The 72,089-nt window shown below is 43.8% G+C and overlaps 1 protein-coding gene and 2 long non-coding RNA genes across 6 annotated transcripts; 1 reads left to right on the top strand and 2 right to left on the bottom strand.

The window, feature by feature from the left end:
• Window positions 1-41,568: 41,568 nt before the first annotated feature.
• LOC136473005 (uncharacterized) lies at window positions 41,569-45,125 on the bottom strand. 3 transcript variants are annotated; one of them, XR_010762463.1, is made up of 3 exons: window positions 44,678-45,125; window positions 44,546-44,583; window positions 41,569-42,798 (listed from the first exon to the last, which is right to left on the bottom strand). It is a non-coding gene; the product is annotated as an uncharacterized lncRNA (long non-coding RNA). The 3 variants fall into 3 exon arrangements; XR_010762462.1 differs by having other exon boundaries at window positions 41,569-44,583; XR_010762464.1 differs by lacking the exon at window positions 44,678-45,125 and having other exon boundaries at window positions 42,872-44,668.
• A 908-nt stretch (window positions 45,126-46,033) lies between these two features.
• Window positions 46,034-52,194, bottom strand: LOC136473004 (uncharacterized). 2 transcript variants are annotated; one of them, XR_010762461.1, is made up of 4 exons: window positions 51,582-52,194; window positions 50,187-50,288; window positions 47,693-47,790; window positions 46,034-46,323 (listed from the first exon to the last, which is right to left on the bottom strand). It is a non-coding gene; the product is annotated as an uncharacterized lncRNA (long non-coding RNA). The 2 variants fall into 2 exon arrangements; XR_010762460.1 differs by having other exon boundaries at window positions 47,693-50,288.
• Window positions 52,195-53,679: 1,485 nt separating this feature from the next.
• Window positions 53,680-54,327, top strand: LOC136469605 (NAC domain-containing protein 83-like). The gene has a single exon (XM_066467732.1). The coding sequence runs from the start codon at window positions 53,680-53,682 to the stop codon at window positions 54,325-54,327; it is 648 nt and encodes a 215-aa protein (XP_066323829.1).
• The last annotated feature ends 17,762 nt before the right edge of the window (window positions 54,328-72,089 follow it).

The raw sequence follows: 72,089 nt of genomic DNA, 5'->3' as shown, positions 1-72,089 counted from the left end.
GCACTTGCTCACACATGTCCGTGAGCTCCTCCTTGGAGTACTCCTCATCATCATCATCACTCCTACAAGCATCACTTTCACATTCATCATCATCACTCACATTATATTTTACCTTGGTAGGTTTTGCCATGAGGCATGTTGATGGAGTGTCAAAGATGGAGGGCTTGTTGTTGATGGCGATGCTTGCTAGTGCTCTCTTGATAGATTTCTTGTCATCATCACTAGAGTTATCACTATTCGAAGAGCCATCACTATCCCATGTGATCACATAACCTCCACCCTTGTTCTTCCTTTGGAAGGTCATTCTCTTCTCCTTCTCCTTCTTTTCTTTCTTATCCTCCTTGTGCTTCTTCTTCTCATCCTCACCATTGTCACTATTATATGGACAATTTGCTACTACATGATCAGGGCTCTTGCAATTATAGCATCTTCTCACATACTCCTTCTTGGTGTGATCTCTTCTCTTCCTTGCACCATAGCCCTTCTTCTTATGAATTTTCCCATCTTGCGCACAAAGAGGGCCATAGCTTCATCATCAATATCACTAAGATCAGCATCATCACTTGATTCTTTCTTGGACTTGCCCTTGTTCTTTGATGATGATGAGCTAGCCTTGAATGCTATGCTTTTCTTCTTCTTGTCTTCTTCTTCCTTCTTGTCATCCTTATCATCCCCCTCCCTTTCCATATGGTATGTCTCTTGTGTCATAACATCACCTAGTACTTGGTTGGGGGTAATATCCTTCAATCCTCCTCTTATGATTAGCAATCTTAACATCTTAAATCTTGGAGGTATGCACATCAAGAATCGATGAGAGATGTCATCATCCTTGATCTTTTCTCCCAAAGCCTTCAAGTCATTGACAATTACTTGCAATCGATGGAACATCTCCGGAATGCTCTCATCTTCCTTTATCTTGAAGCTTGTCAATTTGTCCTTGAGAATGCACAACTTGGCACTCTTCACCGCTGGTGTGCCGTCATATGTTTCCTCCAATCTTGTCCACACCTCATTTGCTCTTTCACAATCCTTGATTTGCTCAAACACCTTGGAATCAATGGCATTGTATATGGTGTTGAGAGCCATTGTGTTGCATTGCTTATTGGTCTTGTCTTGGTTGGTGGGATTGTCGAGATTGATGATAGCATAATCATTCTTGGTCACTTCCCATACTTGATCATTGATTGAACCAAGATACATCCTCATCTTTCTCTTCCAATAATCATAGCATGTGCCATCAAAGAACGATGGTTTGCCCCCCACATGGTTGAACACAACTTGAGCCATAATTTGACACCGAGGTTGTTAAGCCTTTAATCAAACGGTGACCATAGCTCTGATACCACTTGAAAGGTCCTAATATGGCTAGAGGGGGGGTGAATAGCCTATTTAAAATTCTATAAATCAACAAGAGCAATTTGATTAGTAAGACAAATAGCATAATGCAAACTTGCTCTAGCTCTACGAGGGTTGCAAGCCACCTATCCAATAATTCTAGTTGCAATGATAGCTAGACACATAACTTGCTATGATACTACTCACTAAGAGCTCTCAATCTTTCTACTCTAAAGAGCTCCACTAAGCAAACTTAAATAGCAAAGCAAGCTCTCAAATCTAATTACACTATAGAGCTTGCTACAACTAGTTTGCAAGAATATAAACGAATGAGTAGGATGGTTATACCGCCATGTAGAGGAACAAACCAATCACAAGATGAAGATTAAACCAATCACCGGGAGAATGCAAATGACAAGAGACAACTGATTTTTCTCCCAAGGTTCATGTGCTTGCCAACGCGCTAGTCCCCATTGTGTCGACCAACACTTGGTGGTTTGGTGGCTCAGAGGTGTTTCACAAACCTTGTCCACATGATTGGACATCGCAAGAACCTACCCACAAGTGAGGTAACTCAATGACACGAGCAATTTACTAGAGTTACCTTTCAGCACTCCGCCAGGGAAGTACAACTCCCCTTACAATCACCGGAGATGGCCACGAACAATCACCGACTCGTGCCAATTCTCCACCGCAGCTCCAACTGTCTAGGTGGTGGCAACCACCAAGAGAAACAAGCAAAATCCACAGCGCAACACGAATGCCAAGTGCCTCTAGATGCAATCACTCAAGCAATGCACTTGGATTCTCTCCCAATCTCATAATGATGATGAATCAATGATGGATATGAGTGGGAGGTGTTTGGTTAAACTCACAAGGTTGCTATGTCAATGAAAATGTGCAAGAACATGAGCTTGAGCCGGTCATGGGGCTTAAATAGAAGCCCCCCATGAAATAGAGCCATTGTACCCCTTCACTAGGCACTGATCGGGCTGACCGAATGCTCTGGCCGAACTAACTGGACGCTGGTCCTCAGCGTCCGGTCGCCCGATGATGGCCACGTGTCACCTGCGTTCAACTATGAATGTTTGATCTCAATGGTCGAAATGTTGACCGGATGCTCTGACAGAGCTGACTGGACGCTGGACCCTCAGCGTCCGGTCATTTCCAGTAAGGGTCCAAATCCTATTTTTGCCGACCGGGCGCGTCTAGTCATGCTTGATCGGACACAGCCCAGCGTCTGGTGCTTAACCCTAACCACTATGCTGTCTGACAGCTCGATTGGACACATCCTTTCAGTGTCCGGTTGCTGAGTGACCCAGCATCTGGTCAGTAGACCGACGCCAGCATCATTGCGACCAACTCCATTTCACCTCTAACTTCTTCACCCTTGATCAAATGTGCCAACCACCAAGTGTATTACCTTATGCACATGTGTTAGCATATTTTCACAAATATTTTCAAGGGTGTTAGCACTCCACTAGATCCTAAATGCATATGCAGGAATTAGAGCATTTAGTGGCACTTTGATAACCGCATTTCGATACGAGTTTCACTCCTCTTAATAGTATGGCTATCAATCCTAAATGTGATCACAGTCACTAAGTGTCTTGATCACTAAAACAAAATGACTCCTACATTTTATACCTTTGCCTTGAGCCTTTTGTTTTTCTCTTTCTTCTTTTCCAAGTTTAAGCATTTGACCATCATCATGCCATCACCATTGTCATGATCTTCGCCATTGCTTCATCACTTGGAGTAGTGCTACCTATCTCATAATCATCTTGATAAACTAGGTTAGCACTTAGGGTTTCATCAATTAACCAAAACCAAACTAGAGCTTTCAATGAGCTCTCTTAATATTCTTGATTTGCTCAAATGTTCTTTCATCCAAAGCATCATGGATGACACTAAGAGCAATGTCATTATTTTGGAGTAATATTTCTTCGGTGGTGGTGGGAGCCTCTTCATCTTCAATCTCAATCTTTGTCTCTACCACCTTCCAAACCTTCCTATTGATTGACTTGATATAAGTTGCCATCTTAGCCTTTTAATAGGGATAGTTGGAGCCATCAAATTGGGGTGGCTTCTTTGTGTTATTGATTTGAGCCATTTTTACACCGAAGGTTGTTAAGCCTCAAATCACGGTGACCTCAGCTCTGACACCACTTGTAAGGTCCTAAAGGCTAGAGGGGGGGGGGTGAATAGCCTAATAAAAATTTCTACAACAACACTTAACAAACTGGTTTGACAATTATAAGGCAAAGCAAGTGTTGCGCTAGCCTACTAAAAATGCAAGCCACCTACCACAATTTTAGTTTCTATTGTCTCTAACCACACAATAGCTATGGCACCACACTAAGTTAGTGTGCTCTCAAAGACTAACTAAAGAGCCACACTAACCAAACTAACAAGCTCTCACAACTAGGTACACTAAAGAGCTTGATAACTAGTTTGCAGTAATGTAAAGAGAGTGAGCAACTTATTTATACCGCCGTGTCGAGGAGTGAACCAATCAATCACAAGAATGATTACCAATAAAGACCAATCACCTTAGAATCAAATGATCAACACAATGATTTTTTACCAAGGTTCACTTGCTTGACGGCAAGCTACTCCTCAGTGTGGCGATTCACTCACTTGGAGGTTCACGTGCTAATTGGCATCACACACCAAACCCTCAATAGGGTGCCACACAACCAACACAAGATGAGGATCACACAAGCCACGAGCAATCCACTAGAGTACCTTTTGGCTCTCCGCCGGGGAAAGGTCAAGAACCCCTCACAATCACCACGATCGAAGCCAGAGACAATCACCATTCTCTGCTTGATGATCCTCGCTGCTCCAAGCCATCTAGATGGCGGCAACCACCAAGAGTAACAAGCGAAACACGAACACCAAGTGCCTCTAGATGCAATCACTCAAGTAATGCACTTGGATTCTCTCCCAATCTCACAAAGAATCACAAAGAAGATGAATCAATGATGGAGATGAGTGGGAGGACTTTGGCTAAGCTCACAAGGTTGCTATGTCAATGCAAATGGCCAAGAGAGTGAGCTTGAGCCAGCCATGGGGCTTAAATAGAAGCCCCCACAAAATAGAGCCGTTGTACCCCTTCACTAGGCATAACATGGGGTGACTAGATGCTCCGGTCATATTGACTAGATGCTGGACCTCAGCGTCTGGTCACGCGATGCGTGCCACGTGTCCCCTCTCTTCAAATGTTGATCGCCCGATATCAACAGTTAAGTGATGACCGGATGCGCTGCTGTGAAGTGACCGGACACTGGACCTTAGCGTCCGATCGTTTCCAGTAAGCATCTAGAAACAAATTTCACGACTGGACACGTCCGGTCATGCTTGACCGGACTCAACCAGCGTCTGGTCACTCAGTGTCTCCTCTGTGCACTACCACATTAGTGAGACCGGACGCAGCCCTCCAGTGTCTAGTCACTAAGTGACCCAGCGTCCAGTCAGAGACTGACACTAGCGTCTTTGCTGCTTCTACTGACCGGACACGCCGGTCCTTCTGAGACCAGCGTCCGGTCACTTACAGTGACCTTCGTCTTTTTGTATAGGACGCCGGTGAAGTTCCTAACCCTTGCTCAAATGTGCCAACCTCCAAGTGTATCACCTTGTGCACATGTGTTAGCATATTTTTGTAAACATTTTCAAGGGTGTTAGCACATTTTAGCCCCGTGGGCTAGCCCCAGGTTAAAATACACGTTCGCGGTCACAGATCTAAGGGGATGAAGCATATTCCAATTCAAATAGAAAGTAAGTGGAAGAACTGTAGAACGACAAGGGAATACGCCAATCGCACACCATGTGCAAAAAGCCCAGGCACCATCTGTCGTTGAGAGAGGGACTAGTTTCAAGCCTCTCCATGCGTACCCATGGCAGGACAGAATGACAGCCTATTTCCCAGCCTCTCAACCGCAATGAGATGCCTCCTAGACCAAGCTCCCCGGACCAGTTCTAGGGCAAAGTTGGGCACTCACATGGATGGGGAGCGAAAGGAAGCAGAGCGCTGCTCTGCCCGAGCGGGCAGAACGGGGAAAATTGAAGCCTACACCCTCTGCCTATTTTTCCTCTTGCATCAAAATGGATCAGTGACCTAACCCTGATAGGTTCACCATAGCATTGGGCTACATAACATTTAGCTCTGCAGGCTAGCCTCTAGGCTAGAACATGCACCCACGCTTGCAAGGCTAACAGAGAAGAAGCACATTCCAACCTAGACAAGAGGAACGTAGGTGATAACGCAACAAGATAGGCCCACACGCCTACAAAACTGCATGTAGGAGCAGCAAGATCCATGACAACCAAGTGGCCCTTAGCACACATGACGCTCAAGTAAGCCAACCCACGTGAGCCAGAAACAAACAGTCATTTACAGCCGACCCCACACATTCAAAAGAAGAAGATCGAGCGAACGACTTCGGCAAGGACAAATCCTACACAATGAGCTCGATGAGGACCGAGTCAACAAGAGCAATTTGCTTGTGGAACATTTGCGCTCAATCGGTATGGATCAAAATAGGATGGGAAATTCCCATACTGACCGACACCATATACCATATTAACCGATCGCATACCGTTTTTGCTAGAAAAACAGGAAATGGGAAACCAAAACCGTATTTTAGGCAGGAACAGGAACGGAATCAGTTAAGGAATTTTCCCAACTGTATTCATGGTTCCCATATTCAGGCAGGAAAATTCCTAGTAGTATTCCTATATTTTGTACACGTAAACCTCATATTCAGCCCATTGATTGATGTAGCCCACGAAACCTCCTGCTCCCCCATGCCACAGGCCCAGCCCACTCCCGTCTGCTACTCCCTCCCATCTGTCCCAAAAATAGTGACCAAACCCTATCCGCTATCCTCGAGTCCCCGACTCAGTGACTCCCGTCCCATGTAATGTCACCTCCGTTTCTCTACGAGAACAAGACTATCTGGCTGCCCCTAGCGACTGTGAGTGGCCGAGCGCTACGCGCCTACGCTGCTGCCCCCGGCCAGCCCCAGCCACCATCGCCCCTAGCCAGCCGGACTCCTACAGCCTCACCTTTGCCTCGGCCCTACGCGTGCTAGCCAGCCTCCTCCCATCCTCTGGCCCCTATCGGCCTCCTCCCATCCTCTGGCCCCTAGCCGCATCAGCTGTTAGCAGTCTACATCAACGAGTAAAGGATAGGTGTTGTTCTGGCTAGAAAGTGGTTCGCCCATGATGAGACACTGGAGGGGGGCCTTCAATAGTTGGAGTGACCTACTGCCAGTTGCTGATCAGCGTGTGTTGGTGTAGCGCTACCTACCTGTTACCATCTCCTGCGTGTGAGGCTACACTGATTTTTTTGTCATGATGCAAGTCATAGTTGATGATGGATTTAGAACTAAAAACTAATTGGTGGCATCTCCATCCACATAGCTATATTGCTGCATTAGCTACATCTAGACTAGAATAAGGACGTCAGAAATGGTGAGGTGTGAGACTGATCGAGTGTGTGCAACAAACTAGTAGATTCTAAAGAAGTAGATGTCGATGATTTTTGTTTCTAAACATGGAGGGGAAGTCAAGGTTAGTGTGGGTTCACTAGATGAGGCAAGGCGATATTGATATACAGTAGTTGCTAAGTTTCGGTTTCAGTCATATATTCTGTATCCTTCATGGTTCAATAATATAACAACGCTCCATGATGTTATGAACTTGTCCACTTGTTTGCATATGTTTGCTATTGTTGCATCGAGCTCATTGTTTTAAGTGGTTACATATATTGATGTTCCCATTTTGTGTTACCACTTCCCGATCATAATCGACACATTCCCATTCGAAATATTCCATTCCCGATATCCCATAATACTGGTTTCATTTTCTCGTCTGGCCTTCCTGTTCCCTTTCTATTCCTGGCAAAAAATACAGGAGCGAGAATGGTTAAGACATTTTCCTGACCATTCCCAACCGTTTTCATCCCTATCAACTAAACAACCATGGAGAGCGCATCATCCAGTCGAATGAAACCATCGGGAACCCCTTGAGGCCCCAAGAAGCATGACCCTCTCGGGAACGCTAGGCGTCTCGGTGCGCACTCGAACAGCGTATCGGGGCCACTCCACCTGGGTTTGCGGCAACCACTCCCCTGGAGGGAGGCCCAACAGGGAACAACAAGCATGCCACCTCCCTCAATTGTAGCAGAGCACGCCATGGCACACGTGCATGGATTCCCACAGCCCGATAATGGCTCAATGATGAGCCTAGCCGAACAAAGCGATTCGCGAAGATTGACAACATAGAGATTAAATAGCTTGGGCAAAAACCCCTTCATGCCAAGGATCATCGAGACAAGTGATCCAAACAACTGACATTGGCAATGACAAAAGGGAAATCAGAAAGGGCAACGCATACATCATAGCCACGGGGGCTTACGCATTTGCTAATTACAACACTATCCTAAACATTAGGATCATCGGCTTCTAAAGCCGCGAACAACAACATCTAGCCTGATGCGTCACAGGACTAGATGGACCTGAGGTTACAATAATAGTTGGATCCCCTCCCGCTCACAATGGACATCTCATGAAGCGAAGAAACCGGTACAAGGTGTCTCTATCCTTTAGAGCTGCATCGTGAGTAGGAGAGGACTATCAAAATAAGCCTTTGGGACAAACACCTCGTAGAGCTTCCTCTAACATCTAAGGAAGTGGAGCCCCGCCATGAACTGCCCCAATGCCGCTTCCGGTAGAGCAGGGGAGGAACGCCTGGTGAAGAGTCAGCAAACGTGTGACGCCGAGTTGATGCTCGAATGCTCCTAGACCCAGAGCTTAGAGCTGTGTGCTCGCCAACCATGGGGAGCCTAGCGGCCTAAGCCCCCCATGGCCTCATTCCTCCCCATCTTCGTGGAACTTCCTCTAATGCCCATGGAGGATGAACACCGGCTAGGTGCGGCGGAGCCCGATCTCTGAAGATCCTACCCGGTGGTGACGAAGCCACCGAGATAGACCATGAACCATGATGCACAATGGAGACAGCCATTCTCTCACTCAGATAGGATGTCTGGGAAAACCTGAAAGACAGGGAAGAAGTGGGGATGAGGCGCACTACCCTCTTCTCCCTTGACTTAAATAGATGACAAAAAGATGAAGGAGGGGAAGATGGCAGTCGACATTCAAGACAGGCGTAAACCTCAAGACGCACTCGCAACCAAGAGGCAAAAGACATGGTGGTTTGGTCTCCTAGGCAACACAAGACCTAGTGACGATCATAGGAGGTACATCAAATGCATGCGTACACTCTGCCACTTACTAACTGCTTTCTCGTAGCATAGGGGAGGTGGTCGGATGAAAGACTAAGCGGTGGATGCCAACGCGGTAACGTATACCGAGTAAGCCTCGTATCTTTCGCCTTCATTATTACCTTTCGATTCATGCACCCGCATTCTATGACGCACAACTATTCATGAGAGGGCACTACCACAACATAGCTAGGGGAGGTTGACAACCCCCTAGGTTCACACACTGAGCAACCCTCCGCATCCACAACCCCGCCTCATGCTTAGGAAACCTTCTCTTGGGCTGGCCCTTAAAAGGGCTCGAGGCCACAAAAGGGATAGGGGTAGGGAGGAGATGGGCCCCTGTGGTTCTAATCGGTGGTACAGAGCCTCATGACCATCTCTCCCTATGTTCGAGTTGTCCGCTTTGAAGTCTCCCAGGTTGACCCCCTCTGGGGGGAGGCATCTTGCCCTCTGGCCATTACAGAGGTGGTTGGGGACCAACGGGATTGATGGCCAATAATTTATGGGATGTCTCATGTGAGGCACAGCTGAACTCCATGTGGATTGGGGAGGATATTGGGTCCCACTCAAATTACCCATAGACCTTGATGAGGCGCACTGCTCTGATCGCATGGTTACAGTGAACATGCCTCTCCTCGTGTGGGGTGATACCAAATTCGCCTATAATAAGGCAACACGACCTCCCGAGGTCGATAAGAGTGCTAGGGAAAAACGGAGTCAGGTCCCTGTGACCCCAAAAAAGGTCAGGGCCAAGCCCTGACCTACTCCACCCTATGACCTAGGTCTCTGACCTAAGGCCTTCTCTAGAGACTGATAAACCGTTAGGGGTCCATGACCTCTCCGAGAGAGATCAATGAAGCAAGAGGCTAGGGTGATGCATAGTGCGGAACCCAAACCATTATCACAGCTCGGTCATGCAGAAGAGACAGAAGGTCCAAGACCTATGAGCCAACACATGATCACGGAAAACCTCATGACCATAATCGTAGAGGTCGGGGAAACATTTCCTCGCATCATCAATATGAGAAGAACCCACCAACAACCTCAAGCTGAACCCACATGTTCGGCCCTCATGACATGGAGGCCCACCGCCTTCACAGAGAGGAGAGTCAGTGTTGAGAAAGGGGAACTCTCACCATGAGTATCCATGAGTACCAAAGCAATCATGTCATGCAACAACGCAAAAGGTACAAAGGATATGGTGCCACCTCATTGGTGGCACCTCTAAAAGCCAAAGGACGGATGCTACAAAAGTAGGGAAGGTGAGATCAAGTTCGCCACACCATCCCTCTTACAAGCATCAAGCTCCCATGGCCAGAGCATAGAGGGGTGAGGATGTAGGGCCTGACGGCCTTGAGGGGCCCTCCTCTTGCACCAGGAGACTTCTAGGAAGCACTCCTAGGAAGCATGGAGCCCACCAAGCCAATGGGAGCCAACCTCGTCCCCATGATGGTAGGAGGAAGATCGGCTGGTAGCCGAAGAGCACTCAAGCCATGACCACATCCTACCTAGCGAGGGCAGCATGATAAGGCCATGCTAGTTCATCCTCCTCCCATTCTACAAATGGCGTAAAGCGGTAGCCAAGTGACCTCCCTTAGGGGGAATGACGTGCCGCTAGCCAACGCGCAACACTTGGGAGGAAGCCAGAGACGTCCCCAACCATTGGCCACTTTGGGCATCCAAACCAACATGGTCTAGAACAAGAAGCAATGCTAGGATGGAGGCCCGAGGTCGCATATGATCGAACTTGGAGCCCGCAGCACCTCTCACTCCCCTGCTCGCAAGCTCACTTCTGGCACTGACCATTGAAGGAACAACACTAGCTCTGGCCATCACGAGCAACCCTCGGTGGGGCACATAATGAGAACCATGTGGTTCCCCTTGAATGATGATGTTGTTGCCTTCTCACCTCCTAGGTACCTAGCCTTTCTGGAAACTCTAGGAGGAATCAAAGGCACCACCTTGAGTAGCTCAAGTGGTAGAAGAACCTTTACTTATAGGCCCCTACCCCGCACGATGAACCATGGGGGACACAGCTAACGCTAGATGTCCTCACAAGGTCAGAAGGATCAAGACCCTGACAAAAGTGGACTAGTACAACATCGACAAGACTACTCAGTTTCACTTGGGTCGCAAACCCCGACGCGTGGTGCATCGACACGGCAAAGCTCAATGGCCACCTACCGCATTGAACACATTGGTTCACAAGGGGTCGAGCGATGAAGCTTGAATAGGCCACGACTACAAACCCATACATGAGTACATATGCATCTCAGTGCTTTCATGATCACTTTGCAATCATAAAAAAGCTTGGGGGCTACTGTTAGGGTTGTAAGCCTAGGGTGTCTCAAGGCACCATTAGTTAGTAGACCAAGCGGCTTGCAAGACGTTAGCTGGTGAAGGCCCAAACAACTAAGGCCCAGCTAGGCCACATGAACTATGCTAGATGTCAAGGTCAAAGATAGCCATGACCCCTCCCTCTTGCCTTAGTCACACGGCGCTTGAAAGACGCATGACCTCTCCCCATTATGACCCTCAAAAGGGTTGGGGGAGGTTGAGCGTGGCTAGGCACGCCTGCTCTGACAAGAGCAAGCATTCTACTATGACCCCATAAGGGCTGAGGGGATAGCAGTCACCTCGGCCCATCCAGACACCATCCCTATGCCACATTGCACCGATGAGACAACACCGCACGACGGTGGTAATGGGTTTGACACCCACCATCCAAATACGGACTAAGTAGATGCATGTATGATCCCACCCACTACGAGATGGGGATCCACGATAAGGGGCTCGACGAAAAGGCCATCCAGACTGGTAGAGTGCCCTAACCCCGATGACCAGGGTCATGGCCCTCAGCCCCACAAAGTGACCAAGCGATCGATGACCCAGGGCGGCTACCAACTCTCGTACGACGCCATGGGAAACTAGGGGATAGCGACAAAGGCCATGATAGATATTGCATCACACAGGATGGCTGACGAACCACCACCATGTCTATAGTGCTACCACAGCTAGCACAGTAGCACCACATCACGCCCTACCGTGACGTGGCTTCAAGACCATGATGATAGCCATGACCAGATGAGCTCTAGAAGATGGTGTAGCTTGCAAGCTAAGTTAGCTAGAACCTCCCTCAGGCTTGTGACCCTTCGGTCGATTGAACCTCCTCTTTGTATCAGCCCTAGCCCCAAACTCTATATAAGGACCGCCAGGGCAATGCATTCGACATCCTTTACCATTCCATTCATTCACCATAGAAGTAGGGTTTCCCTTTGGGCAGCCCCTTGCCTAGCATAGGTTCCACCACCTCTTTCACTATTCTTGCACCCCCATTGTAAGAACTTCAGAGCATTCAAGCGAGAAACACGCACTCGATGATCTCTAAGACTAGACGTAGGGCTCTGGCTTGAACCAGTATAAATCCTCGTGTCTATTGGATGCTACAATCATCTTCCTAGAGTAGCACGACAATCATATAAGATTACTAGTCTAGTTTACAAAACACCGACATGTCTTGATATCAACTAAGGCTAGAGAAGATGGGGTAGTCGACCCCAAGGTTTAAATATTGGCTAATGAGTACAAGAAAGCTAAGCAGCTACACGATCAACAAAAGAGCCAATATGAACAAGGTGAGACATCCAGAGCTAGTGCTATGTGTCCCCATGTGACTTCTAGAATCTTGTGAATAAATGGCAATGCCATAAGGAGAAGGACTACCAGCACTGGCTTGAAGAAGAAGAATATGAGCGTCGGTGCAAAGAAGAAAGGTATGAAAGAGAACAAGCTGAGTTACATTGGAACTGTCCTTTCTTCAGGCACTGTTGGAATGAAGGTTTAAAATTGCCTACAAGACGTAACTACCTAGAGTGTAGTAGTAAATATTCAGAATTCAGGCAATCTCAAGCCAATTGCTAGTCCATCCATGAATGCTTGAATTATCAATCCAACGACATGGATCGGCGCATAAAAAATGAAGGAGTTCACAATTGGCTAGGTAAGCGTTCATATGATCAACATTGGGCCGGTCGTGATGAAGAGAAAGAGTATGTTTGGCAAGAGGGCCAATGGTGTCCAGGAGGTCAAACAAAGAGGTAGAAAAGAAGAGTCCAATGATTGAGGAATAGAGAATTAGAAGCTAAGAAGAATAGCAAACCTCAGACCTGGTGCGTCAAACAAACAATCGACAAGGGTAAGCCATCAATTGATATTAATGTATATTCGCTCAACCTGTGGAATCAAAGGCCCCTTTAGAGTATGAATAGAGGAAACACAAATGCCTCTATAGCGAAATTGTGAAAGACAGCGTCACCAAAGTCGATGATGGACGTCAACAGCTGATCCAAGCAGTCGGCTCTGAAGACATTTCTTAAATGGATTCCCTGATCGATGATGCAGAAGGGAAGTTAGGGCAGCGATTTATGTCGGCCGATTTACTAGAGGAAGTTGATATCGGGCCTAGTGATAGACCTAAGAAGATGTATGTAAGTGCTAAATTGGATCCTGAGTGCAAGCAAGAATTGGTAAATCTTTTAAAGGAATATCAAGATTGTTTTGCTTGGGAATATTATGAGATGCCCGGCCTTAGCCGATCGATTGTAGAACACCGGCTACCTATCAAAGATGGATATCGACTATTTAAACAAGCCCCAAGAAGATTTAAACCTAAATTACTTAAGGATATTAAGAAGGAAATTACAAGGTTATATGAGGCTAAGTTTATTCAGCAGTGTCAATACGTGGATTGGATTTTGAACATAGTCCCCGTGCTCAAGAAGAACATCAAACTAAGGGTTTGCATCGACTTTAGGGATTTAAACAAAGCCACGCCAATGGACAGTTACCCAATGCTGATAGCTGACCTTTTAGTGGATGTAGCATTGGGGCATAAGGTTATTAGTTTTATGGACGACAATGTAGGCTATAATCCAATTTTCATGGCCGAAGAGGATATTTCTAAGACTGCTTTTAGATGCCAAGGAGCTCTTGGCTTATATGAGTGGGTAGTTATGACTTTCGGCCTAAAAATGTCAGTGCAAATTATCAGCGAGCCATGGATTATATCTTTCATAAGTTGATTGGCAAGATAGTTGAGATTTATATCAATGATGTAGTCGTGAAATCCAAAAGTTATAAAAAACATCTTGCTGACCTATGGGAGACTTTGGAGTGCACAAGGAAACATGGCCTAAAGATGAACCCGAGCAAGTGTGCTTTTGGAGTATCAGCTGGAGAGTTCTTGGGTTTCATGGTCCATGAAAGGGGGATTGAAGTTGGAGAAAAGAGCATCAAGGCCATTATTGAAGCAGCCCCACCAACAAACAAAACCTATTTGCAATCTTTGATCAGCAACATTAATTTTATCAGAAGATTTATATCGAATTTATCAGAAAGGATGTTATCGTTCTCTCCCTTGTTGAAGCTGAAAGCTGATCAAGAATTTAGATGGGGCACTGTACAACAAAAAGCATTTGATGAAATTAAGGAATATATGAAGTCTCTACCAGTGCTAATCCCTCCGTAGCCTGGTAAGCCTTTTAAATTGCACGTGTCGGCTGATGACCATATGATTGGATTGGCCATGATGCAATAATTTGAAGGAAGAGAACGAGTCATTTTCTATCTAAACAGAAGGCTTTTGGATCTAGAAACAAGATTATTTGTTATCGATTGTGTCTGTACTTCTCATGCACCAAATTATGACATTATTTGTTATCGACTGAATGCACTATGGTGTCTAAAGCCGACGTGATCAAACATATGTTGTCAATGTTGATTCTAAATGGGATAGTAGGAAAGTGTATTCTGGCATTATTTGAGTTTGACTTGAGATACGAGAGGGCCAAGGCAGTCAAAGGACAAATAATGGCTGATTTCATGACTCATCATCATGGACCCAGTAATAGATATGTGGAGTCGATGCCTTGGACATTGTTCTTCAATGGTTCATCATGCAGACAGGGTGGCGGTATCGGTATCGTTATCATCTCACCCTAAGGGTCGAGTTTTGAATTTGCTTATTCCATCAAGCCAATGTCCACTAGTAACTAAGCTGAATATGAAGCCATCCTTAAAGGACTTTAACTTCTTCAAGAGGTAAAGGTCGATGCCATTGAAATATTTAGAGATTCTCAATTAATAATTAATCAATTGATCGGCCTATATGAGTGCAAAGATGATGTCCTGAGAAATTACTATGAGAAGTGTCGGGGTTTAATCGATGAGTTCCCTATGGTTACCATCAAGCATATTCCAAGGGCTCAAAATCAATAAGCCAATTGACTAGCTCAAAATGCTTCTGGTTATCAACAAATTCAAGAGGTCTTCAACAGTGAGATCGTCATTGATGACTGGAGGAGTGAGATAATAGATTATCTTAGAAACCCATCGCAGAAAGTCTCTAGAAAGCTCAGGTACAAATCGATCAAATATGTGATGCTTGATGATCAGCTATACTATATGACTGTCGATGGGGTGTTGCTCAAGTGTTTGAATCCAGAAGATGCCAGGGTCCTCATGGATGAAGTCCAAGAAGGAGTTTGTGGAGCTCATCAATCAGCTCATAAAATGAAGTGGATTATTAGAAGATCAGGCTATTTTTTGGCTAATAATGTTGGAAGATTATTTTGAATATTACAGGGGTGCCGAGATTGCCAATGATTTGGTAATGTTCAAAGATCACCTGCATCAGTTATGAATCCTATAATCAAGCCATAGCCATTTAGAGGTTCGGGGATTGATCTATTCGGCCAAATTCACCCGCCATCTAGCAAAGGTCACAAGTTCATAGTGGTGACGACAGACTATTTCACTAAATGGGTTGAAGCAATCCCGCTGAAAATGGTGACGTCCTAGAACATGATTGACTTTATCCAAGAACATATCATTTATCAGTTTAGGGTTCCTCAGACTATCACTACTGATCAAGGGACAATGTTCATATCTGAGGAGGTTGAGAATTTTGCCACTAATATTGGATTTAAGTTATTGAACTCTTCTCCTTACTACGCTCAGGATAATGGACAAGCGGAGGCGTCCAATCAGACACTGATCAAGTTGATCAAGAAGAAGATAATTGATTGGCCAAGGAAATGGCACTTAACATTGAATGAATCACTATGGGCTTATCGGATGGCATGCCATGGGTCAACTAAGTCTCTCCTTATGAGCTAGTTTATGGGCATACAACTATTCTTTCTTGGGAGATTAGGACTGGATCACGACGTATTGAATTTCAATAAAGCCTAATAGCCGATGATTACAAGGTTTTGATGATGGACGATCTGGAAGATTTGAATTGTCATCGGCTTCGTGCTTTGGAAAACATTGAGGCTCACAAGCTAATGATTGCCAAATATTATGACAAGAAAGTTAAATCCAAGCAGATCCACAAGGGCAAATTAGTTTGGAAACTAGTCTTGCCTATTGGGACCAAAGACAGCACATATGGTAAATGGTCACCTAATTGGGAGGGTCTTATCGCATTACTCGATGCGTACCTGGCAATGCTTACTTCTATGAGACACTAGAAGGTGAAGAGTTCAACAGAGCAATCAATGGGAAACCCTTTAAGAAATATTATCCCAGTATTTGGGTTGATGCCTGAATTCGCTGACTAGATTATTCATTAGGCCTTTATAGCCGATATGAGAAGATATCGCCTTCAGAACAAAAATGGAGCAACCATGATTCAACCTAAAGAAAAATAGCCGATGCGGCACGCATCACCTTTAGAGCAAAAAATAAAATAGAATCTACCATGCACGAGGAAACAGAAGGGAAAAATTGTTTCAAACATAGAAAGTTTATTCATTGATTTCCTATTATGACCTAAGGGCCAAGAAACACTTTGTTCATAATGTCTCCGGCAGAAAAAAGAAGGCTATGGTATTTGTAGCATTTGAGAAGTCCTCAACCAAGCTCTCATGATCTTCAGGACGATCAGTCACTAGAAAACCATGGGAAAGAAGTCGAAGCTCGTATCTAGAGTGGACTTCCACCATGGCCAGAGCAACAGTAGCACCATGACGAGCACCATGAAGGGTGATCGCCCTAGCATGATTTTGAACATCGTGTAGGTGAACCACTGGTACGACACCCCTAGCATTGACTAATTGTGTAGCATAGTCTGTGGCCAATTGGAGACTTTCCAACTGTGCTGACAAGGCTGGTAAATTCACGGAAAGAGCAGTCAGAAGTCTGTAAAATTAGGGTTGTAAAGATAAGGGTCATCATAAGAGATCTCACCTATGATTCTAGCCTCAGCCTTGGCCAACCTCATTTGGAAGGTGTTGGCCCTGTTCTCTGAGATGGTGAGGGCATCTTGCATCATATTCAGATGGAAATCCATCCGTCCAAGATTGCGAACCGCATTGGAGTAAAAGGCATGTGCCTCATCTCCCTCCTAAAGAAGACGACGAGCATCGTCCCCATGAGAAGAGTTAGAGGGCTCCAGGGACAAGTTTATTGGAGCCACCATCTGCGCGCTGTTGGGGCCGATGATCGTACAGGGAAGAATGCCACCATTTGAGTTGGCCCTACACGTATGAAAAGTTGAGCCAATCCATTTAGGAACCATGAGATCGCATTCATCCTTACCCTTGGAGGCAAGAACGCTAGTGTGGTGGCATGAACTCGTCGGGGATCTCATTGGTGGGTCTCTTGCCGTTCTCCATCTCTATGAAAAGAGATGGTGATTTTGGATCTAAAAAACAAAAGAAATGGTTCGCACTGGAGGCACAAGAGATTGAGAGAGGGCAGGTTGGTTTCTCGTCCACAACCATGGCTCATATTTATAGCCTAGGAGATGCAACGGTAGACCTCCTTGGGGTTATATGATCAGAATCAATTATGGAAACGGATCGTCATTCCGAAGATCGAGGAGATGGTTCGCGAAGAGTTAGGAAGCACGATGAATAAGATTCAAAATTTATTGCTTTCCATAATCATGGGCACCTTGGATCCTAGAGGTTTGTTACAAAGAGGATTACACCTAAAACCAACTAATCATCCCAAGAAAGCTTCATTGCATTGAAGGGAGTCTAGACCCCACAAAATCGAAGAAACGTGGATAAAGATCACATCGGCTAAAAGATGGAAGTAGCATCAGGGGGGAAGGTAATAGGCCTATTAAGATTGCGCTGGTTTATTTCACAGGCTTCTTGGCATAGGTAGAGCGAACAAGGGGAAGGTGTCCACACATTAGAGCCCTTGCAAACACTAGAACAGCCTCATACCGATGGTGAGAAGACTCAGGTGATATCACAAGAATTCTTCTAGCCACGGCGGCTGATTCCCTTACTTGACAAGGAACTAAAATGGGCGACACAATCGCCCTAAACACAAGAATTCTTCTGGCCATGAAGGATTTTTATGATGAAACAATGGTCCATGGAGGATCCATCAGAACTAGAAGCGTTCGAAAGGATGATGGTAAAGGAATGGCGTGCCCGTGAAGCTTATGAATGATAGAAAGCATGAAGTGATGGAATAGAACCAGCGGGCCTAGAGCAGTTCTCTTAGTCTCCAGTAAAGGCGTACCTAAAATGGTACGAGGGAAACTTTCAGAATAAAACCATTTTTATCCCAAAATTGGGGGGCATATGTTGACACCAGAATTTGGTTCATTGCATGAGACCCCATAATTCAGAATGTACCAAAAAGAGCCGTGATGAGTTCAGAATCGGCTGGTCAAGACACTGTTCAGAGTTAGCTGGATTTCAATAACATTGTCATCTCAAAAGGAGACTCCGGTAGCAAAAATGGCATTGATCAGCAGTAGAAAAACATGACAGACTCCACAGAAGGGGAAGTTTGGAGTCTAAATTATCTTAAATTAGGATGTTTTATTTTGTTTTCCAAGTTTTGTATCTGGTCTTATTGACTAGGACTCGTAGTCAAGCCTCGTGTATAAATATTGAACCCCAGCTATTGCAACAGACATCTCAGCGATCAATCAATAACTAGTACCTTTACTTTTTGGCTTACGCCACCCCTTAGGAGTAGGAGTAGAGTAGATTTTGATGAGTTTTTCCACAAGCAGGGCTGCCATCGGTTAAGTCCGACCTCCGGTTTATCTGTGAGTATCTGTCATGACTTATATTTTGTTTTTAAGGCTGCATCGGTTAGGTCTGACCTCTTGCAAGCTTGGTATAAGTTAGTTATCATCAGTTAATTGTAAGGTTGCATCGATTCAGCCTGTATCTCTTACAATTACTGATACAAGTTACCCTTGATTCTTATCAAAATTTGTACGATTGCATCGGTCCGGCTCGTATCTCATACAAATTTTGATATGGATTAGTTATTGGCTAAATCTATTAAGATTGGTAGGGTTTCCTTGCTATTTTTAATAGTTTTGCTAGTTATCAATCTTGTTATAACTAGTATTCTTACTATTTATAACAAAATCATCCCTTGCCCGATTAAGATTGAAGCGAATCGGCTTTATATCTCTTCAAACCATCGTCTTGTTGCTTTTCCCTATTTACATCTCGCTTTGACGATGGTTTCGGTTAGCTTAGCTATTTGGATCCAATCTTGATCGAAGATAGCATGTGGTCAGGATGTGTTTAGCCCTAAGTAAAGCTTGCTAGTTGATGAAATATGGTCTAGAACTGCTATTATGGCTACCATCAATCCGGTTGACCCCCACTGTTAGCACTATAGATCAAAAATCATCAAATAGTAAGTCTTGCTTACAGTCGAGCATAGCCTCTGGTTGCATGCTATGTCCGCATCGGCTATTTAGCCGATCGCCTATGCTTACACGATCGTAGCATGTTTTCATGATTCTGTTGAGCGTGTATAGATTTGTATCCTTTGAGGGTTTAACCTGTTATATTTATCATGGCTGTATCGGTCTAGCTCGAACCCCACTGTTAGAGGTATTAGATTGAATCTAATAGGTGTATAAATTTATCCACGTTCATTGGTTGAGTGCTTGCATGTTATGAGTTTACTTTCATTGGAATCGGCTGTTTTAGCCAATGGCCTGCACTTTGAGAATATAATGGCTATTTACATGCTTTTACTTGTTTTTGTCTAGGTTAAAAGCTAGTACGTTTCTCATTTAATGCTTCCACGTCTACTTTGTTACACCTTTTGCATGTTTTCATGATCATCGGCTGTTTAGATCTATTGAGTAACTGGTAATTGTCGATATGCTCATTTTTACTTACCATGCATCATGAACATGCTGGATATAGACTCCCTAGTCGATAACCTTATCTCATCGGCTACTTAGCCGCACATTTCAAACAATCTAGACAAACATCAGCATGTTCCACCTTAAATTACTCATCAATCTTGTCTCCTTGTCAATTACAGGGTCAAATTGACTCGCACGCCCTAGGTCACGACCATCCGATCCGGTGTCCTCCTAAGTCTAGGGAGAGCTCGGGATCTGCTCCACGTGGTTTCTCTTGGCTTGCTTCGTGTGCTGGCAGTGGAACATCACTTTTTGTGTCGACCCGATGAAGATAGAGAGATAACTCTAGAAGAAGCTTTCAACCCTCACCAAAATGCATAAGTCATATCCTTGCTTGTTACAAGTTTGGGTCCGGATGAGTTTGCCAAAGTAAATGGAATGGGAAGTGCAAAGAAAGTTTGGTATACCTTGAGAGTATGTTTTGAAGGGGATAAGAGTGTGAGGAAAGGCAACATTGAGCTACTTCATGGTGAATTAGAAAGGTTCATGTTCTTGCAAGGTGAAACAACACAAGCTATGTTTGGTAGGCTCATGACATTGGTCAACCGAATAAGAGCTCTTGTAAGCACCGAATGGGATGAAAACAAGATTGCTAAAAAGATGTTGAGAACCTATACAGCAAAGAATAACATGCCAGCATCCATGATCATGGAAAGGCCTGGTTATGATGAGATGACACCCCAAGAACTCCTCTCAAAGCTCAAACATCATGAGTGTCTAGATGAAGATGCAATCAATGCTCATAATCAAAATTCTAGTGCAATGGGATACAACAAGAGTGCAGCCCTAAAAGCAACTCAACAACATGAAGTTCAAGGTTCAAGTCAAGAGAAGAAGAAGAAAGTGAAGGATGATTCCTCAAGTGAAGAAGAAGATTATTGACAGTCACTAACACCCATTTTGACCATCAACATTTCACCCAAAAGCATGGTAAAGTGAGGTAAATCATCATCACATGTGTAGAATTTTGTTTATAATTCACCTAGTTCCACTTATGCTTGTAGAATTATTTGTATGCAGGAAATATGGCAAATTTTGGCCAAAATGGTGACAAACATGGATATATGGAGCAAGTGGACGTGGCAGGGCCACCTAGGCCCATTGGGCAGCGTTGCCTGGCCCCACCTGGTGCCACCTTAGCACTTTGCCACATCACCGATCCATGGGAGCTCCTCCTCAGCCAATAGGATGCATTGATTCAAGTTGGTTCAATCAACGGTCATGATGAAGAGGCCATGGATCCATGGGCCCATTGTCATAGACATAGAGCTTCACCAACTGACTTTCTATCGAATTTCAACATGTGTTGTCCAAGTAACCGCCATTGGGAGTCAACCATCGCCGTTGGATCATAAGGCGGTGGAATGGAGGGCCGCTCGGTGCCCCCCTAGCACCGCCTAGTGCCCTAGGTCCTCCATCAACCTTGCCACTACCTACAAATACCCCTCCCCTCACTATACACTATAAATAGTGGGTGTGGAGCTCGGTGGAGAAGGGCCCCATTTATTTCCATGATCTCCAAGCTTCTCTTAGCTTTCTAGCTTAGCATTAGCCATAGAGTAGTAGTCTAGTAGTGGAGTAGAGCAAGAGCGGAGCTTCTCAGAGTCTGGAAGAGTCTTCTAGGTCTGGTATAGCTCCTTTGTAATTCTTTCATTTCTACATTACTTTATTCAGTATTTATTTTAGTATTTTATTCTAGTATTGCTTTCTTTACTTTAAGTACTTAGTCATTAGTGTTCATCATTAGTGAGCTTAGGTGCTTGTTGTTTGGCATTAGTAGCATAGGTTATCTTATCATTAGTAGTCTTTCATTAGTACCAGTTCCACCGTTTGGTTAGGGTGCTTTGATCTCATTTCATCGAAGTTTAGATCAAAATAGTAAGCCTATAGATTAAGAGTGGTGCTTAGGCTATAGATTACATGTGGATACGGCTAGGCCTCCGTATAGATGGTGGTAGGTGGCAAGTGGTGATAGCCTTATCTATCCTCTGTATTCCACCATGATAGGTCTAGTTATTAAATTGTAGGGCTTGTGGCAGACCTTATCTATTTAACTCTCCTAGTTGGTAGGTGGGCTACGTCCCAAAGTACTATCACATTTCTCCAAGTTATTTGTTTATCCTTAGTTACTTGAAAGATATATCGCTCACTCTCCCACCTATCTCTGGTTAGCTTGTATTTAGTAGTTAGTTTAGGTAGTTCACACCCATCCTTCACTATCATTCATCTACATAGGATCAACTTAAGACCTACCTTTAACAAATCCTAGTCCAATATAAATTCTAGCCTTCTGCCTTCCTATGGGAAAAAATATAAATTCGACACTTGGTACTCATCGAGCGAAGTGCTATGCGATAGTTCTATGCGCTTGCAGAATCCTCCAATAGTTGTTAAGAAATATCAACAAAGATTCCGATGAAGAGGTTGCATTTGTGATTAGAAATCTTAGAAAAATTATGAAGAAGAAGAGCAACCGCAAGACGTATGGTGATGGAAAGAAGAGGTACAAGAAGAGATTTTGCTATGGATGTGGTCAAACCGGTCACTTCATAGCCAATTGTCCTAATAAGAAGAAGAAGAAGAAGAAGTACAACTAGAATGAAGACAAGAAGAATAAAGGCAAGAAGAGAGGTGAAGCTCATCTTGGTGAAGAGTGGGAGTCAAATGATAGTGACTCAAGTGATGATGAGAAAAAGAAGAAAGGAGACGCAAACATCGCCATCTACCACTCTTCATCACCGACCATGATCTTCCCTGACTCGGCTTCACCACCAAAACCCTTCCCCAACCTATCTTCATCACCAAGGCTCTTCTCCAACCTCATCGACAATGACTACTACACTCCAACTTGCCTCATAGAAAAGGGGGAGAAGGTACATGTCTCACCCACTCACTCTAGTGATGATTATAGTAGTTGTGATGAGGACATAGAAGCAATTGAAGAAAGCATGATAAGAAAGTTTGATAAAAAGGGCTACACTAAAATAAAAATGCTAATGAAGAAATTAGAGAAGAGGGATAGATGCTTGGAGATGCAAGGAATAATCACTCAAGAGAGAGAGACAAAAACCTTGCACTTGAAGCATCTATTACCGAGGAAAAGATGAAGGTTGAGAAGTTAACCATAGAATTGTCTTTAGCCAATGACACAATTGGAAAATTGATTAAGGAACATTCTACAATTAATGACACAATAGCTAGCATCAAGAATGAGAAAAGTATAGCTCAAGAAAGCCTCACAAGCTTGGAAGAAAAATACCAAAATCTTGAGTTAAACTATAGCACTCTTTGGGCTAGCACTTCAACTTCTCCTAAGATAACCGAAGACTCTAATGTCTCCACTAGTAATGGTTGTAAAAGATGCTATAAAATTAATGTAAATGCATGTGCAACTAACCTTGTTGAGCTAGAGAAGAAAGACAAGAAGATACATAGGTTGAAGATGATATTAAAGAATGGGTGCAAGTGTCAAGAGCAATCCAACAAGATGATATACAAGTTATCAAGGCACCCATCAATCAAGGAAGGCATTGGCTACAATAGGTATGATGGGAAGGCCAATGGAAGGAACATGATCAATGGTGTGCCTTGTGTGAAGTTCAACAAGGGTGTTGCTCTTGATGAGCTCATATGCAAGGCAAACAACAAGGTCTACATTCCCAAGGTTACACCTACAAGTGACAAGACAAACAAGATGAAGCAAGTGGAGGCCCCAAGCCATAAGCACCACTCCCACGATGCTATGCTAGTGACTACATGTGTTGTTGGGGCAAGGATGGTAAGATCATTGTGAAGTATGTTGGTGCCCATAAGAGAAAGGAGATTATGAGGAGTGTTTGGGTGCCCAAGTTTTATGTGACTAACCCCCTAGGACCCAAATCTTTTGGGTACCTAAAACAAAAGCTTGATTTGTCTTTATAGGAATATTCCTCCGGTGGAACAAGTTAGGTGTTGGATAGTGGATGCACCAATCAAATGACTGGAGAGAAGGACATGTTCACATAATTCCAACCTAGTCATGATCAAAGTGGAAACATTGTGTTTGGTGACAATGGAAAATGAGAAGTTCTCGGTTTGGATAAAATTGCTATCTCAAATGATAATTCAATTTCCAATGTTTTACTTGTGAATTTGTTGAGATACAATTTGATGTCCGTTTCACAATTTTGTGAGATGGGGTATAATTGTCTCTTTGCGGATCAGGGTGTGGAAGTCTATAGAAGGGAGGATTCCTCTATTCCATTTATAGATCACTTAAAAGGGAATTCTATCTAGTTGATTTCAAATCAAATAGAGTAAATCCTGAGACTTGTTTACTAGCAAAATCTAGCATAGATTGGCTATGCCATTGCCGTCTTGCCCATGTTGGGATGAGGAACTTGGCCAAACTTTAAAAAGGCAAACACATCCTTGGGCTAACAAATGTTTCTTTTGAGAAAGATAGAATTTGTAGTGCATGGCAAGCCAGAAAGCAAGTTAGAGCTAAACATCTCGTCAAGAATATTGTGACAACCAAAAGACCATTGGAATTACTTCACATGGACATATTTGGACCCATCGCTTATATAAGCATTGGTGGTAGCAAATATGGATTCATAATTGTTGATGATTATTCTTGTTTCACTTGGGTATTCTTTTTGCGTGACAAGAGTGAAGTGCAAGGCATGTTCAAGAAGTTTGCAAGAAAAGCCCAAAATGAGTTTGATGTAAGATCAAGAGAGATAGAAGTGACAATGGGACAAAGTTCAAGAACACCTACATTGAAGGGTTCTTTGATGAAGAAGGAATCAAGCATGAGTTTTCGGTTCCATATACTCCACAACAAAATAGTATTGTAGAGAGGAAGAACCAAACTCTTATAGAAGCCACAAGAGCAATGTTGGATGAGTACAAGACTCTAATCAACTATTGGCCGAAAGCGGTCAACACGGCATGTCATGCTATCAACCGCTTATACCTTCATAAGAAAAGAGAAAAGACCACCTATGAACTTCTAACCAGTAAAAAGCCTAAGATGCACTACTTTAGAGTCTTTGGATCTAAGTGTTTCATACTTAACAAGAAATCCAAAAGATCGAAGTTTGCACCAAAGGTTGATGAAGGTTTCATGCTTGGTTATGGTACTAATGAACTGTAACATCTGGTTTTAAAGACAAAACCAGATACACACTATATGTGAGCCTAGGAAGTCAAATCTCACATATAACCACAAATAAGGGTAATATCAAGAGACAACACTTATTACATAATGTATTAGTATAAAGAATATAACCTTAGAGTATAGACAGCAGAAAGTCGACTCTGATCTTCTGACGAAGACTCCAAATCCATAAGGATGACTGACTGGTTGGCCACAAGCCTAACTCCTTCAGACTGGCAATCTAGTATCCATCCGGGATTTTCATTGGATGTAAAGCAAGTGTAAGCTCACCATGCTTAGCAAGTATATCAAAGGGATCTATGAGGCTCAAAAGGCTTGACACTGTTTGACTACGATTCACAATTTTAGTTGATCAAGTTTGAGCATCCTAAATCACTACTTCAATGAACAGTCCCAATTCCTAAGTGATATTAAAGTATAGTCAAGTTTATCTCAATTCCCAGTCATCCACCATCCACAGTAACCACTAATCTTGAAGGATCCAGACCACTCGTATCCGTGAGCACGGCTGTTATAACAGGTTAATTATTTCTGTAGAAATTGTACATCTTTACCCACTGAGCCGTGATTCCCAATGCCAGGGTTTGCAAGGCCCACTACACCTCTTCCCAGGAAGTGTGGCAGGGTATCACTATTAAACCCTTAGCTAGTTGCACTAACAAGTCGTAGCTACAAAGGAGTGGCACACGTGGGCATCGCAGCACGGTACACACCCTAGCAGAAAAAGGAAAGATACCCTCTTACCCTTACTGGAGCTACAAATGAGCTAGTATAATCTAGTTAACAGGTTAAAGTCAGAGTCATATAACACTCGGGGTTGTACGGAACCTCCTAGGTTACCGCTTCAGGATTAAGTCCTTATGGAGAGGCACTAGAGTACTCAACCCCGTACTCTAGCCCCCTATTTGTTGCTAAAAAGCTCCATTTTATCACATTGCATATAGCCTTTAGTCATGTTTAACCATTATTTTATGTTAAGCACTGCAGCATCTATCCAAAATGCCTACCCAAAAACCCTAGGTATCAAGGATATGTGGTACAAATAATCATCTAGGTAAAGTCCTTAAAGGTATTTCAAATTAGACACATGCACGAATATGAATGGTAATAGTTCATAGGTAACAAGGGGCCTTTGGTACACTTGCCTTCACTTGCTTTTCCCCCAAAGCAATACGCTCAAAAGCCTTTAGTATTCAACTTTCAATCTTCTGCTTCTAATTCTCAGCTTCTAGTCTTCAGAGAACAGCTTCTTAATCACCACGTAAACCTCACCGATTGACTGAACCATATATCACCACACAAACATCCATACATGGCATACAAATAAGAATATATGAGAATAGTACACCAACCAATAAAATAAGCAAAACGGCGTATCGCTACGAACACACAAATGCAAAAGACACGCTATATGCGATTCAATGAAAAAGCGACTATCGAAGGATTTTCAGTGCTACAGAAAATAAAACCTATCCATTTAACTTATTTTAACTGTAGAAACACATGTAAATATTTTATTAATCAACTTGATTCATTGCTTAAGAAAGAGCATGGTATAAAACCTATATTGACTTTATATTTCGAAAACGATGCTAAGTGATAGTATTAATACAATTAACTTTTTAACTGCCAAAACACATTTGAGTAACATGAGAACCACTAACGCCACTGCGTAGGACACGCCAAAAACAAAACTATCATTAAGAAGAAACAACTACCGAACTGTTTTATATATATTACAAAAGAAACATTTACGAGCTCGATTCATGTTAACTAAGAAAAACTATGTGAGTAGTACCCACTCAGGTTACTCAGAACGTATTCAATTTGAAAAGTTGAGTTAACAAAAGCCATACGAAAGCATCATGTGTTGAAGTTGAACTAAGCATGCTATAAATTAAAAATGTATTAATGTCGATATTAATCATAATGATAGTGATTTATGAAGGACTGATGTATTCACCTAAGTTGCTTTTAATTATAAACCCAGTTGCATAACCATTGAACAAATTAACATTTAACTTATAAATTTTTGAGATATGAGACATGTTAAACGTCACTGCTAACACGTAGCATTAGTCAAATTATATTTTAATTTAGAAACTGAGTTAGAGTAATCATGTTTTATTTATAAATGTTGCTAGGTAGATTAAGCAAGTTAAACTTAAACTTGCAACAGTAAAATACATGTGAGAGCATCTATACAAGTTTATCATATATACAACGGGTTTAAACTAACCAAACTTATAATTGAAAAGAATATTAATATCAACAATTAATCATATTAATATTATACACGAATTGCCGAGATATGAAACATATATTACTTAATTATAAAACTATTTGCATGCATACTTAATCATTTTAATATTTAATTATAAAAGCATAATAAGGTAACATGGAACACATTGTCATGAACACGTATCACCCATTGCGATGAAACTCGCGCAATCGAATCGAAATTAAAAACCTAAATCGACTTTAATTAATCAACGATTAATTAATTATAGACACAATTAATATTTTAATAAAATAAATTCATAAACATGTGACATATAAACTAATAACTCTACTGCATAGATCTCAATGACACAAATCTAATGCAACTGGAATGAACTGAAATGGAGTTAAAATGAATAAACTACGATTATTTAACGACTGGTGGCGAAATCGTAAATACCTCGTCTTCTACCTCTCTCTCTTCTTCCTGCTGTCTGTCTGTTCCATGCATGCAGATGTACATGGCCATGGTAGCTACTGCGTTGCACCACGCAGGGAAGGGGACGGTGGGACCTAGCAGGCCGGCGGCGGCATGCGGCCGTGCGGCTGGCAGCCCGCCATGCGCGCAAAGGGCAGTAGAGGCGGCTGGCCAGGCCTAGCAGGCGGCGGCCATGCCTGCCGCTCGCGCACGGAGGACAGGGAGCCAGGGTGCAATGTGCATGGGCCACAGGGGCCACACGGGTCGGCGAAGCAGGCCCGTGGAGAGGTGACAGCAGCCGGAGACGAGGGAGCGAAGGACGCCGGCCATCCATGGAGAGCTCATCGGAAAACAGAGGAAAATGAAGGGGATGGCGATCAGAGGTGATGGTTTCACAAAAATAATTGCGTAACGGTATAGAGGAGGACGCGACGAACCTCGTGGTGGTTACGGTTTCCACAGAGGACACCGTAAATGGTCAAAAACGCTCGCCGAAGGTTCGCCGGAAAAGTTCATCGGAAACGAGATGCAGAACTTCGGCTTTAGATATGGGACGATAGGAGTGGTGGCTGGGAAAATGAATCGTACTTCTGGAATCCTCGCGTTGAGGGCTACGCCGGCATATATATACGCAGGGTTTGGAGATTTTGGAAATCTGAGATATTTTAGTAATAATTGGTTTTCGGAATTAAAATAATTATAGAAAATCTAGAATTACTATTTAGGCTCCAAAAAATATCTCTGAGCTCCAAAAAATACCAAAAAAATCCTAGGGATAGACGGAAGAATGAGGAACACAACCAAAGTGATTTTAGCACCCGAAAAAGACTTTTGGATTAATCGAGAAAAAAGACAAAGCTCCAATAAATAGGAATTTAATCCCGGAAAGAGAGGCATCGTTCTAACGCGTCTTAAAACCTTTTCCAAGCCTTTGGATTTTGAAAACAAGGCATCTTATCTAACTTTTGTTTTTGCAAGTTTTCAAATTCTTTTTAAACCACTACTTGAAAGCAATATTTTAAAGATTATGATTTGAATTTATTTTCCAAACCACTCATTACAAAAGTACCAATGCATCGGCATGTATGCGCAAACATGTTGCTTCCCTTATGTTGGATTTTAATTTAAAGAAAATTTTCTTTTACCTATGTTTTTATGAGCATAAAACAATTAACAGAAATTATTTTACTCTTTTTAGAAAGTAGCTAATTTTAGGGTGTTACAATTCTATCCCCTTAAGATGAATCTCATCCCTGAGATTCGGAGAAGAAGAGCAAAGAAGAGAGGGATACTTCAACTTGAGATCTTCTTCACTTCCTTGAGCAATACCATCTTGATACTCACCTTGTGTTGTATGAGAATTCATCACCTGGCTACTCTTGCAGATTCTTATTCCATCTTATTCCAAGTCTGATCTTGTTGCTTCTCTTAATCTGTTCCAATGAATCTTATTATCCATATGTTAAGCTTCCAAAAGATCTTACTTAGCTTGAATCATAACTTTGAATTCTATGGTTCATTTTTTTGCATTTTGAAATGTTTTACTTTTCAAAAGGAAGACTTTAAATCAAAACTGAACAAATTTCCTTTTTCAACTACTTTTTAAATAGCTTTCAAAATATGTTTTATGTTTAGAACTCAAGAAAATATTTCAACCATGTTTTGAAACTCTTTTGAATAAATGTTTTTAAGGTTTTGAAATAAACCCAACCATTTTCAAATCATTGGAAATTTAGGTAAACATACTAAGCTTTGTTTTTTTCAAACTCTTTTGAAAACTCGACTTTATAATCAAATATAAGATAAAGAGTAGACAAATCAACTCGGGCTCTTTTGAAATCTGTTTCAAACAAGGGATTTTCAAGATTTTAGAAAACAAATGAAACATTCGAACTTTATTTTCAAATCATTTTGAATGAACTCTTTTGGGATTTCTGAAATCAAACCAAATCAATTTCAAAACTACTTTAGAAATAAAGAGAGTAAGTTTTCAATTCCCATTTTCTTTTGAAATCAAACAAAAGACTTAATACACATGTTCAAGTTCTTTTTGGAATAAAACTTTTGGGGAATTAAATCAAATCAAATAATTTTCAACCCTTTCAAACCATTTTTGAAGACTTCTTTTAGAAATACACTTTTGAAATCAACTCAAACCTTTTCTTTTCAAATTTTGTTTAGAAATCAAACTTAATTCTAATTCAAAGCCAAAAGTGCTCTGTTTCCAAATGCAAATTGTCACAAACTTTTGAACCAAATTTTTAAACTTTTGTAAAATATCTTGAAAGCATTTTGAACACCTTTCAAATAAAATTTGAAATAAGACAACTCAAATTATTTTTTTAATCGAACTTTTCCAAACAACCCATTTTAAAAACACTTTAGAGTCATTTTCAAAGTGTTTTAGAATAAAATGGTTCAAAAGTGTTTTTAGAATAACCCTTTGAAGAGTAACCGAATACATTTTACTCTTTTTGAAATTTAGTTCAAAGCAAAGTGGGTTTTCAACTTTTTGAAGTTTTAGGAATAAGATACTTTCAAACTTTTTATGAATTTATGTTTTTAAACTAAAACCTTGAGTGAAGCAGTTCAAATCAAATTGTTTTCTTTGAATGGGCAAAAGAGTCTTTCAAAATTCAAATCAAAACTTTTGAAATGTCTCAAATATAGTCTTTAGCAACTCTTTTTGAATCTTTTAAACTTTAATACTCTTTTCAAATCAACTCTTATTCTTTGGTAAAATACTTTTGAAATTAAGTTTTGAATACCAACTCTTGAAAATGAGAAAACAAACTTAAACCCTTTTTGAACTTAGTTCGAATAAACTTTTGAAGAAGTTTTTCAAAGTTCTTGAATCAAAAGGTTGTTAATTCATTTTCCAAAATCTTTTGAAGATTTCATTTCAAGGAAAGAGCTTTAAATAGAAATCAAAACTAATCCAATTGTTTTCAAGAGTTAATCTTAGTCTTGAGCATTCTTACAACTCTTTGTATACGTCTATATCCTTGGTACGTGATGATCGAACTCCCAACCATAGCTAGCTCGAAGATCAATGTCGACGTGGATCCGAACTCCTTGTGGTTCATCAACTCGCAACACTCTTAGCTTGGCTACCCCCCTTAAGAAGAGATGGGATAGGGGCACCAACATCCAGCATGTAACTTTCTTCAAGGTGTATTATCATCCTCTGACATCCTAGAGAGCTTGTGGACATAGATAAGAGTAAGAAAAATCAATCCTTCCCGTAGATAGAAAACAGCAGTGCAGAAAAACATCCATATCTCAAGTTTTATTTCTCCAAAAAAGTTGCATCTTAAACCGTTGGAAACCTTATAATATTCCCCACAACTTTCTGTTAGACCACTTCTTCAGATTCTGTGGTTAACCTTGTCGAAATCTTTGCTCAACAGAAACTATTCCAGATTCCAGACAGCGCAGATGTATCACATTGTGATTTTCATATTTCCCAAACCAGAAATGATATCAAGGTGACTCTTGCGGGAAAAGAAAGATCTTGAAGTCTACTTTCACCCAGAATTTTCTCAAAATTTTTGGTTGCCCAGAGGTTGGAGACATAGGCCATAGAATTCAGACTGCTCCAGAAGACAGAAAGCAGGAAACAAAAGAAAGAGAACCCAGACTATTTATTTCCTTATCCATTATACTTTAAACCTTTAATATAAATGAAATTGTGAGCATAACCCACAAATTCACTGCACTCATTACAAAGATCCAACTCAACCATGATCATTTGGACAAACCACTCAAACACGAAGTACAAGCTCATTGCTAATCTTTCCTTCTAGCTACTTGGTAGGCATTCTTAAGAGAAATCTTTCTTATCAGGGCTTTAGTAGTTTGAATAGAGGTGATACTAGAAACTTTGCAAGAGATCAAGAACAATAACTCAAGGAGATAAGAAAATATAGCTCCAAGGGAGCTATCAAGGAGGGGAGACAATAGGACAAGGATTGGAAATATTCAATTCAATGAGTCAAGGAGGTGGAGAAATAGTTTTATAGTAAAATAGGTTTTTACAAACGACCAGTGCTAACTAGGCTTGTGTCCTACAGTCAGCATTACTTTGATACCACTTTGTAACACCCGATTTTAAAGACAAAACCAGATATACACTATATGTGAGTCCAGGAAGTCAAATCTCACATATAGCCACAAATAAGGGTAATATCAAGAGATAATACTTATTACATAACGTATTAGTATAAAGAATATAACCTTAGAGTATAGACAGTGGAAAGTCAACTCCGATCTTCTGGCGAAGACTCTAAATTCATAGGGACGACTGACTAGTTGACCATAAGCCTAACTCCTTCAGACTGGCAATCTAGTACCCATCCGGGATTTTCATTGGATGTAAAGCAAGTGTAAGCTCACCATGCTTAGCAAGTATATCAAAGGGATCTATGAGGCTCAAAAGGCTTGACACTATTTGACTGTGGTTCGCAATTTTAGTTGATCAAGTTTGAGCATCCTGAATCACTACTTCAATGAACAGTCCCAATTTCCAAGTGATATTAAAGTATAGTCAAGTTTATCTCAATTCCCAGTCATCCACCATCCACAGTAACCACTAATCTTGAAGGATCCAGACCGCTCGTATCCGTGAGCACGGCTGTTATAACAGGTTAATTATTTCTATAGAAATTGTATATCTTTACCCATCGAGCCGTGATTTCCAATGCTGGGGTTTGCAAGGCCCACTACACCTCTGATATCGTGTTTTCAATAAAGCCACTGGTTTAATTGAAATCATGGTAGACGTGACTTTTGATGAAACCGATGGCTCTCAAAAGGAGCAAGTCAGTGTTGAGATTATAGGTAATGAAGAAGCTCCACACAAAGCTATCAAGAAGCTTGCCATTGGTGAAGTAAAGCCCATTGAAGTATAGGATGAAGACAAAGACACCATTGTGCATGTTGATCATGATCCTACCATTCATCATGTTTCATCCAATGAACATGGTGAAGCTTCTACATCTAGAAACAATCATGAAAGAAGATCAAATGATGCACAAGGTCATTCACATGAAGATGGTGCTATCAATGGTGATGAGCAAGCTTGACCTCAACTCAACCATCAATAAAGAAATGAAGACAACCCTCCACAAGACCATGGTTTTGTTCCTCCAATTGGTCAAGACCATGATGATGAAGATGATGGTCCCATCCAAAGATCAACTCAAGTGCCACATCCAAGAGTTCATCATTCCATTCAACGGAATCATCCTGTTGATAACATATTAGGGAGAATTCGACGAGGGGTAACGACACGTTCCCATTTAGCAAGTTTTTGTGAACATTACTTGTTTGTTTCTCCTTTGGAATCTTGTAGGGTGGAGGATGCACTTGATGATCTGGATTGGATGATAGCCATGCAAGAGGAGTTGAACAACTTCACTCAAAATGAAGTATGGTCCATAGTGGAAAGGATCAAGCAAAATGTGATTGGAATTAAGTGGGTCTTCCGCAACAAGCAAGATGAGCATGGTGTGGTGACAAGGAACAAGGCTAGTTTGGTGGCTCAAAGGTTCACTCAAATTGAAGGCTTGGATTTTGGGGAGACCTATGCACCGGTGGCAAGGCTAGAATCAATTCATATTCTACTTGCTTATGCTACACATCATGATTTCAAGCTATATCAAATGGATATAAAAAGTGCATTTCTCAACGGCCCTCTATCTGAGTTGGTATATGTAGAGCAACCACTAGGCTTTGAAGACCCCAAGTATCCCAACCACGTCTACAAGCTCGACAAGGCACTCTAAGGGCTCAAACAAGCCCCTAGAGCTTGGTATGATTGCTTGAAGGATTTCCTACTCAAATAAGGGTTTGAGATAGGAAAGGCCGATGCTACTTTATTTACTCGCAAAGTCAATAATGATATCTTTGTTTACCAAATATATGTCGATGACATAATATTTGGTAGTACTAATGTGACTTTTTGTGAGGAATTTAGTAGGATCATGATGAATAGGTTCGAGATGTTCATGATGGGAGAGTTGAAGTTCTTTCTTGGATTTCAAATCAAGCAACTCAAGGATGGCACGTTCATAAGTCAAACCAAGTACACCAATAACATGTTGAAGAAGTTTGACATGGACAAAGCCAAGCCCATCAAGACACCCATGCCAACCAATGAACATCTTAACCTTGATGGAGGAAACGACATCGATCAAAAGGTATATCACTCCATGATTGGATCCCTCCTTTACCTTTGTGCATCTAGGCCCGATATTATGCTAAGCATGTACATGTGTGCAAGATTTCAAGCTAATCCGAAAGAATATCATTTGATGGTTGTTAAGAGAATTTTTTTTATATCTAGTACACACTCCTAATCTTGGCTTGTGGTATCCTAAGGGATCCACTTTTGAGTTACTTGGCTATTCCAATTCGGACTATGCCAGTTGCAAGGTAAACTGAAAGATCACTACTGGGACTTGCTAATTTATTGGTCAGTCTTTGGTGTCTTAGAGCTCTAAGAAGCAGAACTCTGTTGCTTTGTCCACCACTGAAGCCGAGTATGTGGCGGCTGGTGCATGATGTGCCCAACTATTTTGGATGAAGCAAACTTTCAATGACTTTGGTTGTGAGCTAACCAAGATACCCCTTTGTGTGACAACGAGAGTGCCATTAGGTTGGCAAACAACCCTATAAAACACTCTCGAACAAATCACATAGACAATCGGCATCACTTTTTGAGAGACCACAAAGCCAAAGGAGATATCGCAATTCATCATGTGAGCACCAAAAAGCAACTAGCTGATATCTTCACAAAGCCCCTAGATGAGTCAAGATTTTGTGCTTTGAGGAGTGAGCTAAATATCATTGATCCTCGTAACATGGCTTGATGTCTTGCACATACTTTGTTTGATCTAGCTAGGAGAAAAGATTTGTGAAAATATTGTGTGATGCTTTCAAAATCTATTTTGTTGTTTTCATATGTGACTATTACCTTATAATGCTTGATTGAAATCTAGTCACATGTGAAAATGTTAGTGTCCATCATATTTTTGCCCCACATGGCATGGTGAGTTGGAGCTAGGATTTTTTTAGTCTTCTTGTGTTAGAAGTCCCGACAGCCGGAAGTCCTGGCTCCCGCCAGAACTCCTGACTGCCAGAAGTCCCGGTGCAGCGCTAGAACTCCTGACGTAGATCTAAATCGATGCCCCTTTGACCGCGCATTTTGACCTAGGGTAAAAGCGTTTCACTGTAGCCCGACCCAGTAACTCCACTCTTTCCTCTCCCACTTGCCCATCCCTCGCTCACCCACTGCCCCCACGCCATCTCGTGCCACCCTCGTGCCACTGAGAGCTCTAGCCTCCCCGAGACCTCCGGTTCCCCCGCTATTTCGCCTTCCTAGAAGCCCCGTCGCCCCTCCTCCTTTTCCTCTCTTGGCTCCAGTGACTTTGTCGGCGTTTGGCATCCTTGGTGGTGTTGTGTCCATGGATTTGTATGAGGACGTTGCTCATGTTGTGGATTCCGCCATCTTTCTCCATCTTCTTCCCTTGTTCAAGGTACTACCGTGGTGCCCTAACCCTAACTCCAATGTACCTTGGATTTTGCCTCTATTCTTCGTCCCTCTCTCCTCCTCTACCTTCCTTGTTTGGATGTGTGTCTCAATGTGAAGCCCCATGAATGGATTTGCAATGTTGAGCGTCAGAGGTCCCGGCACCCACCAGAGGTTCTGACTGTCAGAAGTCCTAGCTCCCAGCCGGAACTCCCAACTCTGTGGTTGCTACTCCATTCATGTTTCTTCATTTCAAGATGTTTGTTCATTTTTCTTTGCCTTGATTCTTAGTTCCGCTTTGTGTTTCTCACAGCAATGGTGTCTGGTAGTGAAGATAGTCCTCCCCATCGTCAGGAGAAGCACTCTAAGAGGAATAATGACCTCGCCAGCACATCCAAGCCATCGAGACACACCAAGGCCACTTGCCCCCATGATGGTGATAGTGATCATGGCCATGGCAGAAGTGCCCGTGGTCATGGCACCCATGGTCCACACCCATTGGTTGGTGCCGTGGCTCAAGAGTTTATCCTAGGTCTTGGTGCTGTCTGATGAGTACAGGCCCGATCTTCCGAGAGGTAGCCGATAAGTTCGATTTTGTGGAGATCTCAATGTTGGCGATTCGGCTTCAAATCAAACGCGATTCGAACCCTGCAACCGTTACACCACTACTACGTTGGTTATCAACCAAGCACAACTTGATTGACCTCGCCAAGAAGGCTTTTCCTGCCAGCGAATCGAAGAGCACAAGCAAGAAGGTAAAACACGCAATCTGAAATTGCAAATATGAATGACGCGAACATCAATAGAGGATTCAAGAACTCAGTTCCAAAGGACTAATCAACACAGTGGAGGAGATCAAGAACGGGGGCCCTGGATCACTGTAAAATGATTTGTCACCACAGTTACAATGAACGATTTAGTTTCTCGATGGAAAACTAAACTCTAAACAAAAACCCAATTGTGTAGCAGTGGCGGTGGCTATGTTTATAGTCTAAGACTCGGCCTAGGGTTGGGGACGGCCAGGGGTTGGACACCCACAACTTGGGCTTAAGGCCCGACACGATACATGGCCAAGTTGGCCCAAATAGGTGACGCAGCACCTTGCCGTGGTCACACAGAATGATCCACGGACCTTCTGGAGCTGGGACCAGATCCAAAATGACGGCGTCGTCGTCCCCTTTCCAACGCATCCAAGAACAGCCTGTTTTGATGTCGTATGAGAAAGTTATGACTGAAACAGTGACGACGTGTCTACTGAATCCGAGGGCGACGTGGCAGCTGAGTTGGGAACGAATTGCAACTTGGGGAAGACCATGGCATCGGTGTGTCCAGCATGGCGATGTCCTCATCATCCTCCCCTTCTTGAATTGGAGTCGTCCTCGACTCCATCTTGGCGATGTCCTCATCACTGTCCCTGTTGTTGATCCTGCTGAGGAAACTCTTGATCAAGCTGGTCGGACCATCGCCGATGATGTGTGCACCATGACCCCGCCTTCAGGTCCATGCTAATTTGGGGTCAGCCAGTTGGTTCCGTTCCAAGGTCCTACTCCATCCATTTGGGAGCCTCAGCGCACACCCAATCTAGCTGGTGGTTACACCCCACATTTGATGGTTGACTACCATCACAAGGTGTTTGAGATCCGTCGTCAGTGTGCTCAATCCCTCTATGATGAGCCCAAGGATTTGAGGATAGAGTACGGGTTCTGGCAACCATTCCACTTTGACTTCTATCATCATTTGGTCTACCTCTGCTACATCAACAAGCGTGAGCCTCCGGTGATTCCAATGAAGTACATCGACACTTACAAACTTGGTAAGATGCCTGAATTGGAGATTAAGCAGTTGATCCATGACTTGAAGAGGATGGGGCTTGAGCCACTAATGGAGTTTCGCAAGCCATGGAACAATGAGGTGATTTGTTAGTTTTATGCATCCTATCACTTGGACACTCATGAAAGTACTCATGTCATTCATTGGACCACTGAAGGGAAGCACTACAAGGTTGCCTTTCCTACCTTTGTTCTTGGTTTGGATCACAAGGATCGCCGCTCTACCGCCATTTCTGAGATTTTAGCTCTTGCTTTGGATGAGTACTAGTACATGTATTTGGATGGTCATCGCGCTGATGGGCAGATAGTTTGGTTGAAGCCTTACTACTATGTGCTCAATAACATTCTTCTCTAGATCTTGTATCCCAAGAGCAGTGACTCTACACATCTACGTGATGGCTCACATGTTGTCCTTGATTGCTTTGGTGATGAGTTCACCAAGTTTTCCATTAGTCAGTACCTTTGGGACAAGATCTTCTAGGCTAGTGAGGATGTGGTGAAGCACCACCCTTATGCTCCTTATATCATGCATACCATTGAGCAAGTGTCAGGCATTCACTTTCCTACAAACGCCCCTCACAAAGTGCTCAAAATTTCCAACAAGGTGTCTCTCCAGGCGAAGAGAGACTTGGAGGAGGCAGCCAAAGCAAAGGCAAAGGAAAAGGTGCTTCAGGTTCCTCCACAAGAGCTTCTCCACCATGTGGCTCTCGCTCTCTGTGTGCTCATAGTGAGGAGCTCAGTCCTCCTCCGGTAGTAAGCCTCCCAACAAGTTCAAGTTCTTCATGAAGTACATGTTTGGGGCTTGTTGTGCTAGTGCAGAGCGTGAGCAAGAGATGCTTGTGAGGATGCATTGAATTGAGTAGAAGCTTGATATTCACTCTGCACCACCTCGAGCTTTGGAGCCTCTTCGTGATCCTTTTGAGCTTTATGATGAGGCTTGCAAGGAGTATTATGGTGAGTCATCCGATCCGCCCCGTCGTCATGGAAAGCAACAAGCCGATGCGGAAGATGAGGAGTACCATGAGGAAGATGATGATGATGATGATGACGACGACGATGATGATGGTGGTGACCATAATGATGACGAGGACTATGACATTGAGTAGTTGTTTCTTTCACGCGGCCTACCCCTTTTGGCACTTGTTGACAAAGGGGGAGTATTAGACTTTGATCTATCTATATAATAAGTTAGTTGGCTTGGTTCGAGACTTTAAAATTTTTTAGCTTGTATGAACTATGTCGTGTGGTGGCACTAAGTGATGGACAACTATATGTATTTGTGTGTGATGGATGATTGTAGGACAAGTAATGCTTATTATCTATCTTATTAGCGTTCGTGCTTGTCTTTACTTGTGCTTGATGATTGTTATATTTTGGATGGCCATGTGTTGGTTAAAGTTCCTACTTTGTGATCTTGGCCATCATCTTCTTTTTATTTGTTTGTGAATATAACTTGTCATATTGCATATCTTTTTCACGTATATATTTGTTCACACACTTGTTGCACCCCACGAATTGCAAAATTTAGGGGGAGCTCTTGTATCTTGATATATGCAAATGATGGATAAATGATCATCATTAAAATTCAAATTCATTGCATATATTAAGGGGGAGCTCTACATAAATTTTGGGGTTCAAAGGCTTTAAATTCTTTCATTCTTATAAAAGCCTAAGTTGGTTGTCATCAATTACCAAAAAGGGGGAGATTGAAAGTGCATTTGCCCCCTATGTGGGTTTTGGTGTATTGATGACATCCAAATTAGAGACTAATGAGATCTTAATGAGATATATTGTAGCTTCAGCCCCATGAAAGTTTTAAAGAGTTGATCTAAGATGAAATGGTATCCCTCAATTCTTGAAGATGAAAAAGGTGGACGAACTCAAACTGCTCTCTAAAGCTTTTATATTTTGTTTTGGGTTTAGGTATGCCATACTATAAAGTGGGATGCAAGTTGAGGTGGTCTAAGGAAAATAGAGTGCTCAAGCATAAAAATAAAATTAAAAGAGAGACACTCAAGCACCTCACGAACACTTAGATATAGTTTTTGGGTTTTTGGCCGTCGAAAGTTCCGACGTTTGTCGGAAGTCCCGACTTCCACTGGTAGTCCCAGTGCCTTAGGACTTAGACGCCTGGCTCGCCTGACCATCAAAAGTTTCGACAGTCACCGGGAGTTCCGACGATAGTCGAGCAAGCCCAGTGGTCTACACGTTTGAACAGTAGTTTTCAGTAGCGCCGGAAGTTTCGGCGATCTGTGTCGGAACTTCCGACACAGATCTGAACAGTTGGATTTGCCTATGAGTATAAATACCTCTCTTCTCTCTTCTAACTGTTACCCACTCATTCATTGTGACCTAACTCTGTCCAAAACTCCTCCCAAGCATTCAAGACTCCCCTTTCCTCTCCCCTTTGCTCCAAAACTTCGATTCCCTTAGAGATTGAGTGAAAGGAGAGTGGATTGAGTGAGAGAATCAATTTGGCAAGCTTGAGCACTTGATTTCTTTGTCAAGCCAGTTGGATTTCCGTCTATTACTCTTGGAGCTTTGCTCCTAGCCGGCTAGGCGTCGCCCAAGAGCTTCCATCTTGTGGAAGAGCCTTGGGAAGTTTGTATTACCCTTGATTTCTTAGTGGAAAGCCAAGTGACCTTTGTGGTTTCCTTGAGAGAGGCAAGGAGGTGGAAGAAACTCTGACCTTTGTGGTCACCTCAACAACGAGGACGTAGGAGCTTCTTTGTGGGGTTGCCGAACCTCGGGATAAATCCTTGTGTCTCGCGTGCTTGTAGTTGTTGTGATTTGTGCTATCATATTTGTTCTTGATTGTTTTCTCTTCGCCCTAATGCACCTCTTAGGGTTTGAACTCAATCTACGGAGTGGAAGCTTTTCGGTGTCAAGGGAGTGACTCTACGTGTCTACCTAACCACTTGGAAGTGGGGTTGTAAGAAATCTCGGACTCAAAGTTCATTTTTGCACTTGTAGTAAAATCCACGTAGGAGTCGGAACTCCCGGCTGTTTGCGTCGGACTATCGGGACTTCCGACAGTTGCTGACATTTGACTTTGAGTTTGTGTAGAATTTTTTAGATATGTCTATTCACCCCTCCCCCTCCGGGCATTATTTAGATCCTTTCAGTACCCCTGGCCCAATCTGTGGCGGCGCGGGGCAGGCAGATGACGACGATGATGATGGTGCGGGATTGGCATGAGGGTGGGGAGAGACGAGAGTGGGAGAAAACGGCGTCCGGGTCCCTCCTGTCGGTGCACAGGGCACTACTGTAGGAGCCAAGGTGCATTCGGCGAAAGGTGACACAAGCGCTTCGTGCTGTTTAGGCGTGTAGATGTAGATGTATAGTACGTCCTACTTTTGAAATGCAGGCAGTGTTCGTCTCAAACTCAAACTGTGTCAAGCTTTGATTCCTAAAAGTGATTTCCAGTTTAGAAATGTTTGGATCCTGCTACACAAACGGATTAACAACTAAAAGATATATCAGTGTCTGGGTCATCAATAATCTAAACTATCATCATATTTAGGAATGAAAACAGTCATGACAAATCCCGTTCCGTCACGTCTCAAATTATGCATTTAATCCGCTTGAATTCGTATTGATGGTCATGCCGACTGTTTTTGTTTTTTTTTGTTTCTGGTAAATCTAGAAATAGGACAAAAATTATATGACTTTTTTTAACGATTTTGCTTTTTCCTTTTTTTTACTGGGATATCCTAGTTTTGTCTACATAGGATAGATATCCTGTTTTAGAAAGTGCAATAATGCAGCACAGCCATTTATGCCACATCATAGTAGCCTTGTCATCTTATAGTCTTGCACTCTTATACTCTTGTCATCTTATGAACCTTACGACATGATCTAGAATTATATATATGCTGGGTTCTATGTGTCAATGTTCACGTTTTGTCTGTCTATATCCTGTCAACACATTTCCGTTTGAATTGATTCGTTTTTTATTTCCGATGAATCCCGTTTTTGTTTCTGTTTCTGGCCGTCCTGATTTCGATTTCGTTTCCATATTAAAATGTAAAAGTAATGGGAGAGGATATATCCCAACCGGTCCCATTCATTTTCATCCCTAATCCTCTTATTACTACTAGCAGACTCTGTGCTTGCAACGACAAACAAATTGTTGTGCTATCATCTGTACCCGTTCATACCAATAATAATGAGCCCTATCTTGTTGTGGATTTTAATTACACTTGGTCCAACCTTATTTCAATTAAATCAAATAAATTCTAAAACCACAATATATGTTAGGTGCAATAAAAGATTAATCACGTACGAGACATTGACTCTACTGAAATGGGAGACTATTAGGTTAACAAACGTGGAAGGCAAGCGTGTGGCTCAAGCTTAGACGGCCAGGCCACGACACAAGTTATGCTTACTAGTGGAGGGTGCGCGCCATTGCGCGCATAGGCAAAATATGACTGAAATGTAAATGTTCCAATGTGCAATACAAGCATGAAACTGAACTAATGCATGGGTTTAGTATATCAGGAATTCAAGACTTTGAAAAAAGGTATTGGATCCTTTACTCATTCCTGAGTATATAGTCAGGACAAAGTATTACAATGAACAAAAGTGAACTGATCTACATAGAAGAATTTTCAGAGTGGTAGACACTCTGTACTTGGAGCCAATTACAGACACTCTGGTATGAAAGGAAAGGGCATAAAAAATCTAAAAATTAGAACTTGAGTTTGGGAAAGACCGTACACTGTACTTACATAGAACCAAAATAAATATTGAAGCAAAAGGTTTACAGGGAGTAGGAGAATTGACTTGGGTCAAGCGTTAAATGGTAGAGAGCAGGATGTATACCTAATCATTCAGAATCTGTTGGAGCTCGGATGATCTGAGCTGTTGGCGACTTGAGTGGGTATGAATGGCCTATTTAGATGACATCGTACTTGTACCGAACAGAACCCATGTCTTGGGCTCATGGATTGTGTGATTAGCCTACACAAAGCAGTGAAGCGAATAATATTTTCGAGATAAATGCGACAATTCAGAAGAGGAATCAATATACAATGTTAACTGATTGCACGATGAGAAGTGAATAAAGAAGAAATTATGTGTAACAGCAAAGCCTTATAATGTTCTTAAATCATGGCCGAAAAAAGAGTAGTCATTCAAACTATGTAACTGCTGTTATTAGGTAAGCAGACAGCCAAATGAAATATGCAAGTAAATGAACATGCATCACACAGGCATGGTTGTACATGTTGTCTCTACTTGGAGCCAATTATAGACAGTATGGAATGGGGGGAAATTGCATAAATATTTTTCTTAATTTTTAACTTGAAAAGTTTTTTTGAAAATTAGCAATATATCGAAGTGGTCTGAAAGGCAAGGCACGGCGAAAGACTACGAACCTTAAGTTTTGGACCCACATGATGGAAGAGCAATACTGAATTCAGACCAACTGCGTACTAAACATATACTTGCATCTGTCCTATGATCCATTTAGAAGAAGCAAAACACAGCAGCTAGAAACATGGAATTGGAAAAGTGTCAAAAAAAAGTTGTTGCTTTGAGGGGAGAGGAATAATCATACCAGAAAGGACACTAGAAAGTGGGTTCAAGGTGAAGCAGAGTCTTGCAGATTAGGTGTCAATGTACAAACTGCATGCCGTGGAGATGAAGGTGAGCTTTTTCAGCGTGGTTCACAATCTTGCGCAGTCCTTGAACTCTATCTACACTTATACCAACATTCTCATGTATATAATTCAGTGTGCCTGTCAAACAGAGAAAATGCTCAAAACCTCCATTATTGATAACTTACAACATAAGAGGCATTTCATATCTTGCCTTCTCAACTACATATAGCCCAAACGATCTTCTATGGCAATTTCAACTGAATTGCTGGGGCGTCACACTATTTTTGGAGGAAACAAACTTTTGAGAGGCACAGATGGCGTGACACAAACAACAAACAATGTTACTTAAGTTCTGTATATGGCCTCCTAGGTATTGAACATGAGATCAGCTCATCAAATGTGTCAGGGAAAACTTTTACAAAATCAGTGATGGATTCTCATATGAATTTCTTTGTTTCCTTTACACAAAGCTAATCAATATGGAAATCAGTTCACCAAATGTGTCAAAAGTAAGGTTCCTCCTAAGATTCTCCTTGTTTTGACTACATAGGCTTTTTCGAGCCACCAATAGTCATATTGAACTTTTTTGAAATAATTACCCCACAAAAATGTGAAGAGTGATCTATGCTTGGATCAGTAACACGACAGTACTGTAGTTCGGTAATGTAATAACCAATCTAAAATCTTTAGTCCTGGCCTCCACATATTTTGCCCAACATGCATAGTTTTCCAAGGTTTTCTACTTTGTATTTTGGAATCAATAAATAGCAGTTTGATGTTCTATTATTGTCATAGGGAAAAGCAATCAAGTTTCAATCCAAAACTAAAATTAGAATTAGAAAGAAAACACGAAAATACCCTAATGACTTTTAGCTCTATCTATTTCATTTCTCGCCGGTAGGAGCATCCAGTTTAACCTACACAACACTATTTTTGGAGGAAACAAACTTTTGAGAGGCACAGATGGCGTGACACAAACAACAAACAATGTTACTTAAGTTCTGTATATGGCCTCCTAGGTAGTGAACATGAGATCAACTCATCAAATGTGTCAGGGAAAACTTTTACAAAATCAGTGATGGATTCTCATATGAATTTCTTTGTTTCCTTTACACAAAGCTAATCAGTTCACCAAATGTGTCAAAAGCAAGGTTCCTCCTAAGATTCTCCTTGTTTTGACTACATAGGCTTTTTCGAGCCACCAACAGTCATATTGAACTTTTTGTTAATAATTACCCCACAAAAATATGAAGAGTGATCTATGCTTGGATCAGTAAAATGACAGTACTGTATTTCGGTGATGTAATAACCAATCTAAAATCTTTAGTTTTGGCCTCCACATATTTTGCCCAACATGCATAATTTTCCAAGGTTTTCTACTTTGTATTTTGGAATCAATAAATAGCAGACATATCTGACCTTGCAGAGTTTGATGTTCTGTTATTGTCATAGGGAAAAGCAATCAAGTTTCAATCCAAAACTAAAATTAGAATTAGAAAGAAAACACAAAAGTACTTTGATGCCTTTTAGCTCTATCTATTTCATTTGTCGCCGGTAGGACCATCTAGTTTAACCTGCACAAGGAAATCTCAATTCCAATTCTTCTATGTAATGTAATGACTAAGAATAACATGCCTAAGTGATCTATTTATGAACGTCAAGAAGAGAAGAACGCAAGTACATGCAAACTAACTGTGCATGCTATTCATTCAAGTAGAGGGGTCAGTGCGCTCAAAGCCACCAAACTGATCTGACGTGGACCCGTGCCAGTCTGAATCTCACACACATCAAACTGGAATGGACATAAAAACCCTAGAGTATGAACCAATTAAATTGGAGGGGAAATCAGAGAAATCAAAACTGAAATTAGAGGAGGTCCGAGTACCTGCTAGGCTGAGGGAGCGCCTGCCTATGGAGAAGTCGCTGGGCTCAGTAAAGGTCAGGGGGAGGGATGAACCAATTAAATTGGAGGGGAAATCAGAGAAATCAAAACTGAAATTAGAGGAGATCCGAGTACCTGCGAGGCTGAGGGAGTGCCTGCCTCTAGAGAAGCCGCTGGGCTCGGTAAAGGTCGCGGGGGGGGGGGGGGGGGGGGGGGGGGGGGGGGCGTGAGAGAGAGAGAGAGAGAGAGAGAGAGACAACAGCCAGCTAGGGTTTCGTGGGAAGCAGTAGCAGACGCAGACCGGCAGGAGGAGGCAGCGGCGGGGGTGCAGGCACGCAGGCGGCCATCGGCTGTGGCCGTGCGCGCAGCGCCATCGCCGGTGACGGCCGCAGACAGGGCATGTGCTGCGGCGGCCCGGGGGCGCCATCGCGCCCCGCCAGCACCTCGTGCGATGAGCCGGCTGCGCTGGCCCGGCCGTCACGCCGCGACGCGAGGGGGGAGGAGGGCGAGGGCGGGGGCGGGCGCCGCCGTCGCTGAGCCTGCGTCGGGGGAGAGAGGGAGATTGAGAGAGCGAAGAGGAGAGACAAAAGGAAGAGGAGAAGAATCTAGAATGTGTGAAGTAGGAGCCAGAGTATATATTTGTTTACCTGGATTCAGACGAAAAGCCGGAGAAGCCGCTGAGAAGCTAAGGAGAGGTCGGAGAAGGTGAGCAGAAGCAGGAGAAGCCGCTTCCGGCGAGATCCGATCCAAGAAATCTGGGCCGCTCGACGGAAGATCGGATGGTCAGGAGATTTCGGGGTGACTTGGATGGTGTTTCTGGCGGACAAAGCAAAGTGCTTTGATAAGAGTATAGAAGTAGATGCAACGCCGGCAAGATTTCTGCAGTTCTAAACTGTAACTGACGTCGTGATCGTGAAGGAGGATACAGTTTCTATATGACATCAGACTCCTACCATAGATCTACGTTTGACATCCCTAAAAACGGAAATGAGAAGGGTGCGAGTCCACGGGCAGACATGAGAGCGAGGGAACGAGAGAATGAGGAATGGACGATAAAAATGACCATCCGTTAAATGTGTTCCCATTCTTCTCTTTTTCTATATATGTTTCAACAGTTCGATCACCATGAGGGAATTCCATTATACATATTTGTCTTGAAAACATCAACTCAGCCTAGTACTGTCCCCAAAACATTTCTCACACCAGCATTCCTGCAGGTAACCAAGTCACGATCATACGTGCAAGTAAGGCGTACTAGAAACTGTTGTACAAAACATGCTCCCAGAGTTGCAAACAAAATTGCAATTCAAATTACAACAACTACCTCTATCCCAAAAAATAAGAGAAAATGCAAGGGATTCTGGCTATGCACACGAACAAATTACCTTGTCCAGATTATTGAGACGAGGGTGTACATCAAAGTTCACACACAAGGACAAGTATATATAAGCTAGCAGCGCAATGCGCAAAGCAGATAAGCAGATAACTAACACCCATTAAGTGCTCCTATATATTACAGCAGTTCTTCACATGCGCTACAAGATAGTAGTAATAGTAACTACTTAACAAATACACCTGCTGCATAGCGTCTGATGAGACTACTTCCACGCTAAAGTTCATGGTGGCCTACACAGGTGTATAGCCTGTCAGATACAGACATGATAAACTTAGTTTACTTCCATGTACATTCAGATTTAAGTCATCTGTTCTCGACTGCTATGCCGAAACTAAACTTGGAGGATCGGTCGAAGGAAAACAAGAGCACCATTAAGATTCCATACCTAGAACCAAGACAAGAGATGCAAGTAAGTATCATCTAAGACAAATATTTCCCACAACTATGTCAAAGGCATTGATTCCTAAAACATCTGAAAAATACCTAACATACACTCATATACTATGGCAAAGTTGCTCACCAATATGAAAATATAACATATGGGAAACATAGGCAGCTAATAAATAAAAAGCAGATAATTAGTCATTGATTTCATGTAAATTTGAGAAGATCCATAAACCATAAAGTCGTCAAGGAGGGAGGGGTCTGCCAACCCTACAAGTATTCTATTATATTCAAATTGAGAAATAAGTGGTCACACTCTTAGGGACAACCTGCAAGAATCCAACCCTATTAAAATAAAGGTCCATAACTTAGTATATCTTTTTTCAGGAATTGTGTCAATTAGAGTAAGAATTAGAACACTGTTTAGTAAACCTACAATATATAATTGGATTACTATACCACTCGGCGTCAACTGGCATTCTCCACCCCCTACCCCATGTACCACTCGAAAATAACCAGAAAGCACCATGCGAGGGCAAGGCCATACCAACCCAAAAAGTTTCAACCAATGAGACAATTTTATGTAAGAATCAACTATCATCCGTTCAGGAAGTCTAATTGTGTTGCTAACAAATTTTGTATCTAGCTTTAAAGTGTACAATATAATATAAAATACCATAGTTTAATGTCGTTTGCACAAGTAAATTAGATATGATGTTATGAAACAGTGTAAAGAACATTTGAATACTTTTCTTTTAATAATCATCTTTTTATGCACTTCAATAGTTCGATCATGAAGATGAATTACTCAATTACATAATAATCTACATTGAAGGGAAACTACAGCGAGGTTCAGTTTTCAGGAAACAAATAACATGAATGATCTGTCGTAGTTGTGGTCTTGTATGGTAGTTGAAATCTTCTAGGGCTATCTTACTTTTGCTATGCCACATGCCAAAAGTATAGTTGAAATCTCGTATACAAAAAGGATGCTTTTTTTGCTGTATTATTATTTTCTTTCCATCCTGGACCAACAGTATACTGATTAACAAATAGTATGCAGATTGCAATCTACAAATGTTGTTATCAAGGTATTCCTCTTTAAATGTTATCTTAAAAACAATTGGTCATCACCAATTTGCATAAGCACGCTGCAATTATGAGGTAAGCACTGTTATTTGCTCCACAAGTGAAGCAGTTGTGCAAAGGAAGAAGCAAAACATGCTTAAGACTAACATTGATCCAGAACTTACAACAAGTAAAGATTTCCCATTCATAAACAAGCCCAGACAACATGTGTGATACTTGCACATTAGGTCTATCAAGATTCAGACTAAGTGTAAAACAAGTAACTGTGGCATCAAATGTACCTCTGGATAAGAACTCTGCAGCTCCAAACTCATGGATGCATCAACACATACTTGGAAAAACCCAAAGCGCTGGCCAACGATAATCTGATACTGCTCGTCTTGGATCATCAATAAAAAAAATATCAGGAGACTGATCAATCAAAGAGAACACAAGACACATCCTTGAGTACGTGACGTATATGCAGTCGCCTTGAATCCCCGGATGATCAGGACCAAGGCACCCAGAAAAATAGGAGTCTGCAAAAAACAGTGTGCACCACCACCGAGGCTAGTAATTCTCAAACACTTCCCTTCCCCATCTTGCCATTGCAAAACAAGGAACCCCCTTCTTTTCCCAATAACAAGTAGCAGCTCACCACAACACTCCGCAAGCGAGGACAGCAAATTCTCGTGCTCCTGTCTATCGAATTGGCGTCCAAGAAACAACAGTTTTAAGTTGTTGCTGTTGTCGTCATCTGGTAGCTTGACAACAGCTAGACGGTAGCCTGGATTGACCAGCGCGTAGAGGGTGCCCTTCACAAAGATCAAATCTTCAAGCTCATTGGGAAAGCTGATTGTCGCCATGCGCCACCTGGGGGCCCCGAGGTGGCAGTACTGGATATTGAAGCGGTCGTAGTGATTTTGCCCTTGCTTTTTTAACTTTATGATTTTGCCCCTGTTATTTTGAAACGAACTGTCCATTTGCCCCTGGTTTGCACGTCCGTTAGATGGACCAGGATAAATCTATACCTAATATTAAAGAGGCCAAATTTCTCTCCACCCATTTTTTTCGTCTGGTCCTCCTCTAACTAACTCGACAAATGTAGAAACTGTCTTTATTCGTTTGTCTATATAACCATGCACGACTTCAATATAGGTTCTTGAGGTAACCTAGATATATATAGGAACCCTAATCCAACTAGGCAGGGAATCCTAATCCAACTAGACCCCTCAGCTCTCATCCTGAGTAAGCTAAATAATAATCTTAATCCAAATAGAACTATCTAATCCTGAGTAAGTCAAATAGGAATCATATAATATAAATCTGCAAACCAAGAGTAGTTCTTTTTGGTCTTGTTACGTTTTCATATATCTCTTTTTGTCTTTTTTGCTTTTATTTTTGCATCCACTTGGGCTCATGGAGTCCACTTTTCAGATTTTTTTTTTGGTTTTTCGTGTTTCTTCTTTTCCTCTCCACTTCGGTTAGCGGAGTCCGTTTTGGTTACTTTTTGGTCCACCTTTTTCCCATCCGCTTAGATTAGGGAAGCTGCCCATCAGACATCCGATTTGTTTTCTTTTGGTTTTTAATGCTTTTCATCATGGATTTGTTATACATTTTGTTGATCTACTTATGATTACAGACAAATCTTATTCTTATTAAAAACTTGATCAATCTATAGTCCAACTAATCAAACAGCTAGATAGTATGAATATTAATGTTATGATATATTTACAAGTAAATATTTTTGTACTTTGCAATGAGAAATTTTTTTCTCAAGGTTATATTTTAATTCAATAGAGGATTAATAGATATTATTATATTATTCCTAACTTTAACTTATATAATGTGGATGTCATGATCATCACAAAATAAATTATAGCTTCTAAATTTTATAGAAAGGAAGGATAAAAACATAGATATGGACCGTTCTTATCTTTGTTTTTTTTATCAAAATTCGATAGTTTTTTTTTTTCTCGCGTTGCAACGCACGGGCATATTTGTTAGTGAATTAAAAAAAATCAAAAACCCAAAACACAAAGGAAAAAAAAGACCAAATTACCCCTTCCTATCGTCAGCCTCTTGGACGTTCAACCCTCAAAAGCGCAAAACGCGTCGCGGGTCGAGCGGGTGAGCGCAAAACAAGTTGGGGTAGGCTAGAGTTGAAACCCAGCAGAAGCAATCAAGGTTCAGACACGTGAATAGTTGTTTTCCAAGCACTCCTATCTAAGGCTAAGTCTTTGAGTATATTCCATCCTTTCAAGTCTCCTTTTATTGCCTCTACCTAAGTCAATTTCGGTCTTCCTCTGCCTCTCTTCACGTTACTATCATGGCTTAGGATTCCACTACGCGCACCGGTGCCTTTGGAGGTCTCCGTTGGACATGTCCAAACCATCTCAACCGGTGTTGGACAAGCTTTTCTTCAACTGGTGCTACCCCTAATCTATCACGTATATCATCGTTCCGAATTCGATCCCTTCTTGTATGACCGCAAATCCAATGCAACATACGCATTTCCGCGACACTTATCTGTTGAACATGTCGTCTTTTCGTAGGCCAACATTCTACACCATACAACATAGCAGGTCTAATCGTCGTCCTATAAAACTTGTCTTTTAGCTTCTGTGGTACCCTTTTGTCACATTTTAACTTACACAAAGGCGCTTTAATTACTTCCATGAACCATGATAAAGTTTATAGTGGTCTAAGCCAACATAGCTACAATGGCTATCAGATTCAATGTCAATAAACTTCGTTTTTGCCTCCATATATAGGGCAGGGCTACATAGTACATACTTGCGTTCAGAATGAAGGTGTGACTGCTGCGCCAAAACATCACCAGGCACTAAGTTGAAGTTGAAGCACAAGTGAGCACCATTCAGCATTAATATCATGTACCTGGAACAGAACCCCATTAATAAAGTGAGATCATGTACTCAGTGAGGGCATGGATTATTAAAAACAGGTGCTTTGTTTGCAAAATGCTAACACAAATCGACTAATTATAACCCTTGAAATTGTGAAATTATAAGGCACGGTTGAAGGTTCATCCCCAGTATGAACAAGTATAATATGATGCTGAGTGCTTATAAGACAACATGTTCAGAGGCCGAATTATTGACTAATAAACAATCGATACAGAGCAAAGACGTGCAGAATGACAATCACTGGACAGAAAGATGAAGAAAACGTAGTAATGTAGGAAACCTATACATCTTGGAAACCAAAAGCAGAGAACTATTTTTTCGAGTTCAATCTACATTCGTAAAGAAGAGACCAACAATGAGATATGAGGAACTGCTACAACTAGTCATATTGAGCCCCATTCGTAAAGAAGAGCCAAACTATGAGATATGAGGAACTCCTACAACCAGCATCAGGTCAGGTCGAGGTGCTGCTACAACTACAAAATCCTCGAAATGCTACACTATGGTTCATATTGAGCCCCATCAATGCAATCTGGAAGCTTGCGGAATTTAAGTCCCAACAAAATTGAGGCCCATAACAAATTGTTTCATTAAGATGTCAATGGGAGCACATGAAGGCATCAAGGTACTGCCAGAGATGATCTTCGGTCAACAAGTTCTACAATAAGAATAGGTTATCATAGGCAGCGTGTAACTTCATATATAGTGTTTGACAGTGTCATTTGTGATATAATGAAACTAGTTTGGTACAATTTTCATGGGTAAACTAGACACTTCAATCATGTAAAGAAATTACAAAGTGTCAAAGTTCAATCAGGTAAAAGAAACTGGTTTCTATACTTGAGAAAGAAAATCTCTCATCAACTTGTATAATGTGCCACTTTTGATAGTTGTAGAGCTGTATGATTTTTCTTCAGCCAGAAACATGTTTCCATGGCAGAACGAGGTCGTTCAAGCCTAGCGAACTGGGTATGAAAAGGATGCACCTAGTGCTGCATTACGAATTTACATACTGGTTAGTCATATTATCGCAATTATTCGTGCATGTGAGTACTACTGGTAGCTGAATGCCTGAACCACATATGAACAGTTTGTGGAAGAAGTGAAACATGCTTAAGACTGGTATTGAAATCTACAAATTATTGATCCTAATACTTCGACAACTTAGTAGGCTGCCTATTCAGAAACAAGCTGAAACCACAAGCTAATACAAACATAAGACTAACTGACTAAGCAATAATGCCAAGTATAGGGGAGTGTGTACCTAAACCCATACAAAAGAATCAACAGTTCAACACATGCTTGGAAAGACCCAAGCCGCTGAACAAGCTTCCCCTCCTGGGTATATGGCATCAACTGTTTTGGAAGAACAATCATTCAACGAATACTCCCACCACTCCACACCTTGAGCATTATATCCTACTGCGTATATGAAGTCCCCTCGAATGCCCCTATGATTAGGACCAAGGCACCCTACAAAATGATCATCTGAAGCAAGAAACAGCGTGCACCCACCAAGGCTAGCAATACTGTCCCACTTTGCCTCCTCAAACTTCCACTTGAAAACATGGTACACCCGAAATGCCACAGTGCAAACAAGTATCAGCTCACCACAGCACTCTGCAAGATGCACATCCCGAGCATTCGGTCTATGCCAATGGCCTCCGAGAAACACTAACTCCACCGAATTCTTGTTTTCTGACAGCTCCACAACAGCGAGACGGTAATCACTGGCAACACGTAGGTGGGTAACAACCAGTGCGTAGAGGGTGCCATTCACATAGAGGAGAACGCGCCAGTCAGTGGCTTCGAGGTGGCAATACTGGATGGTGTGTCCATAGTGCTTCCAGGTGAGGACTAAGTCGCCGTAGAGGAGAACGCGGGAGACGTGCTCCGGGGGGGGGGGGGGGGGGGGGGGGGGGGGGGGGGGCGACTCCCCCGATTTCATAGATGGCGAGGCGGCAGCCGAGCGGCTGGAAACGGGTGACGACGTAGCCGTCGAGGGCCGCGCGTGGGAGGCGGAAGCGGTGGATCCGGCGGAGGGTGGGGTGGCGGAAGAGGGCATGGGATTGGGTGCAGTCGAAGGCAACGAGTAGCGGTGCCTGGGAGGCGAGGTTGGATGCGGTCAGTGGGAGGAGGGTGCGGCAGGCGGCGCGGAGGGCGAAGAAGTCCTGGAGGCTCGTGAGGCGCTTGGCAACCTCGGGGATCAGCTCTGGCGGGAAGAACAGCGAGGATGCGGTGGGTGGAGAGGAGCAGCTTCGCTGACGGTTAGCCGGAGGAGAGCGGCTTCGCCGGCGGTTGGCCATCGCCATTTTTGCTCGCGACCTAACCCTAATTGGCCGCCGGTGTGAATCTCCCTTCCGACTGCGGCCAACTGACCACTGTGAGTCTGTGACTGTCTTCTGTGAAAGAGACTCCGCTGTGTGTGCGGCGGGCTGCCTATTGCGCTCCGAATGGGCTACAATTGGCTCCGGCCCAACCAACCTGAGCTTGGGCTGCAAATTCCTTACTCCTGCAGCCCATTTAGGAGCCGTGATGAAGTCGGCCGAACAAAAAAACTCGCCGGTGGGGACTCCTGGTTCACTTCCCACTTCTTTCTCCTTCCTCCGTCTTTCTCGCGCAGCAGCACTGCAGCAGCCAGCCGACGCCAGGGCGCGCGATGACGAGCAGACGGTGGTGCCCCTGCGCGAGTGAGGACGGCGGCGGCGGGCCGCGCGACGCTGGAGTTTAGCCGCCGACAACGAGTTCTTCGCCGGAGCGCGCGTGCGGCCAAGACCGCGCGTGGCTCCGTCGAGGATCTCGTCGGTGGCGCACGAGAAGGAGGACATCTCGTCGGCGAGCCCTTCTTCTTCGCCGCCGCGTGCAGCAACCACTGCCCCGGCTTCGGGAGGTGCAGCACAGCCCGGCGGGTGGCGGCTGGTTCCACGACAGAGCCCGCCTCGTCGTGCTCAGATGGTGGCCACGGGGATGACGAACTAGTCGTCGACGAACATGAACTTTCCTTTTATTTGGATTTTAGTGCTTCTAAAAATTGGGGATTTTGCCTGAATTTGGACTTAGAGCTTGCAATTGATCTTTATCCGCATCTCTAATAGTACTAGTATCAGGCCAACGGGAGGGGCAAGTTGGCACTTGGCATCATTAATTTCCCGCGATGCAGGGTAGGAGTCGGATTTGAGAAGGCTGGATCCACACGCGTTTTGGGTTCTCGCCTACCCTTCCCGCGGTTTTATAAATTCCCCGATCCCATCTCCTCTAGCGCGCACAACAATCCTTTCGCGTTTCTCCTCTCTGCCGCCACGCCACGCCAGCCAATAATCCCTAGCGAGCCGCCGCCCGCCGGAGCAATAGAGTCACCGTCCATGGCCGCGCAGCTTGGTCTTCCTCCTGGCTTCCGTTTTGTGCCCACCGACGAGGAGGTGGTCAGGCTTCATCTCCTCCCTTGCATCCTGGACCAGGCCCAACCGCGGAACGACATCATCGTAGACGATCCGCTGAGCGCGCCGCCATGGGCTCTCCTCGAGAAGCACGGGAGGAAGCAGGAGGCTTTCTTCTTCGCGGTGGGGCAGGCCTTGAACGCCAAGGGCAATCGCCAGAAGCGGACCTGTGAGGGACACGGGACCTGGCAAGGACAGGGCAAGAGGAAGCGCGAGGAAGAAGGCAAGGAAAGCAAGAAGCGCATGCGCGTGAGCGTGTGCGGCAGCACCAAGGAGATCGAGTGGGAGAAGTACGGTCTCAACTTCCAAGAGCGCGGCGTCAAGGGCAGCACGGGCTGGGTCATGCACGAGTACTCCATCACTTCCCCACCCGAGTTCGCTCGGTCGCCGATGAGGGTGTACTGCATCCGCCACAGCGGCCACGGCAAGAACGCCAAGAAGCACGACAGGGATGCGGACGATTGGGGCAGCGACGACGAGGACGATGATGAAGTGGACGATGCAACCCTTGCCACTACCTCGTGCGCCGCGGAGAAAGAGTACTGTCGGCTATCGATATATAAGGAAAGTTAATGTCCGCACTGACTTCTTTGAATGACTCGACACGTATTAAAAGACCTCGTCCGACTCTAAAATTACGGGCTTTGTCTCACTCGATCTTAAGGCCATAGACTTCGTTTTGCCCTTTGGGTGCGGGCTCCGTCTCACCAGACCCTAAGGACGTGGATTCCATCCCATCCAAAGTCGGGGGCTCCATCTCGCCTGACCTCGAGGCCGCGGGCCCCGTCTCGCCTCACCCCTTGGGTGCGGGCTCCGTCTCGCCCGACTCAAGGACGCAGGTTCCGTCTCGTCTAAGGTCGTGGGCTCCGTCTCGCCCGACCCCAAGGACGCGGGTTCCGTCTTGTCCGACGGGGACTGATACCGCCGTCAACCACTCCAGGTCCAAGCGTATGGACCTGGGTCAAAACTCTGACGTCAGGGAAGAAGCTAGCACGTCTCGATGTAACTCGTGACCATGACAGGCCATGCCTGAGGATTCATATTAAAAACAGCGTCGGGCGTGCCGGTGCTGTTCTGCCTAATCATCGTACGGACGCTGACAGGCGCGTCAGTTCACCACGACGTTTGCCGGGACGGAGTGAAACGCCATGACCAGCAGATAACGCCTGCGCATGGCGCTAGTATCGAACAGGGCCGCGACATGGAGCTATCCCTGTTAACATCTACAGGATCGGCAGGACCCGCATGAAGGAGAAGAAGGACCTGGCAACCCTAAAAGTTGTTTTCTCTCTCTCGCTCTTTTCCTTTTCCTCCTCTATAACCCGCGTTTTCCCTTCGCCTATAAAAGGGGAAGCAGGGCGCCCCATAAAGGTGGATCAGGACACAAGAGCACGACACGAGCACACGGCTGAGCGGCAAGCGAGCTCTCAGCACCCGTTCACTCCTTCCACTAGAGACTTGGGATCCTCTCAGTCTCCCGCCTATTTGTAACCCTACTGCAAACCAAGTGTCGGTAATACGAGCAGCAGCGAACTGGACGTAGGGACGTTTCGCCTGAACCAGTATAAACTCTTGTGTCCTTCGAGCACACCATCCGAGCCAGACGCGCAAATACAAATTTACTCATCGATGGTCCGAAAACACCGACAGTTGACGCGACAGGTAGGGCTTCTTTACGCATCTCGACGTCCACATCAGGCCTCGGATGGCTAGTCACGGCACCAACTGGGTCCCGGGCGCTCACGTGCACTTTGAGAACCTGGACTTCATCGTTACAATGGAGGGAGAGTTGATGCAGGTTCCCGCCGCCATCTAGCCTCTCTGATGAGGACATCGCCAAGATGGAGTCGAGGACGACTCCAATTCGAGAAGAGGAGGATGATGATGACATCGCCACGCTGGACACATCGACGCTATGGTCTTCCTCAAGTTGCAATTCGTTCCCAACTCAGCTACCACGTCGCCCTCGGATTCAGCAGACACGTCGTCACTGTTTCGGTCATAACTTTCTCATACGACATCGAAACGGGCTGTTCTTGGATGCGTTGGAAAGGGGACGGCGACGCCGTCGTTTTGGATCTAGTCCCAGCTCCAGAAGGTCCATGGATCATTCTGTGTGACCACGGCAAGGTGCTGCGTCACCTATTTGGGCCAACTTGGCCATGTATCGTGTCGGGCCTTAAGCCCAAGTTGTGGGCGCCCAACCCCTGGCCGTCCCCAACCCTAGGTCGAGTCTTAGACTATAAACACAGCCACCGCCGCTGCTACACAATTGGGTTTTTGTTTAGAGTTTAGTTTTCCATCGAGAAACTGAATCGTTCATTGTAACTGTGGTGACAAATCCTTTTATAGTGATCCAGGGCCCCCGTTCTCGATCTCCTCCACTGTGTCGATTAGTCCTTTGGAACCGAGTTCTTGAATCCTCTATTGATATTCACGTCATTCATATTTGCAATTTCAGATTGCGTGTTTTACCTTCTTGCTTGTGCTCTTCGATTCGCTTGCAGGAAAAGCCTTCTTGGCGAGGTCAATCAAGTTGTGCTTGGTTGATAACCAACGAAGCAGTGGTGTAACGGTTGCAGGGTTCGAATCGCGTCTAATTTGAAGCCGGATCGCCAACGTCGAGATCTCCACAAATCGAACTTATCGGCTACCTCTCGGAAGATCGGGCCTGTACTCATCACTCTCCACTCCGTCGGCCTCGACGCGATCGTTGAGGCGCTAGAGGAGCTGCACCTGCACGCACCGGAGGCCCACGTCCCTAGGAGCGACCAGCTCCTCGGCTTCAATTACGGGAGGCTAGAGCGCCAGCTCGACGCCTTCCTAGGACCCTGATCGTCCCGGGAGGACATGCGTCGCCTCACCTTCTCGTTCGCCAACGTCATGACGCAGCTTGCCGGAGAAGAGCCGCTCTCCCTAGAATACCTCATTCGGAGCGCAACGCCACATAGATTGTTGGCCACCTTGTGGCGTAGCGCACGCCCCCATCCTCTATGAACGATGAGTTCGTGGGGATGACCGAATACATCGTGGAATCTTTTCACAACCTTCTCGCGGGAGAATCAGAGTCGCCCTTCGACTCTGACTCTAGTAGGGGGAGCCATCACCTCTCGCGAGAATGTTTCATGGCAGGTACCCCTGAGGGATACATCGAAAGCATCCACGAGGGAGGGGCTTGGCAACGAGGTCGAGGTCGACGACGAGGTCGAGGGGGATGCAGGGGCCCCACCTCACCTACGGGTAGAGCAGCTAAGGGCGTGGCACCAAGAGCTCAAAGAAGCATGACTCTAGCTCGACTAGGAATGCGTGGAACTCGAGCGAGAGATCGAGCACCACGGAGACAGTGGGCGTGCATGCGCTGTGTTCCATGATGTGAATTGAAGGATCATTGAGGACGATGAAGCCCTCCCACACTTCACTCGGGCAAGCCAGAACATCGTTGCCATGGTGGCCTTGCTCTAGGGGCTTCTAGAGCCCGCAACACCTGAGGATCGTCGGGCCCATCATGAGATTCGCACGCTACTCAAGCATGCGGCAACATAGCAGGCTGAGAGCTCGCTATCCCGACAACGTGAGCTCAACACCAGCCAGAGCGTGCCATCAGAGCGACCCGACAGGGACGTGTCAGTCCACCAGGCGCAGCGAGACGCAGGTCACACGTCGTGGCCCCGGTGCATGAGCTTCTCGGCCTCCATCGTGATGCGTGTAACACCCTGGATGCCTATAGACGTGCCCACGGTGATGAGAGGGAGGAGGCTAGCCACAGCTACCACCCTCGTCATGACGGACGCTACGACAGTGGCAAGGACCGAAGCTTGAGCCCCGACTTGCTGGGACCTCAAGCCTTTGGCCGACACATCCTCAATGTTGTCTTCCCACCGTGGTACCGACCACCGACCAACATCCTAAAATACTCTAGGGAAACAAACCTCGGACTGTGACTTGAGGATTATCGGCTTGCTTGCCAAGCCGATGGAGCGGATAGTGACAATTTCATTATCTGCAACCTTCCATTGTTTCTGACTGATTCGGCGCGAACGTGGTTGGAACACCTTTCGCCCAACCAAATTCAAAGTTGGACATACGCGCGTCCTGGGAACCCATGGGATTTCAAAAACTACCGATAGAAGTTTGAGGAAACTCTTCGTGGGTACATCCGGTGCTTCTCCCTGTAGTGCAACGAGCTGCCCAATGTCGCCGATGCTGACATCATAGGAGCTTTTCTGTCTAGGACCACCTGCGAGTTCCTAGTTCACAAGTTAGGACATAAGGGCCCGCGAACCACCGAGGAGCCCCTCGACATCGCCACCAGCCACGCCTCGGGTGAGAAGGCAGTCGTGGCGATTTTCGACCTCCCCAAGGGCAAGGCAAAGTAGGACGAGGACGCCGACGAAGGATCCTCCAACAGCCCCAACAAGAAGAAGAACAAGTAGCGGTGCGATGGCTCACTTGTGGCCACTGCCAACCGTAAAGGGGGGTCAGAAGCCCGCCTAGGGTACCCTGAACCACTTCAAGAAGCTGCTCGTAGGGCCATGCCCAAACCATGTTTTCACCGTCAAGCACCTATACAAGGACTGCATCCTCATGAAGCGGTTCTTGTCCGGAGGCTCCAATAAGGGGGAGCATAGGAAGGAGCCTAAGCCGGCTGTAGACGACACCGAGGGGAAAGACAATGGATTTCTGATGCTGGATGGCTATCTCATGATCTTTGGAGGGTCGGCGGCTGAAAGGATCAAGATGCCTAAGAGGGAGGGTGAATTGGGCTAATTCTAAAATTCTTTGCAATAATTAAACCCTACGGTTAGACCACTTCACCCCGTGTGCCTAGAAAGTGTTTCTATTGTTCTACCACACAAAAGTTTAGCAACATATGTTCCAATCCTACTCTAGCATGGCAATTCTATGAATGTAAAGACAAGAATTGAATTGCTCAAAGTAAATGCATAAAGTAAAGAGAGAAGGAGGAATGTGGCGATGTTTTTCCGAGGTATTAGAGAGTCGCAACCTAACCAGCATCCGGTCACCACTGACCGAACGCGTCCGATCAAGATTCTCCAACTCTAGAACCTTACTGGAGTTGACCGGACGCTGGCACCCAGCGTTTGGTCACATTTCTCTCAGCGTCCGGTCACAACCAGATGACTTCACCTTGATCAAATGAACTTATCGGACTCTGTGCCAGCGTCCGGTCACACCGGAACCAGCGTCCGGTCAACATTTGACCCTCCATTCACTTCCAACTCGCAATCATATATGAATAAAGTTTGCTCCAATTGATCTAAGGGCTATTTAGGAGCTGAAAGCATCTAGGCCCCTTGTTAGATTTCGGTGATTAATGACAATACAAGATTACTATGACTAACGTGTGTTTTGCAGAGGCAATTAAGTTAGGTCATGGTAATGGAGATCAATTGGGCAATCAAGGTTGTCATGCCCCTACGATGGAAATCATTTCGGTTTTCAAAGGATGGACGACAAGGTTAAGGATGACTAGTTCTAAGTGTCGATTGGAGTTGGAGAGACACTTAGAGTAGTTTAGGACTTTGTTTTTCCTTTGGCCGTACTATAAAGGGGGGTATGAACGGGTAGCTTAACCTAGATGAGTCTAGTGAGTTAGGTGTGGTGCACACTTGTTAAACTAGCACTAGGTAGCTCCACAAAAGCCCTATGATCCTTTAGAGCAAACTTCTTTCACATATGATCGAGAGTTGGAAGTGAATGGAGGGTCAAATGCTAACCGGACGCTGGCTCTGGTGCAACCGGACGTTGGCCGCAGGGTCCGGTCAGTTCATTTGATCAAGGAGATTGCGTTCGGTGCGACCGGACACTGAGTGGTCAAGTGACCGGACGCTGAGAGGCAGCGTCCGGTCGACTCTAGTAAGGTTCTAGAAGAGAGAATCTGCGACCGGACGCGTTCGGTCAGTACTGACCGGACCCTAGGGGTTCAGCGTCCGGTCGAGTACAATAAGGTTCTAGTGAGGGTTTAATGCGACCGGATGCGTCCGGTTAGTGGTGATCGGACGCTGCCAGCATTTGGTCAACACTAAATCACTAGTGTGCGGGTTGAACTGACCGGAGCGTCCGATCAATATGACCGGAGCATCCGGTCACCCTGCCGAAGCTCATAACGGTTCGTTTTTTAGGCTGCCTTATAAATAGAAGCTCCACTCGTGTGTGGAGTTACTTTTGCTCATTCCAACAGCTGAGAAACATATTTATGAGTGCCAAGAAGAGCAAGGTCCTAGTGAGGTGATTGAGATTTGAGAATCCAAGAGAGTAGCCTCATTAGTGAATCAAGAGTAGCAAAGTGTGCATCCATCTTCTCATTAGGCTTTGCGTGGTCAAGTGAGAGTTCGTGCTTGTTACTCTTGGTGATCGCCATCACCTAGATAGCTTGGTGGTGATTGGGAGCTTGGTGATCACCCAGCGGAGCTTGTGGGTGACCCAACTCTAGTTGTGAGCGGTTTTGGGTGATTCACCATGACGGAGTGTCGAAGAATCAACCCGTCGAGAGCACTTGATCCTTGCGTGGATCAAGGGGGAGCTACACTCTTGCATGGGTGCTCCAACGAGGACTAGTGGGGAGTGGCGACTCTCCGATACCTCGGCAAAACATCGCCGCATTCCTCTCTCTCTATTTACTTTGAGCATTTACTTTGAGCATTTACTTTGAGCAATTCAATACTTGTCTTTACTTTCTTAGAATTGCCATGCTAGAGTAAGTTTGGAACATAGGTTGCAAGTCCGTTGTGCGTTAGATTAATAGAAACAATTTTCTAGGCACAAGGGGTTAATTGGGCAAACCGTAGGATTTGTTTATTGCAAGAAAATTTAGAATTAGCCCAATTCACCCCCCCTCTTAGGCATCTTGATCCTTTCAATTGGTATTAGAGCCTCATGCTCACGTTTTTAAGCTTAATCGCTTAGAGCAAGATGTCTCACAGGGATGGACCTCCTCCTATCTTTGAGGGAGATGACTTTCCATATTGGAAAATCCGCATGGAGGCGTACTTAGAAGCTCTATACGTTGGTATACTTAGAGCCGCCACACAAGGCTTCCCAAAACCTCGGGATGCTACACACCTACAAGGCGATGAGGTTAATTATGAAAAGTGGAATGCAAAGGCTCAAAACACCATCTTTAGAGGCCTTTGCAAAGATGTGTTCAACCGCGTAAGGAATCACAAAGAGGCCCATACACTATGGTCAGACGTTTGTGCGCTCCATGAGGGAACCAAGAGTGAGCATGAGGAATGCTATCACCTTGTGATTAAAAAGCTAAATTCATTTGAGATGCTTCCCAAAGAATGTGCTAATGAGATGTATTCACATTTGAATGTTCTTGTAGAGGAAGTCAATGGGCTTGGACTTACTCAAATGTCACCATCCGACGTTGTGAAAAAAATCTTGAGTGTCCTCCCCATTGACAAATATGGGCATATTGTGATCGTGCTACACCAAGGTGATCTTTCCACCGCTACACCGACACAAATCTTGGGAAAGATCAATGCTCATGAGATATACATGCACATCACGCCACAAGATGGCTCATCCTCTACCAAGAAGAAAGAGAAGGACGTAGCATTCAAAGCTAGCCAAGACAAGGGCAAAGCAAGACTTGAGTATGAGAGCTCAAGTGATGAAGAAGATCAAGATGAAGATCTTGCTCTCATGGTGAAGAAAGCCACCAAAATGCTAAAGAAACTAAACAAGAGTAGCATCAAGTTCGACGGCAAGAAGAAGAAGTTCTTCACAAGCTCTAGAAGAAAGCCAATCTCCGAAATGGATTGCTTCAATTGTGGTGAACTTGGTCATCTAGCACATCAATGCCCCAAGCCCAAGAAAGACAAGTTCAAGAACAAGAACAAGGGCAAGAAAGATGACTCAAGTAACGAAGATGAAGATGAGAAGAAGAAGAACAAGCCATACAAGAAGAGAGATGGCAAAAAGAGGGACTTCCACAAGAAGAAGAAAAGTGGAAAGGCCTACATCGTCGGTGATTGGCTCACGAACATTGATTCATCTAGTGGATCATCCAATGATGATAGTGACAATGAGAAGGTGGCCGCCATTGCTATTGATCTTCCATCTTCACCGCCACCATCGCCATCATCCTCTACACACCTATGCCTTATGGCCAAGGGTGAACGCAAGGTAACTAATAATGATGATAGTAGTGATGATGAGCAAGCTAGTGATGATGATAGCGATAGTGATGATGATGACTCACCTTCATATGATGATCTTGTCAAAATACTAAGACAATACACTAAGATCATTAGAAAGAGTAGAGCTAAAAATGAAAAGCTTGATGCTAAAATTGATTCACTCTTAGCAAAATGCGATACATTGGAAAAGACTAATGTTGAGCTTAAAGAGACAAATGATGCTATATCATCCAAACTCAAGGAGCTCAAATCTTCTAAGAAAGAGCTTAAAGATAAACATAATAAACTTGAGTGGGTGCACAATGAGCTCATCACTAGCCACAACAAGTTAAAAAATGAATATACAACTCTAAAGATCAATCATGATACTCTTGTTATTGCTCAAGAATTTTTACCAAATGAGCCACATGATGCTACTAACCATGTTGTTAAGATTGATATAGCTACATCATGTGATGATTTGATTCATGAGAGCATTGAGCAAGGATCTAGTGGCAAAGGTAAGAAAGTGGTTGAGTGCAATGACTATGATGAATATGTCAAGCTCAAGAATGCAAATGAAAAGCTCATGAAAGATCTTGAAGAGATGAAAAGCCACAACACCATTGCACTAGAAACTCTTGATTGTGATGAAGACTTGATCCTTGAGAATGAGAAGCTCAAAGAAGAGAACAAGAAGCTCAAGGAAGAGAAGAACACTGATGTTCTCAAGGAAGAGAACAAGAAGCTCAAGATGGAGAAAGAGCATCTCAAGGTGGGATTAAGCAAGTTTGCAAGAGGCAAGCGTCTCCAAAGTGAGCTACTCATGAACACCGTCATGAAGATAGATAGAAGTGGCATTGGATATATGGCAAGTGTAGAGAAGAAGAAGGCTCAAGTTCAACAACAATCAAAGCCAAAGCCAAAGCCAAAGAGATGTTTTGAGTGTGGACAAGAAGGCCACTTTGCTCATGAGTGTCAAACTCTACCACCACAACCCTTGCCTAAGCATGCTAGACCCTTTGCTTTTAATGCTCACTACATGCTTAAAAAGGATTCTAGTGGAAAGATGAAAGTCATGTTCTTAGGACCCCCTAACAAGAATAGGCCTAAGAAGATTTGGGTGGCTAAGTCACTTGTTGAGAAGGTGAAGGGCCCTCAACAAGTTTGGGTTCCTAAAGCTTGAATCTCTTGTGTGTAGGTGAACTATAAGACCGGTGGAAGTCATTAGGTTATTGATAATGGTTGCACTCAACATATGACCGGTGATCCTCGTATGTTCACCTCACTAGATGAAGAGGTAGATGGACAAGAGAAAATAACATTTGGAGATAACTCAAAGGGCAAGGTTAAAGGATTGAGCAAAGTAGCAATATCAAATGATCATTCCATCTCCAATGTGCTATATGTTGCTTCATTGAGTTTCAACTTGCTATCTATTGGACAATTGTGTGATCTTGGCTTCCAATGCTTGTTCACCGAGAAGGAGGTTGTTGTATCTAAGGTAGATGATAATCAAGTGATATTCAATGGATTTAGATACAATAACTTATATCTAGTGGACTTCACCTCCGAAGATGCAAATTTGAAGACTTGCCTATTCACCAAAACAACACTTGGGTGGCTATGGCATAGAAGACTTGCTCATATTGGGATGAGCTCACTCAAGAAGCTTATGAAGAATGATTTGGTGAGAGGGTTGAAGGATGTGAAGTTTGAAAAGGACAAGCTTTGTAGTGCATGTCAAGCCGGCAAGCAAGTTGCAAATACTCATCCAATCAAAGCTTTCATGTTAACCACAAGAGTGCTAGAACTCCTTCACATGGATCTATTTGGACCAACAACATACAAGAGTTTGGGAGGAAATCTTTATTGTCTTGTGATTGTTGATGACTATTCAAGGTATACATGGGTATTCTTCCTTCATGACAAATCTAAAGTTGCATCTTGCTTCAAGAAGTTTGCCAAGAGAGCACAAAATGAATTTGAAGTGAAGCTCAAGAAGATTAGAAGTGATAATGGCAAAGAGTTTGACAACACAAACATTGAAGCCTATTGTGATGAAGTTGGAATCAAACATGAAGTCTCCGCAACTTATACTCCTCAACAAAATGGTGTAGTTGAGAGGAAGAACCGGACATTAATCACCCTTGCAAGAACTATGCTTGATGAGTACAACACCCCCAAAGCTCTATGGGTGGAAGCAATCAACACCGTATGTTATGCATCCAACCGCCTATTCCTTCAAAAGTTCCTTGGCAAGACACCGTATGAGTTGCTCAATGGGAAGAAGTCGGACGTCTCCTTCTTTAGGGTGTTTGGTTGCAAATGCTACATCTACAAGAAGCGGCAACACCTAGGGAAGTTCCTAAGATGTTGTGATATTGGTTTTCTTGTTGGTTACTCATCAAAGTCCAAAGCATATAGAGTATTTAATCATGCCACCAGCTTGGTTGAAGAAACATATGATGTGGAATTTGATGAATCTAACGGCTCCCAAGGAGTACATGAGAATCTTGATGATGTAGGTGATGAACCATTGAGGGAGGCTATGAAGAATATTCCGGTGGGAGACATCAAGCCAAAAGATGATGAAGATGATGTACAAGTCATTAATCAACCTTCTTCATCAAGTGTGCCACAAGATGGTGAAAAAGATGGGAGAGTAGAAAATGAAGATACTCATATCTCCCATGAGCAAATGGTGGTACAAGCACAAGATGTTGATGCTCCACAACCTCCTCCTCAAGTGATCAATAGAAGAAATACACCTCTCCTACAAGATCATCCATAAGATCTCATCATAGGGAGTCCATCAAAGGGTGTAATGACTCGATCTAAAAAACTTGCTTTATTTATTGCTCATCACTCTTTTGTCTCTTGCTATGAGCCTACCAAGGTAGAAGAAGCTCTTAAAGATCCGGATTGGATCAATGCTATGCATGAAGAGTTGAACAACTTCACTCACAATGAAGTTTGGACTCTTGAAGAGCGACCAAAAGGTGCAAGAGTCATTGGAACAAAGTGGGTGTTCCGCAACAAGCAAGATGATCAAGGTGTTGTTGTGAGGAACAAGGCAAGACTAGTTACAAAGGGATTCTCCCAAGTTGAAGGTTTGGATTTTGGAGAGACCTTTGCACCGGTTGCAAGATTAGAAGCCATCCGTATCCTACTTGCATATGCATCACATCATGAAATGAAACTATATCAAATGGATGTGAAAAGTGCATTTTTAAATGGCTTTATTAATGAACTAGTCTATGTTGATCAACCTCCCGGATTTGAAGACCCTAGATATCCTAATCATGTTTATAGGTTGTCCAAGGCACTATATGGGCTTAAGCAAGCCCCTAGAGCTTGGTATGAGCGTCTTCGAGACTTCCTTATTGAGAAGAGCTTCACCATTGGGAAGGTTGACACCACACTATTCACCAAGAAGCTTGATGGACATATCTTCATTTGTCAAGTATATGTTGATGATATCATCTTTGGATCATCAAATGAAGACTCATGCAAAGAATTTGGTGAATTGATGTCGAAGGAGTTCGAGATGTCCATGATTGGTGAGCTTACATTCTTTCTTGGTTTTCAAGTCAAGCAAATGAAAGAAGGCATCTTCATCTCTTAAGAGAAATACACAAAAGATCTTCTCAAGAGATTCAAGATGGATGAATGTAAGCCAATCAAGACACCAATGCCTACCAATGGACATCTCGACCTAGATGAGGGAGGTAACCCGATTGATCAAACTCTCTACCGTTCCATGATTGGTAGCTTGTTATATTTAACCGCATCTAGGCCCGACATCATGTTTAGTGTGTGTATGTGTGCTAGATTTCAAGCTAATCCTAAGGAAACACATTTAATTGCCATAAAAAGAATCCTTAGGTACCTTAAGCACACACCAAGCATTGGCCTTTGGTATCCCAAAGGAGCTAGATTTGAATTAGTTGGCTATTCCGATTCGGATTATGCCGGTTGCAAAGTTGATAGAAAAAGCACATCCGGAGGGTGCCATTTGCTTGGTAGATCACTTGTGTCTTGGTCCTCCAAGAAACAAAATAGTGTGGCTTTGTCCACCGCCGAAGCGGAATACATTATTGCGGGTGCTTGTTGTGCACAAATATTATACATGAAACAAACTTTGCTAGACTATGGTGTAGTTCTAGAAAAGGTACCTCTTTTGTGCGACAATGAAAGTGCGGTAAAACTTGCAAATAATCTGGTTCAACACTCTCGCACCAAGCACATAGATATCCGCCATCACTTTCTAAGAGATCATGTTGCTAAAAATGATATATCACTGGAAGGTATAAGAACCGAAGATCAATTAGCGGATATCTTCACTAAACCGCTAGATGAGACTATATTTTGTAGATTGCGGAATGAGCTCAATGTACTTGATTTTAGTAACTTCACTAAAAGATGAGCTTGTGTTGTCCCTTGCATTCATGGTAATATACAACATGTTTACTTTGTGGTAATGCACTTAGGGCTTGTCTAACATGGTTAAGATAACCACCGAAAAGCGTGTGAGGAAGCTTAACCTTGGATCAAACTTGACAAGCAACTAGAATTACTTGATGACAAGCTTATATGACCCAAGCCAACATGATGTACTCAAAAGATATGAAATAAGCAAGAGTACAAGTAATAAAGCTCATTTGCATCGGAGTAAAACACGGAAGCAAAGCAAATGAGCATAGCCAAGTGATATGACATATAAATAATTCAAGGTAGAGAGCACACATGTCACATATCACGTTAGTATCACTATCACATAAATATCATGATTACGATCACACTTATATAGTTCAATGTATAAAAGTAAACATGAATGGATATTAAGTATCACACACAAATATCCAGATGTAATAGATAAGCTCCCCCTACGTCTATCATACCTGATCCCTCTCCCCCTTTGGCATCAAACACCAAAACCTTAGGGTCGGTCGGTGGGGCTACATCAGACGAGTTGGGTGCTGAGGTGCGATGAGCGATTTGGAACTGTGTGCCATCATCATCTGATCCTAAGCTCTAAGCTATCTGACCCTCTGTCGCTAGAAGTGACGCTGAAGCAGTCTAGGTCAGATCTAGGACTGGTGCGGCCTGAGACTCTGCAGGTATGACTATAGTAGGCAGCTCTGATGATGCAACTGAAGAAGAAAGCATCTCTGTAGTCCCAGTAATAGGAGCAACAGTGGAAGGACCAAGGACATGTAGATATGGCAGAGTATGCTACCCTATCAACTCACTGAAGGTAGCACTAAGGCTCCTATAGACTAAGGTATCTGGCACAAGCAGCTAGGAAGTCTGAGCCGGTGTGAAGCCTGTCTATAGAGGTGTGAACTATGGGGCTAGCACTGGCGAGGCAAACCACTGGGACACCTGCTCTGTAGGTGAAGGAAACTATGCTGCTAGCTGGCCCTGACTCTAAAGCCCACTGGGCTATACAACTAGAGTCTATGAAGTGGTGGCAGGCTGACCAAGCTGAGGTGTAAGCTATGGCGGTGGAGCTCTAATAGCATAGACAACATGCTACATAAATCCAAGTAACTGCTGCTGCATGAGAAGCTGTTGCTGCTGCTATATAGCCTGCTGCTGTCGCTGGAACTCGTTCTGTTTAGCCTAGAACTATGTAAATGTAGCTGCTATCTCCTAGGCCTAGCGAGCCTGATCCTGCCTCATCCGCTCAAGTATAGCAAGGAGAGCGGGGTCTGTCTATAGTGTAGGTGGAGTAGAACTAGAGCTATCGGCCTCATGGTCATGTCGTTGAGGAGGCATCTGAGGGATATCCTGGTAGTCATCATCTAAACTATTGCTGGCATCACTCTCTACCATACCCTCCTACTGAGCATCTAACTGCTCCTCCTCTGTAGCTACAATGCCCCTGATAGTCTCATCCTGCTAGGCTGCAGTCTCTAGCACCTCTGGGCAACAGCTCGGTTGGCTAGGTGCCCTTGGCCTGCTGTGACAGAGCATCTAGGTCAAGTTATATGTAGGGAACTCGATAGTAGCACTAGAATACTCTGTCAACATCTCTAAAGGCCTCACTGTAACTGCCCTGTGAATCAAAAAAATAATCCCGTGTGCATAAGGCTTGTCTGTGTCCTCTGAATCCCACTGCAAGGGTATCCTCCATCTCAAAAAGGATGACATCCCATACATCAAAGACTATCTGCTGCATCAGGGCATTCAGTAGCCACAACTGAATGTGAGTTAATCCCTCGTGATATCTCATCCTCGGAAGCAGGGTCCTCCTCATGATAGCATCTAGCAATCTGGCTGTAGGAGTAAGATCCTAGGTGTCCTGCTCGACCCCTCGCTAAATGGCTCTATGAAGCAAGGGCAAACCAGATCTGTAGGAGGCACAAGACCGCCGTGAGGGCGTCTAGGAGGCTCTATGTGTCCATAGCAAACCTTGTGAATGTGGATGGGCGAATCCTGTAGCCTGAGTATCTCCCTGACCCTAAAGCTCATCAGTCTATAGTCTCGGCCTCTAAATGCAAAGTGAATGAACCTATGAGCTAGGTCAATCCAAAGTGTAGCATAAAACTCATGGACCAAAGATGGAAGATATCTACCTATCCATCCAAGTAAATCTCTGCCCTGGCAAGTAAGAGAGGTGTGGACGAATCTATTCTCCTACAGCTGCTACAATGGCCTCAATAGAGCAAACCCTCTGAGACCTGAATGCAACCCCACTGTTAAGATATGCATTATAAAAATCCTCCTACAGTGGTGTGTAGAAACCCTCAGAAGCATGCTCATCCCTCCTAGGTGGGAACCACTCCTTGAACTGTACAAATCTGAGCTGCTACACCTGCTTGGCCATGGTGGCCCTCAAATCTAGATGAGTCACTAGAGGCGGACCCTATGGTCTAGGAGGTGGATGAGAACCCCTCTGCTATATCTCTGCCCTTGGTGTCACCTGGGTACGAGTACGACTAGAGCGGCGAAGCTATTGCTAAGGTGCCTGCTCTGCCTCCTCAGTCTACTCTGCCTCCTGTGTCTGCTCTATCTGCTGTTGTGGCTCCCCCTGAGGCTGAGTCTCCTCCAAAGCAACACGGCATCCCTCAAGCATGATAGTCCTAGCTGGACTACCATAATGATGCTCAACCTGCTCAATAGCTGCCCTCTATGATGGTGAAAGCTGATCTACAATCTAGACTCCACTCCTAGCACCTCCTCTCTCTGCACGCTCGGCAGCTGCTGCAACTATGACTGCTCTTGTTGTATCAGCATCTGCATACTTTCGCTTCTTCAATGTGATCTTCTTCGTCGCCTTGCCTTTCACATCAGTAGGAAAGCGAGGCGGGGGCCTCAGATCCTCATCACCTAGACTACCTTCGGCGTTCTTAACATGTGCCATCTGGAATGATCTACTGCCTTGGACAAGAAACAACTATCACTGACACTTCCGAGGCTTGGCCTTGATCCGTACTCTTGAGCTTGGCCCTGAGTTGACTGACAACTGCCAAAGTGACCTCAAAAACACTGACTCACTGCACGTTAGAATAGATCATATATATGAATAATTTCAATATACATCTAGAGATATGAAACCCTAAGAAGCAAGCAATAGATGCAAAATTGGAAGCGAGGGCTTGCTACCTAACGAACCGGCGAACCAAAGAATAAGGAACAGATCACGGAGGACCACCGAGATGGCAATTAGGGTTAGGGTTGGCATTGCATGGTGAATCGGCCATGGAGATGTAGTTGTAGGCACTAGAGGCGCCGATGAAGGCGGCTAGGGCACCGGTGGTGCTTTTGCTGGCATAGAGGCGGCGCTGGCGCTAGGGCACGGGCATGCTGGCGGTGGCACAAGTGTTGTGGGTGGCATGGCAAGATGGCATGTATACGCTTGTGTGGGAGCGGCATGGAGCAGGCGGTGCGGTGGATGACGTGGGAGCAGTGCGAGCACGACGGCGTGGATGCAGGGTGTGGGCACGCGGGCAATCGTTGGCGAAGTCAGCGGATTAGGGCACAGCAATGGTGATGTCGGCGCGAGTGCGGGTGTTAGTGGGGATTAGGTTAGACTGTGGTATGGTTATAAGGTGGTCCACCCATGATAGAAAAGGAAATAGAGAAGAATCTAGATTCCACACGATTACTACTGACCAGACGCTCCGGTAGCAATAACCGGACGCTGCCACCCAGAGTTTGGTCGACTCCAGAGAGGTCCAAAAACCCTCGAGTCACCATCGGACACATTCGATCACAACTGACCGGATGCAGCCAGAGTTTGTCGATCCTATCTTCGTCTTCTTCGCTTGACCGGATGCAGGATCACCTTCTGACCAGATGTAGGGAGAACACTGTTGCAGCATCCGGTCACTCCTTCGCAGCACCAGTTCACCACCTGTGAACTGACCGAACATATGGGAGCAGAGTCTGGTCCAGCGTCCGGTCACTTTTTTTAGCAAATCTTCAAAGTCCTTCGCGCTGCCTATTCCCAATCAAGTCCCAACTTCAATAAGACCCAAATAAACACCAAATGGGACTGATGTGAGTGACCTCTCTCAAATCCTCAAATTTTTCAAAATATTTTGCCTTAGGCTATAATTCTTTTTAAGAAAATAGGCAATAAAAGGGTGATTGAAGAGAAACAACAAAACAACATTCATGCATATGCAATGCAATACTTGAAAGTAATTATAGTTGCTTGTCAAGTTTGATCCAAGGTTAAGCTGCCTCACACGCTTTTCGGTGGTTATCTTAACCATGTTAGACAAGCCCTAAGTGCATTACCACAAAGTAAACATGTTATATATTACAATGCAATGCAAAGGACAACACAAGCTCATTTTCTAGTGAAGTTGCTAAAATCAAGTACATTGAGCTCATTCCTCAACTGACAAAATATTGCATCATCTAGCGGTTTAGTGAAGATATCCGCTAATTGATCCTTGGTCCTTACACCTTCTAGTGAAATATCATTCTTAGCAACATGATCTCTAAGAAAGTGATGGTGGATATCAATATGCTTGGTGCGAGAGTGTTGAACCGGATTATTAGCAAGTTTTACCGCACTCTCATTGTCACACAAAAGTGGTACTTTTCTAGAACTACACCATAGTCTAGCAAAGTTTGCTTCATGTAAAGTATTTGTGTACAACAAGTACCTGCGGTATTGTATTCCGCTTCAGTGGTGGACAAAGCCACACTATTTTGTTTCTTGGAGGACCAAGACACAAGTGATCTACCAAGCAAATGGCATCCTTCGGATGTGCTTTTTCTATCAACTTTGCAACCGGCATAATCCAAATCGGAATAGCCACCTAATTCAAATCTAGCTCCTTTGGGATACCAAAGGCCAATGCTTGGTGTGTGCTTAAGATACCTAAGGATTCTTTTAACAGCAATCAAATGAGCTTCTTTAGGATTAGCTTGAAATCTAGCACACATACACACACTAAACATGATGTCGGGCCTAGATGCGGTTAAATATAACAAGCTACCAATCATAGAATGGTAGAGACTTTGATCAACCATGTTACCTCCCTCATCTAGGTCGAGATGTCCATTAGTTGGCATTGGTGTCTTGATTGTCTTACATTCATCCATTTTAAATCTCTTGAGAAGATCATTAATATATTTCTCTTGAGAGATAAAAATCCCTTCTCTCATTTGCTTGACTTAAAAACCAAGAAAGAATGTAAGCTCTCCAATCATTGATATCTCGAACTCCTTCGACACCAATTCACCAAACTCTTTGCAAGAATCTTCATTTGATGATCCAAAGATGATATCATCAACATACACTTGACAAATGAAGATATATCCATCAAGCTTCTTGGTGAATAGTGTGGTGTCGACCTTCCTAATGGTAAAGCCCTTCTCAATGAGGAAATCCTGAAGACGCTCATATCAAGCTCTTGGGGCTTGCTTAAGCCCATATAGCGCCTTAGAGAACCTATAAACATGATTAGGATATCTAGGGTCTTCAAACCTGGGAGGTTGATCAACATAGACTAGTTCATTTATAAAGCCATTTAAAATGCACTTTTCACATCCATTTGATATAGTTTCATTTTATGATGTGATGCATATGCAAGGAGAATACGAATGTCTTCTAGTCTTGCAACCGGTGCAAAGGTCTCTCCAAAATCCAACCCTTCAACTTGAGAGAACCCCTTTGCAACTAGTCTTGCCTTGTTCCTCACAATAATGCCTTGATCATCT

This window comes from Miscanthus floridulus, chromosome 8 (genome assembly GCF_019320115.1).
Source record: "Miscanthus floridulus cultivar M001 chromosome 8, ASM1932011v1, whole genome shotgun sequence".
Classification (NCBI taxonomy): Eukaryota; Viridiplantae; Streptophyta; class Magnoliopsida; order Poales; family Poaceae; genus Miscanthus; species Miscanthus floridulus.
Note: the sequence above shows the minus strand (reverse complement) of the source record. Positions and strands in the feature narration are given on the sequence as shown.

What these genes read in the sequence shown, in the direction of transcription:
- LOC136469605 (XM_066467732.1), top strand. Translation starts at nt 53,680, where the DNA reads ATGGCCGCGCAGCTTGGTCTTCCTCCTGGCTTCCGTTTTGTGCCCACC.